General features: G+C 41.7%; 1 protein-coding gene across 10 annotated transcripts; it reads right to left on the reverse strand.

The window, feature by feature from the left end:
• Window positions 1–13,377: 13,377 nt before the first annotated feature.
• Window positions 13,378–52,413, reverse strand: LOC138090187 (membrane cofactor protein-like). Of its 10 annotated transcripts, none has more exons than XM_068985674.1 (14): window positions 52,196–52,413; window positions 48,843–49,031; window positions 48,391–48,493; window positions 38,562–38,647; window positions 37,474–37,671; window positions 28,288–28,470; window positions 27,826–27,891; window positions 27,667–27,708; window positions 25,207–25,254; window positions 24,283–24,333; window positions 22,768–22,803; window positions 21,863–21,923; window positions 21,250–21,293; window positions 13,378–15,932 (listed from the first exon to the last, which is right to left on the reverse strand). In XM_068985674.1, the coding sequence occupies exons 1-13, from the start codon at window positions 52,311–52,313 to the stop codon at window positions 21,284–21,286; spliced, it is 1,191 nt and encodes a 396-aa protein (XP_068841775.1). In that variant the 5' UTR covers window positions 52,314–52,413; the 3' UTR covers window positions 13,378–15,932; window positions 21,250–21,283. The 10 variants fall into 10 exon arrangements, with proteins under 10 accessions (XP_068841775.1, XP_068841776.1, XP_068841773.1 ...); XM_068985675.1 differs by having other exon boundaries at window positions 21,858–21,923; XM_068985672.1 differs by lacking the exon at window positions 21,250–21,293.
• Window positions 52,414–72,089: the final 19,676 nt, after the last annotated feature.

Consider the following 72,089-nt stretch of genomic DNA (forward strand, 5'->3'; position numbering starts at 1 on the left):
CAAAGAAAACAGAAATATCTCAGAGCCACCAGTTCCATTTTGGCTTTTTAGTCTTGAGCCCCTCCTTAAAAGACAGCAAAAATGAAATACATGTACGGCAAAGCGCAGGGTCCCAAGCCCTTCTGGACTTGTGTGCAGAGCCGGGCTGTGGCCTGGCGTGGCGGGGCCCCGGCCTCCCTGCTCCACAGTGGCCTCAGTCCCTGACGTCCACTGTGTCTCCCGGGGTGCGTGGGCAGGAGCCCCGAGGCGGAGGCACACACTGTGCAACCCGCTAGACAGGATGCAGAGCTTTAAAAATAGTTGCGTTTCTCCCAAGATGCTGTCTGCTCGCCAGTCTCCAGGACACTTTACCTGGGGTTCGTCACTATGAACCCGGCCTCCTGGACTCCCCGAATGGTGGTGGGAATGGGGATTGGGGCTCGGATGCAGGCAGGACAGGAATTGCCTGGTAACCGTGGTCTCACCCGCACCCCATGATGTTTCACGGTGCTGTTCACATTTGCGAGCTCTTCTGACCTCTCAGGCCCTGTGAGGGCAGGTGGGTGGTATGAGCCCCGTGGCTGATGACCCTGAACTGGAGAGAATCCTGCTTGTACCTGCGTAGTTTGGGAGACCATGCATCCAGGTCCCCTGACTCTGGGTGTTCTAGCCAGGGGACCCAGGGGTGGGGTGGGGATGGGGGTGGGTCTTAGGCAGTTGACTTGGCCATTCCAGGCCTCAGGTCTTTTCTCTATATATTGAAGGGGCAGGAAACCTCAGAATATCTGGGTTCTCTGCCTTTTCAGCTCTCTCAGAGCTCTCGTGAAGACTGGCATGTGCTCTGTCTCTGGGAAGCCAGCCATGCACCATGCGTTTCTGGTGAGGTTTCTTGCATTTGGAAGCTTCTGGAATATGCTGTGCTTCCGACCATTCTGACACGTCTGTACAGCACTTCATGCTTGTGCATATGGTCTGCTTCTGCCGAGTATCTCTCTCAGAAATGAGGCCTCACGGTGGGGTCTCTGAGACTTTTTTCCCATCGGACTTGTAGGCGTTGCGTATGGAGCTCTGTATGGAGCTCTGCCTAGCTGCTCATTACCTGTCTGCTAGCTGCTTAACGTGCTGCACCTGCTGGAGGAGCCGGCCGATGTGCGATGGAAGCGCTCGCTTCAGCTCTGGTTGTTTGCATGTTGACTGATTGGAAGAAGTAGGCCTTTCCCGTGGAGAAGGTGCTCAGAGAATCCTTGGGCAGCCGTGTATTCTAAGTACTGAGCCCAGCCCCCACCCTCCACAAGGGGTTCTGAAGCAGAGCGTGGGCTGCACGGCTCCTTGGCCATGTGGCCCTCTGTGTGATCTGCATTTGGTTAGGAGGGGGAAGGAGTGTTCGTTTGTAGCGTATTTAACCAGGGTGACTTAGCGTTTATAGCGTATTTAACGGGGTGTTTGAGGAAGGATTGGGGTGGGGTGGGGTCGGCACACTTACCACACCTGCACCATCTGGCCATTGGTATCCCCTGGATGCAGCCCTGGCTTGTAGAGAAACCCTGTGATGGGCAAGCCACCTGGGAGCTGTTTCGGTGGCTGCAGACTTGAGGGGCTTGATGTGTGAACCTTTGTCGTTCTGGACCCCGGCTCTCTGGAGGAAGGAGCGGAGGAGGTCTGCACCGGCACAGGGAGGGGGCTTAGGCTACACTCCGGGGAGGACCACCGTGGCATCCCGATGGCTCCTGAGGAGAGATGAGGCTTCTCTGAGAGGGGGAGGCTGGCGGTCCTCAGGAGGGTCCTTCAGGCCTGCGTCTGTGGACGCCGGGAGCAGCAGGAGCTGTGGGTGCTAGGATCCCATGCGGGCTCCGCCAGTCCTTTCTGCCCCTGAGGCACGCCAGAGCTCAGGATGGGGGACACACGAAAGTTGTTTCCCTTTGCAGAGAGAACTTCTGGCACGGACCCTGTAGGACTGATCGTATTTGTGAATAAAAAAGGAGAAAGGCATGTTCGCCCCTCATCCCTGCCGGGAGAGCTCTGAGCTGCTCTGATCCTGATTTGTATCAGCACTGCTGCCATCCTGCCGGCCGGCTTCTCTACACTCTAGGGACCGCCGACAGGCATCAGAGATGCTTTGTGTGAGAGTGTGTGTGTGTGAATGAGTGTGAACTCTGTGTGTGGGAGAGAGAGTGTGTATATGTGAATTTTGTGTGTGGGGGGGGAGAGAGACTGTGTGTGTGTGTGTGTGTGTGTGTGTGTGTGTGTGTGTGTGAATGCGGCACGTGAGGCAGGGCCATACATCTGTTGGCTGGAGAAAGGCAGGGGAGGGAAGAGCAGTTCTCGGTGCAGGTCCACAGCTCTGGGGCCACTGGCATTGCTGGCTCTTTTAAAGGCATGGGGGTGTGTTGAAGCACACTTAACATACTATTTAGAAGTGACCAAAGTCCAGAAATCAACCAATTCATGTCTAAATGAAGGTTGTGTTAAATGCAGAGAATGGTATATCCTTTAGTATCACTAGTGCCTGCATGTTTGACATAGAAAGACCCGACAAGTCAGGAGCCTTCCACTGCCGGGTCGCCCGCCGCCACTGCCGTCTGTAAGCTCATGCTGCTTTTGTGTCAGTTTCTGGCCTCCCTTCTTGTCTGTTTCCCACCCTCGTTCACTCCTTTGGCACACAGGAATGTCTGTCCGCACGCCTGTGGTACCGTTTCCTTGGGGACCTGTTCGTCCAGTGTCTCTGACATGGTAAACGGTGTTCCCTTCGTTTCACATGTGAGCACAGTGCAGGCTTGCTGCAGAGGTGAGCCATTTCTGAGACGGTGCGGCTCCCCGCCTAGCCCTGGCGGCCTGGAGAGTCTGAGCCCCCGCCCCCCTGCTGGGTTGAGAGTGCAGGCAGAGAGGGTCAGAGAGGAAGTGAACATGGGCTCCCGGCCACGGGCCTCCCTCCGAGACAGGTGAGCTCTGTTCAGAAAGCAGCTCATCTAGTCTTTTGGCCCTGATGGCCCTATTTGTGTTTCGTCTCCCTCTCTCTCTTCCCTCCTTTCCCTCCCTCATCTCCCTCCCCCGCCTCCAGAAGAATTTAATCTGCCGGACAACAAACAATACTGTTATAAAACTTGGAAAACAAGAGGGCGAGGCCTCCCTGACAAGGGGAAGGGCATGCCGGGTAACTGCAGGGAGCCTGCCAGCCCGAGATGGAGCCGGGCGAGGGCCCAGTTGGCTGGGCACCTGGGCACCCGCCCGGGCCAGGCCCACCAGCCGTGCCATCCCCGGTCCAGAGGGGGAGGAACTGAAACGCAAGTGGGGCCCCAGAAGCGCTTGAAAAGGGGAAGTAGCCCGCGTTCCCCTCTCTGATCAGATGGGAATGCACTAGACTGTGAAACTCCTCCTCCCTCCCTCCTCCCCTCCCTCCTCCCCTCCCTCCTCCCCTTCCTCCTCCCCTCCCTCCTCCCTCCCTCCTCCCCTCCCCCTCCCCTCCCTCCTCCCTCCTCCCACCACTCTCTGTTGCAGGTCCCGGACTGGCAGACCCGGGTCCCGAGGCTGGCATAAGCAGTTTAGGCGCAGCTACCTGCTGGGCCAGCTGCAGGGGAAGCAGGAGAGGACGGTGCTCTGGGCCACCCGGCACTGCAGACCTACCCCCTGCCTGTCCTCCCCCACCTAGGGAAGTGGAACCAGGTCAGGGGCATGCCCTGGCCCACGTGCTCTGCCAGGTGTGGGCCCAGGTACCGGTTAGAATTGCCACTGGGAGGTCTGTGGGTGCTCCCCGGGCCTCCTGCTGCCCACAGGGTCCGTGCTCCCAGGAGGATGTCCACCTCCGGGAGAGGCCCTGCTCTCCTTCCAGGAGGAGTCCGGCAGTGCCGCAGAGGCTGGGCACACCTCTGGACCCGTTCCCGCTGACAGACACAGTGTTTCTCCCCACAGGCAGGCACGGGGCCCTGTGAATGGGGCTCCCAGGGGGGTGTGAGGGGGCTGTGCCTCCTGTTCACTCCCAGTGGCAGGGACACTGGATTCTGGGTGTCTCTTCCCCCAACTTCCAGGGTTAGATTTAACCTGAGTCTGAAGTTTCACCTCTGAATGCATCCTCACCGGATCAATAAATGATGTTGGGGGGACAAGTGGGGAGTGTTGGTGGCTGCTTCTCCTGGGGACCTGCTCTGGCGCGGAGCCACAAACTGTGGTGGGCATCGTGCGTGTGACAGACCGTCCGCACACTCCCTTTCCTGCTTGTGGAAAGCGCCAGCTTCCGTGAAGGCAGTCCAGCACTGTGCCCACGCCGCACCCAGGCGGAGCCACTCTCTGGGCAACAGGGAGTCATCCTTGACCCCATCTTCATGGCCCCCCCACCGTCTCTTTCTGCCCCCCCAGGCTCCATGGCATCCCCGGGCAGGGTAGCTTTGTGTCTCCTCCTGGCCCAGGGCCCCCATGCCCTGTCCTGAGTCCAGGACATGGGGAGATTTCTAGACCCAAGTCTTTGCTGGTAGTGTCAAGGAAGAGATGGAAGCCTCAGAACGTAGGTCCCCTATACCCCCGCCCCAGGAGAAACTGGAAGTGCATGTGCTGGGCCCACCCCAGCTGAGAAGGCAGTGATTTCTGGTGTTGTTATCTCAAGGGCGATGTGCATGCGCGATGGGGAGGGGTGATGATTAGTGGGTCCGTGCGCCACCCCCGCTTTGGGATCCAGGGCTGGTGAAGTGTGGTGGTTCCCGGACACTGAGCCCTCCATGCCCTCCTGCTCCCCAGCCCCCGTCCCTATACCTGTCGTTTTATCTCCCTTTCCTCTGATTCATTAACCACAAGCTAGTTGGCCACAGGCCCCGCCCTGACCACTTGGAGACAAAATGTTCAGGACACTGGGCCGGGGCTGGAGCTGAGGGGGGCAGGAAGCTGGGCCGGGCCTCCGTGTTCAGAGGAACAGTGGTCCAGGAGCGCCTCGAGGGCAGACCGCTCCCCGTTCTCCAGGAGGGCCTTCTTGGGGCCTCTGTCTCCCCAAGATGACTCTTCTCCCTACCGGGAGCCCCGAAACCAGCATTCCCAGTGGCAGGAAGATGGATGAGCTGGCCTCCACTTCCGGCTCTCCTCCCCCGCTCCGGCTGGAACTTGCGTCAGTCCTGTAAGTAGCTGTGACTCAGCACCCAGCGAGTCGGATGGAGGGGGAGGCTGCCGCCTCCCAGGAGCCTTCCCGGCTCTGGATCTGAACACGCCGTGGTGGCGCAGGACACGGCCAGTAGCCCTGGTTCCTGTGTGTTCTGTGTCTGTGCTTACGGATCTCATAAATAAGGGTTCCTCTCCTTCCTGTTTTCCTCATTAATTATTTTTTTGTAGGGGGTCACCATACTGGGCATAGGATTCTTAGGAGTTTAAATGAGGCAGACAGCGTCATTTACAGAATGCAGTGGACACTCTCTTTGCCGTCTCCAGACTGTTCTGGAAGCAAAGGCCCATGGATTGTATTTAACTCTCAGATGTTTGGTTTTGGCCTGTGCAGTTTTTGTGTCTTATTTCTTGTTTAGCTGCATCTGACCCTGAGTGCCTGTAGACTGAGCAGGGCCACCGGACTTCTGCACACTGTCCCTGCTCCGTTTGTCTCATTTCCTGCCTGACCCTCCTTACATTTGATGGTGCAGTGACCAGTCTGCCCCTGCCCCTGTCTTTTCAGATGAGCACCCTGAGGCCCATTCCAGAAAAGTCCAGGCCCCCCGTTCTCAGAACCTGGGCTGAGCAGAAATTAAAGCCGCTGTGTTCTGATGCACTGTGCGGTGACCTTTCCTCCACCCTTGGGTCCCTGCCCAGGCAGAGGAGTTTTCGTAGGCATGAGGGGGGTGGGGAAAAAAACCTCCAAATAGAATGTGGACACGGAAGTGGGCTGGAGCAGCCCTGTGGCCCCAAAGCCTCTTGCGAGGTGGCACCTCCAGGGCCGATGTCCCCACTCCTCCAGGACTGGTTCTCCCTTCTGGGCAGCCCGCTAAGCCCCTGTTCACTGATTGGCTTGCCCGGGGCTGCTCGGTTGCTGTGGGAATACCTGGAGGCTTCAGCATGCTGAGGCTTTCCCAGGCTGCCTTCCTCCAGATCCAGGAGGCCTCCGGGCTGGGTGCCAGGGAGGGCATGCCGCTTCCAGCCGCCTCGGATCACCTGGCTGTGTGCAACTTGGGGACAGAACCAGCGGCTGGGTTCAGGTAAGTGAGTCGCTCCCTGCTCGACTGACTTGGAGAAAGAAGCTTGGTTCTGTCGGGAGATCTGAGACCTCAACAGACCCTTTTATATGGTGGGCTTGGGAGGGCAAAAGCTTTGGATCCTAAGGTAACTCCCCCCGTGTCCTTTTAGAGTGTGCTACAGCAGTGCGTTGCTGATGATCTCTTGCCTCTCTTTCCAGGGCACTGAGTGTTTCAGAGCTCCAGAGTTGGGAGCACACACACGGGCTCGTGCCCCCGAGCTCCCTCGGCGACAGTTGCCTGTCTGCCACACGTGGCCCGTGTTCTGCACTCAGAGCTGACACTTCCCAGGGAGCCAGGGATTAGTCACCCTCGTGACCCAATGACCTGAATGTGTTATGAAGGACCAGAGCAGGGTGGAGTGTGAGGGGAGCTTAACCAAAAGCCGGGCTAGACTGGGGTGCTTTTCTGAGGACAGGGTAGCCCTGCTGAGACCCGAAGGAGGACTTGAGACCACCAGGCTTACTGTGTGGGTGGAGTGGGGTGGTTCAGGGCTGGGAGTTTCAGGACAGTAGATGCAGAATATTCCAGAAAGAGGGAGCAGCATGTGCAGAGAGGCCTTCTGGAGGGGGAGAGATATTCTGGGTCACCAAAGGACTCCTGTAATGCCTTCGGAAAGGGGGTGGATAGTGGCAGCTGGAAGTTACTAAGGAAGAAGAGTTTGGCTGCAGTAGAAAGCAGCAAAGCTGAGAATTGCCAAATACAGATCTCCTTCAACCCCTCCTTTTATATTTTATTCGTATCCTGTAGTCATGACTCACGCTCAGTCTTGATCTTAAAGCCTTAAAGTGTTGACCTGATTGACACCCCAACCCAACTGACCTCACCTCTGCTGTTGACCGCAGGTGCCCATGCTTAGAGCCCTTCCCTGCAGGCAGTGCCGACCCCCGCCTGGCCCAGACTCCCCCGTCTGTGACTGAGGCCTTGCAGAGCCCCACAGGTTGCAGAGGCATCCACGACAGATGCTGCAGGGCCTTCATCCCCAGCGTCTTCCCCACTGCCGCAGCCGCGCGGTGGAGACCACCCAGGCACGGCTTGCCGGGAGTATCAAAGCACCGGGCGTGCTCCCATCTCCACCCGAGTTTAACCCGTACAGTCAGCAGCACCCCGCCGTCTATGCAGAAGCCCTGCCTAGGATTCCCACCTGCCCTCAGTCTTGCTCATGATCAGGGGCAAGGGCAGAGGGAGACAGTCGGCCAACCACAGAGCAGGCAGCGGTGGGCAGAGAGGCAGGAGCACAGACGCCAGGCTCAGACCCGGCTCAGACCCGGCTCACTGATCACGGGACTGGGGACAGGTTTTCGAACCACATTGAGGATCAGTTTCTTCTGCAAAAACAGAAATAATCCCTGGTTCGTGATGAGAATTGAAGAGCACAACTTGGTGTTCGCATTTTATTTCCTTCTCTTCCCTAGAGCAGCACGTAACATTATTTCCAGGAGGCAGAAAAAACGACGCTTTTCTCTGGAGTCCTGCAGAATCGGTAGGGAACCTGAGAGGTAAAGATTTTGTCTCTTCTTTCTCTCGGTTATGGTATCAGAGGAAATACAGACATACTTTCTTAGCTTCACCCATAGGAGATGGAAGTCTGATTTGAACACTGTTCGCACATCTTATTTTCAGGCTGATTTTGAAAACAACACAAAACAAAACTCCATTCTTGTATTAGAAAGTTGCCTACTTAATACAGTTTTAGGACACCAGTAGAGACTAAGATTGGTGGCTCATGGGGTCATACTTGAATGTCCTGACCGCTCATCTGTGATGGGGAAGGGCGAGCCTGTACTCTTCCTCACTAGGGTTCGTGGGTGAGTCGCCCTGGCCCAGGTGAAACCCACCTGTGTGTAGTGGTTAGCGCCTCCCAGGCCGAAAGGGTGCTTGTTTCCGGATGCAGGGAGATAACATCAGAAAATGCTTTGCAGATTGTGAAATGGTTTACAAACAGGGCAAAACTAATGTAAATGTTCACACAGTTCAATGATAACTTTCACTATTTCATTTCGTCATATATATAATAACATGAAGGAACTGGTTGTGGAATTGAATAAATTAGCCTAGAATTTATTACTTTTGTATTGCGATCGTCTGTGTGACTTACCAGCTTTGACTTTCATGTCCTTTGAGCATCACTTTGTAACTCTTCTCTGTGCCTTTTGAGGGGACCCTCATGTTACGTCCTGTCACAGGTATAACTGCAATAAGACATCTTTTTGCTCGGGCAAAGGCTGGGTCTTCTGATCACATCTCCCGCCTTTCTTCAGTGAGATCCTCTTCTTCTGGAAGCTGGTTTCACATGGTGGCTTAGATTTTTCCATCTTTGTATCTAGCACCATTTGAAATCAGTGTTTTAGGAGTAAGAATTGCAGCAGAGCCAAAGCCCACCTGCAGAGGAGCTGCTGCCCTGGGACCAGCTCCCCTCCTCCTGCCACCTGAGCTGGTTCAAGAAAAGAAGAGCTTGAGAAGCAGAGTTCACTCTTGAGTGTGTTGGGTTGTGGAAGGGGGACAGTGCAGGGGTGGGGTGGTGGGCAGTAGAAACTCCGAGGCAGCCACCAGCAGGAACCTGTCGGTGGGGCCTTTCAGCATGTGATTGGGTAGCGCTGGGTTGGGTACTTGATTGCAGTCAGCAGCGGGAGGGCCGTGGGCCGGAAGGCCTCTCTCATCACAGCAGCACTGTCCACCTGCTCCTGCACGCCATGGAACAATCAGCTGCAGTTGCTGAGTAGGTGAAATCAGACTTGCCACCTGCACCGTCAAGGTGTGGACCCCACTGAGCACCGCCGGACCCATCTCTTACACAGGCTGACCGATTTCTCCTGGTGTTCAGAGTCTGTTTTTGTCTAGCACCATTTGAAATCGGTTATGATGTAGGGGGAAAAGCAGCAACCTCGAGGCCTCGTGCCCAGTCTGGTCGGCAGCAGCCCGTGGCTTCCTGGAAGACGGATGGGCAGAGGGGGAGGGAGGCCAAACCTTTCCCTACTGACTTCCTGAACTGCATCTGCAATGCTTTATGCACAGGTAATAGATCATTTAGTGGATTTTTAGAAACAAATCACCCTGGTGTACCTAATGTCCTCAGTTTGCTAAAATGTGATAGTGCTATAAACTCCGAATTGGTTGCTGTTATATTATCTTTCTGTTCATGCATCCTGACCTTAATAAATATTTACTGTATTCAACTTACCATGTGTTTGTTTTTCATAGATTATTTTCCATTCATAATTCTATAAGTGGGGCCCTGAAAAATTAATTTGCTATATGCAAATGTTACCTACTTCATAAAGAGTTCAAAGTCAGTTACAGCAAACAGATATTAAACATGTAGTCCATTAAGACAAGAATGAAATTCCATGAGCCAAGAAATAAAATGAAAACAACGATGATAGAGAAGTGTTGCAGACCTGAGTTGAAGGGGAAACTGACCGCAGTCGCAAACAGGCAGCAGCCCGGGAGCCTCTGCAGTCGGCGTTCCCACAGAAACGTTCCCTTAACGGGGCCCGTACTCACGCGGCCCCTAGAGGGAGGTGCGCTGATGAATTCAGCGACCTTAGGAGAGATGCAGGTGTTCTCTACTTTTGTTATTAGTTTATATCAACTCTTGAAGGCCGAGTGAACCAGTTCTGTAAAGGTGCTCAGAGATGAGCCAGATTTGACTTCACAGGGGGTTTTACTTGGGGAATCTTCAGGTTGGAGAGCTGTGTCCTCTTGATTGACCTTTGTGAGCAGAAAGTGCAAGGCCAGCCCTGACCTACCTGCAGGACTTTGATTTCACACCTGTTCTCCATACTTGGTGGCATCTCAACCACCTGGGAAGCCTTTTGAGGTCCAGTTCCTGCCAGACTCCCCCCAGCTGGCTGCCCTGCCTGGTGGGGTGGGGTGAGGTGGGTGAAGCCTCTGTTGGGAAAACTTCCTTGGGAATGGGGGGCGCCTCCCACTGTAGCTGCAGGGCTGTTTGGGGCTGTTGACGGGGGAATTCAGGTTCTGGTTGGCAGGATGTGGTGGGAACAGGTAAGACCCTGGGTTGCTTTATTCACCTCTCTGCTGAGGTAGCTACAACAGACCTGTGGGCATAAAAGCTTTGGGTCAGTTGTAACAAACTGAACAGCTTCTGATTCACCTACTGTGTCCCTGGCTCCAGGCTGCTGCTGCTAAGTCGCTTCAGTCGTGTCTGACTGTGCAACCCTATAGATGACAGCTCACCAGGCTCCCCCATCCCTGGGATTCTCCAGGCAAGAACACTGGAGTGGGCTAGGTATTGCCAATAAAGCAAGTAACCTGTGGATTCTGCCAGCAGATGGCTATGATTCCAGTCCCCAAATGAGAAAGTGTCAGAAGATCTGGGTTTAACATGAAAGCATAAAAACAATGACTTGGGACATCTTTTCCATGAAAGTAGTTTCTGGAGTTCTCATGAATGCTTAATTTTAAACAAGTGCTCATGGCTGTGTCATGAGAAGCAAAATGAAAGCCCCTTGGTTCTAACTGAAGGGCTGCTCATGGAGGATTATTTTTCTTTATTCATCTGAAGGTTGACAGCTTTTTAGCTAAAATTAGCATCCCAGGGTGGTTTGTGCTAATAGATTGCTGAGCAGTGTTTATTTTGAAGACATCTTGAATCTGCTTTCGTGATCATGCTTTCAACTTAGAAAATGCTTTGCCGGGCTTGGGTCTACCTAAGTTTTACCACATGTTTATGGCTTTCTAAGTGGCTCTCACTAAAGAATTTTCCGGCAATGCAGGACACCTGGGTTTGATCCCTGGGTTGAGAAGTTCCTCTGGAGAAGGAAAGGGCAATCCCTTGGACAGAGGAGCCTGGTGGGATACAGTCCATAGGGTTGCAAGAGTCAGACATGACTTGACTACACCACAACCATCACCACTTGTTTATCACCCCGTACAGGTCTCCTCGGAGTAGGGAACTTTCTCAGTGTCATCCAGACGTGGATCAATGCGGTCACCTTCTGGTATGTACACCAGAGGGAAGGAAAATAGTTTATTGACCACAGACCCCTATATTATGCTTCCCCCATATGTAAGCCATTTTTAAAGGTAATTCTTTAGAAGCTAAGTAGGAAAGAACTAGTTAAAGTTGAAAATGACTTCTAGGTATCCCAGCAGTGACTAAAACCTCTGAATGAGTGAACTACGCAGAGAACATGTCAGATGCTCTCGCAGTCCACAGGAGGGCAGCAGTGTGGTGGTTTTAAAGTCTGCCCGCGACGTGCCAGGGTAAGGTTTTCTAGATGAGCCTGGAAATGAAAGCAATGCAAACTGGGAACAGCAAACATCCCCACCCCACCCCACCCGCAAATGTGTGTGAAGATCAAATGGTCATTCACTCCGGTGTTCTTGCCTGGAAAATTCCATGGAGAGACATCTGGTAGGGTATACAGTCCATAGACTCACAGAGTCGGACAGGAATAAACGACTAACACTTCAGTTTTGTATCATTTCTGGAAGACGGAGACTTCTCATTATCACTGTAAAAGCTCTCCCGGTATATCTTATGACAAATGTATATATATATATATATATATATATAGCAATTCCCTGGAGGACCACTGGCTTAAAATCTGCCCGCCAGTGCAGGGTTCGGTCCCTGGTCTGGTTGAGTCCACGTCGCAGGGTAACTAAGCTGATTTGCTGCAACTACTAAGAGGATGTAACAGAAGTGATGATGCCCGTGCCCCCTAGAGCACACGCCCCGCAACAAGAGAAGCCTGCACACCACAACCAGAGAGCAGCCCCTGCTTTCTGCAACTAGAGAGCGCCCTGTGCCGCAAGAAGAGCCAGCCCAGCGGAAAATAGTACAGTAGTCTCAGGTTCCGTTCAGTTCAGTCGCTCAGTCCTGTCCAACTCTTTGCAACCCCATGGATCGCAGCACGCCAGGCCTCCCTGTCCATCACGGACTCCTGGAGTTTACCCAAACCCACGTCCATTGAGTCGGTGATGCCATCCAACCATCTCATCCTCTGTCGTCCCCTTCTCCTCCCGCCTTCAATCTTTCCCAGCATCAGGGTCTTTTCAAATGAGTCAGCTCTTCGCATCAGGTGGCCAAAGTTATCGGAGTTTCAGCTTCAACATCAGTCCTTCCAATGAACATTCAGGGCTGATTTCCTTTAGGATCGACTGGTTGGATCTCAGGTTACAGGTAAGTAAAGTTTGGCAAAATGTTTTCTTTCTTTATAGCCAACCTCATTATCAGCGTTGGCATTATAAAGATTGCTTCCTTTCTTTTTAACCAGATAGCTTCCTTTGATTAGCTGGGTGACAAGATCTTGTCAAGTCTGTCATTTTGTGACTTAACAGGCTAAATTACAAAAACACAATTTTCTCTTGCAAATATAAGCACTTACCTTCTGTCGCTACAAGTTTGTATGTGCAAGTTCACAGGCAGACGTGGACTCTCAGGCTGAAGAACCACTAACGCAGAGGTTCTCCTTTAACTGTATATTATAATCACTTGGGAAGCTTTACAGATGTCTAATACCCAGGCACATCCCAGGTCAACAGTGTGACAAGCATCTGGGGGAGCGGGTGGGGGCACCCAGGCGTTAGTGAAAATCCCAGGGGATTCCAGAGTGCAGCCGTGCTTCAGAAATGTGCTATGGTGTCATGGTTGGGACCTGGGTTTTTACTCAGCTACACCCATGCGTGAAAGTGATGCGGAAGATACGTCTTCTACCACACGTAGACGTGCGTGTTCCCTCAAGGCCAGGAAATCATGAAGGCTGAGAGCCAGGCAGGAATCTGGAAGGGCTGCACATGATGGGCTCTCTGAACTGGGCCTGAGTGATGCCCAGGATCAGACAGGACCAGAGAGAGGCCTTTGGGCAACAGTGAGCCAGGAGTACAGCAGAGCACAGGATGGGTGGCCCGGCTGGCTGAGAGCAGGCTATCTGAAGTGCTGCAGGCAGAGAAAAGCTGGGCATTAACTGCAGGAAGTTTTCAAGTTTCATGAAATGGACGTTATGCTGCGGGTAACAAGGTGGGACTGAACGCCATGAGCAGGGGAGGCCCGAGGCAGGCTTGGGAGGGGAGGAGCCTGGACAGACCACAGGCTCTGAGACTGGAGGGCTAGAAGGGGTGACTGTAGGAGGGGAACGCTTCCAGAAGGTTGGCCCGATTAGAGGCACACTCTTCTTTGAGAGAAAACACACTGGAAATAAGTGCATCATCACAAATGAAACTTCTCCATAATGACATTTTATTTTTTAAACAGATTCAAAGGTTCAATTCTCAGAAAACAAACAATACAGACATGAGACGTCTCATTCCACTGGGGATTCACTCTTGCAGTTTTAAGTTTAAATTCAAATACACTTTTCCCTCTCATCCAGACAGGCATTTCTAGAGAAAAATGGTTTCTTCATATATTTAAGTCATTGACAAGTGATTTGCAGACAGAACATAATTTATATGTACACACGTATTTCAATCTTACATATAACTATGTTAACACTGGAAAAACTAAATTTGAAGTGGAAACTATTGTGAAAGTCTGTTTTGGTAAGCACAATAAACTTTTGTTGAAAACATTTCCTTGAGGTTTTAAGAAATATGTACCACAGGCACCTCTGTGCTTCTGAGAAAGTGTTAGATTCTTGAAGAGTATGTGATTAAAGGGTACAGCAAAACTTCAACTCTGGATTTGTCTCAGAATTCCTGAATTTATTCTGTTCAAACTTCTCTTCCAAGTGCCTTACCCAAGATTACAAAGGGAAGGACCGCTTACAGAGGGCCTTACAAACACGTCCTTAGGGAGAAAAACAGTATTTACTCCTGTTCACCCTTGAGTCCTCATTCACACCTTTCCAAGGCAACTTTTCTTTGGCCCAGTTTGTGCTAATAACTATGACCTGTGAGGACCTTCCACTTCCTGGTGGTCCAGCGGTTGGGTTTCTGTGTTTCCACTGTAGGGGGCACAGGTCTGATCTCAGCTTGGATAGCTCTGCATGTCAAGGTATGGCCAAAAAATTTAAAAAAGAAAAAAAAAATTTTTTTTTAAGGTGTAAAACAAAGCCTGTAAAAATCTGAGTTACAGCAGAGTCCCTCCTCTGTGGCCACTGGTGTGAGGACAGAGAAGCAGGCTGGGGTCTGTCCCACCTGAGTGTCCAGACTCACCTGAGAATGTTTCCTTTTTCCTTCCCTTTGCATGACCTACATCCCCAGAGTTGAGTTTGCTTTTCTGAAATACAGGGCTTCATTTTTACTCTGCCCTTTACAGATGAGGTGAGGAACCCACAAAGACTTAAGATTCTGATACGACCTGAGGTTATCTGATGAATTCATTCCCTACAAAACTGCTTACATTCTGATGACATGTGTAAAGTAAGACATATCTTTATCCAGGTGGGCAGAGAAAACCCCCTAGAGCCAGACTTTAGAGTGGATTCTAACTCTCTTAGAGAGTAGAATTCTTCAGCAGAAACAGATACAACATTGTAAAAAAAACAACTATAGTACAATAATAATAATAATAAAGTGGAATTTTCTTAAGAAAACTATAAGGCCACAGCGTTCACTTTGTCCTGAGCTGGCATTATTGCCATGGGTGCTAAGAATACTCTAACTTTGTACAGAAGCCTGAAACTGATGCTGAATTCTTCGTTTCTCAGACTGGCTTATTATAAATAAAAGGGGTGAAGAACAAATGCCAGACAAAAACTTAATAGCATCTCTAAATTACCACGAGGTTACAAATTTTAAAAAATAGCATTTTAATCTATTTAATATAAGAATATTTTCCAGCAATATTCTTAGTTAAGAAACTCAAAAGAATGAACCTTAAGAACTGGTAATCATCTCTGAACAAAAAAAGATTTCAAAATCACTTTCTTTGCAAATGGAATGTAATATCATTTTTCAATATATTTCTCTGAGTTTGGAGATCTTATAAAAAAAAAAAACAAAAACACACCACATTTCCCTACCTTAACACTACCGGGAATACCATGTTGACCTGCCCCATAAATCAAGTGCTATTTAAGGAAAAACAGGCAAGGTGTTCAAACCTAAATTCATACATGTTTCAAAGAAGCATTAAAGAATAGTGACTATACTTCTGCCAGATTAAAATGTTTTATTGTTCCTACGGCTATCGCTTAGCAGTTTTATTTCTGACAGTGTAAGAAAGCAGCAAATAATCTTTTTATTTCTTTCCTTCAGTATTGAGACAAAATTGAGAGATAGCATTGCGTTAAGTTCAAGGTGTACAGCATGACTCGATAATGTCAAGACCTACAAAAAACTTTTTTCTTCCGTGTGATTAGAACTTTTAAAGATCCACTCTTAGCAACTTGCCAATATAAACACAGTATGAGTAACTCACGGTAGCCACTATGCTGTAATTACACCCCAGTACTTTCTCACCCTATAACTGAAGGTTTGTATTTTCTACCACCTTTACTCAAACCCATCCCCACCAGCATCCCACCGCTGATATAATAATATATGGAATATGTTATTTGTACAGAAGCAAATCTCATTTTCAACAAATCTCATTTTCCTTTCCTGAAAGCTTGTTTTTTTTCCGATTCGACATATAAGTGAGATCGGACAGTACACATGTCTTTCTTTATATGACTTATTACCCAGCAAAATCCCCTCAAGGTCCATCTGTATTGCGGCAAATGGCAAGATTTCCTTCATTTTCATGGCTGAGTGATACATGTGTTCCTGGAAACGGTTCAGGTCATCTATTCTGTTGGAGTGGCTGCTCTATCCTGGTAAGTGCTGTACGAAGCGCTACATTCTGCTTTCCTATAAGGGAACAGAACAGTATGTACCATGACATTCTGGTTTCCTAAGAAGCAAGGTAAGAAGACAGCATCAGAGATGAACAAAATTAAGTACATACATTAATTCCAGAAGCCCATTTAGAATAGGGATGATTAAAAAAAAAAGCTATATACTAGTAAGAGTCACTGAACTAGGGAATAAATGATTTTTTAAAGTTATTCCAATGTTCAACCAGCCTCACTCTGCAAACTCTTTTTTTCTAATTCTGTATTGTAGCTTGGATTTCCTCCAAGACAAGAAGGGCAGTTGCATATACTTAGTAAATATCCTCCTATCTTAATTTAGGACCAATGGGAGAGACTAGAGAGAAGCACATTTCTATAAGATTGAATTTAAAATCCAGCTCTGAGATGAAACTGTTACAAAGGTAATGATTCTGAGCGTTCACGTTCCGTAATGTTTCATTTACCCCTCACTGTCAAGGAAATCACATGTTCTGGTTAGAGAGTCTCCTAAGTAACTAAAACTCACACCACACGGTTTTGGGTTTTTTTTTTTTTTTGGTAACAAGGAACATCTTTCTAAACCCTGTTATTCAAGTCCAGCGGTTTCCAAAGAAATACAATGCAAGTCACACAGGGAATTTTGAATTTTCTAGAAGCCACGTTAAAAAAGGGAAAAGAAAATTAACTTTCATATAGTTTACGTAACCTGACATGCATGGGTTGTACATTTTTTTCCCCATGAAGCCTTTGACTCTGATGTGTAACTGTGCACTCGAGCTCACTTTACATGGGATGAGCCAGTGTTGACATTCGAGGCAGCCACTCAGGACCACTGGCTCTGGAGCTGGAAAACGCACTTCCACTCCTGCTTCGGAAACTGACTACACCAGAGAGACTACAACCCAACGTGGACCCGTCAGTTGTTTACAGTGTGCCTGCCCCAGCAAACCCTCGGGATGCCTCCCTCGTGGAAGAACTAACCGCGTGAGCGCTGGAGACTTGATTATTTCCCCTGGAGGGAGCGGCTTCACTATGAACCAGCGCTGTCACAGCACGGTGCTTGTTACCTGGCCGCGTCCTCAGGACTCTTGTGGAGAGCGATTCTACAGTTAGGCCTCACTAAATCCTCCAGCACCACTGCATTCTTCTGTTTGTTGAAGTGAATACACTTATTTTTTTTTTCTCTAATAGTAGGGGAACACTTATTTTCTTAAATAGAATTTTAAACAGAAATCCAATATATGAGAAGGATAAATAAGCATTTATATAAAGTTAAAGAAACAACTCATTGGATATAACATCAAGCTATTTAAAGATGGTTAGAATGTTAAAGTGAGTTACTACTTACAGTTATAAGTCATATTGCCTTTAGCATTCACTAAGGTAACTTCAAGTGTTTACAAACAATTTGAAGCTCACGGACTGTCTGAAAACCGCTTTTCTGGTTGGTTGGAGCCTCAAAGGACTCCTTAGAGAACTGAGCAGATACATGGGGCGGGGTAGCTGGTATATTTTTGTCTTCCCCTCTGCCCCTGTGATCAAAGACACCGCTCTGCTTTTACTAAGGAACTGCTCGCCCCATTGGTCGTTGTGGAATCTGCTCTCAACTTCATGCCTGTCACTTAGGGTAGCACCTTGCACATGAGTGTGGAAATCTATCTCCTCTCTTCCTACCTATGCAGAGACATTCAGGCAGAAAAAGAACTTCCAATTCATTTCATTCAGAGACAGAGATGGAGGGGATTAAATGGCTAAAGGGAATGCACTTCACATAAAATTTGAGGATTTTTGTTGGTGCTGGTTTATTTACTTTTTTATATGCTAAAAATATACTGGCTGAGGGAAACAGTTACATGCCTTTACAGAACTAATATTTACAAGCTGAAACTGAAATTCTTTACCAAAATTACATAAAATGTAGTTTGGTTTCTGTCAAAAAAAACCTAAAAGTGAACTTCAAGTGGACTGACTGTCTGATTATTTCCCATTAGACTAAAAATTTCCCCCAGATTTGGATTCACAGCTGCTAGAAGGTAGAGCTGATTTGTTTCTTTAGGTTTATATAAATGCTTATTTATCCTTCTCATATATTGCATTTCTATTTAAAATTCTATTTAAGAAAATAAATATTCCACTACTACTAGGGGAAAAAAAAAGTGTATTTATTCACTTCAAATAGAAGAATATAGTGATCTTCGAGGATTCATTGATAGGCCTAACTATTGAATTGCTCTCCACAATAGTCCTGAAGAAATGGCTATATAAAATACTTGTCACAGTCCGACCAAAGGTCAAGGGGTCATTACTCTGTGGGTGCCTATGTCAAAGCAAAAGCCTATCAGTGCACATTATTTTACACTAAAACAGGGAAGGAGAAAATATAAAGACCAATAATCTTGCAAAGGGGAACCAGAATTCAAATGTCCTCCTTGATGCCTACTGTCCACTCAGCTCAGGATACTATCTAAATGTTCATCAAATATTTTACAGAAGAAAGGACATCTCTGAAAAGAAACGCAACAAAATGCAGATACCTTTTAATGATAAAAGCAAACGTTTCTCTCATCTCTTCTCAGAGAGAAATAAAATGTCTTGTCTGTGGCTCTCACCAGTTAGGTATGTGCTGAACAGAGGAAGGGAAAAGTGTTGAATAAAATAGTGAGGTCACACCAAAAAGAAGCAAGCGTGGCATAAAAATGGGATAAAATCAATAAGGGAGGAGAAGGGAAGGAAAGCTGACAATTAGGCCCATCAACTATGTCTCTCCTGATTCTCCTTAGGAAGTTGAAGCAAGAATTTGGTGCAGGAAGCAACTTTACCCTTGAAATCTTACAGATCATACAGCAGATAAACAGATTCCAAATGTGCATATAATCTGTTTACTTCTGAAACCGCCTGGTCTCGAGTGAATAACGTAGACTCGTTTTCTCAGAATGAGAGTGTATGAGGAGACACGGTCCTGGTCTCCAACAGCACAGCTTCTGGGGCAATACATGGGGCATGTATTAATCCCATGTAATACTGTCTCAGAAACTGATTTTATGATTTTAATTACAAAATCTTTTTTATTTACTAGTTCTTGCTTAAAAATTTTAAAGCCTTTGTTGAATGGTTCAGAATTTGAGAACCACGCAGAAAAATGTTCAAGTAAATTTGACCATTCAAGTTTTGGACCATGTCATTACACTCACCACCACCTGAACTGGATTTACCATTTACAGTATATCCAAAAAAAGCTTCAGCAAGATGCATTTAAGCAGACAACTTAAAAATTACAACATTTCTCGATCAATCTTTATTAAGATAACATTAAAATAGTTTACAATTGCACAAGTAATAAATATACTTAAATGAAAAAAAGAAAAAAGGTATTTAGTTACTAAAATACATAAATTATTTCAATAATTCTACTGAACTTAGCAAACTCTTAACCCGAGCAGAGAAAAATGATCCATTTATGACAAAAAATATTTACCACAAATAATTGAAAACATTCATGTTAACAAAAGACATCTGGTGTTTGGAACCACATAGTCAGGACATGCAAACAGGACTCAGGCAGGAGCAAAGGAGAGAGCGAAGGGCTGTGGCTCCAAGTCTGGAAAGCATAGCAGAAGAGCTGGTTAGGAAAGGAAGCTGTGCGGGAAAAGGAAGAAGTATGCAGATGGAGCCTGTCAGCTCACCTGGGACCCTATCCTTTTCTTCGTTGAGAGCTAAGAAACAGAAAACTACTATAGCAGAATGCTTTAACCTTGTGGTTATTTTTCATAATTTAACGATCTTAAAAAAAAAACAACCAAAACCACTACTTTTAGGGGATTTCCCCGGTGGTTAAGGCTCTGTTCTTTCAATGCAGGGAGCTTGAGTCTGATCTTTGGTCGAGGACCTAAGACTCCCCCCACACGCAAAAATATACTTATTTTCATGCTTTGGTATAAATCCTGTAGGAGGGTAACTGTGTTCCCAAATTATCGAAAATACAAGTTCATATCAAATCCATTTTGTATCAAGCAAATTTGTGTTTTTGATTTGTTTTGAGGCTTGAAGGATCTTAGCTCCCCAACCAGGGACTGCACTCCTGCCCAAGGCAGTGAAAGCGTGAGCTCTAAGCACTGGACTACCAGGGAATTCCCATTATCAGCAATTTTTGCGCCTGGTATCCTGCTTCCAGATTTATCCCTACAAATGGAGAAGGAACTGCATATAGTTTACAGTCTTGTAAGGGAGTTTCCAAAGCAAAGAAAGCAATTTGGGGTGGGGGAGAATGGACATGAAATAGTGCAAAAAATATATCAATAATAAAAATAATTACCTTTTTAAAAGAAAAGCAAACTAAAGCTAGGTATTATTTTACATTCTTTTAAAAAGGCATGCACAAAAATGTGGAGTCTTTGAACAATCCACTTGATTGTCTTGAACAAGTGAACCATTTCCCAATAAGCTTGATGGTGCTTCTTCAAAGCTAAAGAGCACGGGCACATCAGTAACAGTCTATACCCTGCTTTCTCTAACTGTCCTCCTGGCCCAGCAGCAGCCTCACTGGGGAACTCTTTAGAAATGGGATCTCAGAACTCTAATGCTACTGGTACCTTAACCTGGGGGTGTGATGCTCAGATACTTGTTTAGCTTTAAAAGACTCATTCACTGGTAGACAGAGTTTGGTTAATGTTTGTTAGGAAACTGTATTTTCGTGTAATGATGTTTTACACAAAGGCCAGTAAGGAGCAGAGAGCTATTTTGTTCTGCTTTCTTTAGAGGTGATTTCTAGTTGACAAATTTTAGACTTGTCAAATATTTCACTGATGGTGTTTCCGTGTTATACCACCTGTGTATATGCAGTTTAAAAAATACACTATTGATAGAGAAATCAAATGTGCATATTATATGTTCTATAAATATAAGATTCAAGGTTCAAATGAAGGCACTGTGGACATTTTTAAAAGATGACCAAGAAATTTTAAAAATATGTATTTAGCTCTTTATGAGTGAAGAATGTACTTTTATTACACAGTCCAAATGTAGTGATTAAAATAAAAGGAATATAAATATCATAAAGTCATTAATACCATTCATTTTTAATTTTTAGTTTGATTTACAAAGCAATAGGGAAAAAAATCACTAAAAATCAGAAATATCAAAGCACCTAATCTTGTTCTATGCTCCAGTTTTATTCTAAGTCTTTCATTAGATTTTAAATTACTTCATTAAAATTTAAGATGATGTTTAAAAGGTACAAATTATATATTTGAACCTTTTTGCAATTTTAACTCTCTCTCTTATTTTATTTTTATAGATAAAAAGACAAAGTTCATGAGGTTCCTTGTAAATCTTACCCTTTCAGCAACTTTTAGTTTAACCCCATCAGTTTTACTTCAACCTAGTAAATTAAGAGAACATAAGAGGGAAATCAAATGATGTTGCTTTAAATTCTCCAGTTTAACTGTATAACAAATCTAAAAGAAAAAAAAAACAAATTTGGTATCTGAAGGAGACATCTATGTAGCTTCTTACAACTACCTACCTAAATTATACAGACAACTGAAAACTTTCACCGTCAAAACTGCAGTGACTACAGCTATCAAAGTCTCCACAGGGAATCATTTTATATGTAATCTTGGCCATTAGTCCAATCTAGGAAGTTGGGTATGCCTAGGGTAGAGAAGACCCCCAAAGCGGTCCATGATCTATTTCAGCACTTATACCTCAAATCCCACAGATATTTTTCTTACATCATAATTAGTTGATGCGACCTGCACAGATTACTCTTATAGCAGTGATATTAAAAACAGGTGAAAATATTTTTAGCAAAGATGTGTAATTCACACAGCACACTCAAGCAGGAGCAATTTTTTAAAAACACGTAATACAGAGTACAAACAAAAACTGCACAAAAGAATGTCAACAGTGAGGAGGAGCAATAAATTAAAAAAACATGCTGTACCTTACCCTTTCTTCTTTCGTCTGCAAAGACAGAAGTACAGGCAAAGCAATAATCCAATGCCAACAACTACAAGAAATCAGGAGACAAATGTCACATGATCAAGAAAAATCACTGCCAAGATTTAAAATCTAGTAGAAAAAAATGAATGCTGATCAGAGGTTCCCTGGAGGCTCAGATGGTAAAGAATCTGCCTGCAATGCAGGAGACCTGGGTTCAATCCCTGGGTTGGGAACATCCCCTGGAGAAGGGAATGGCAATCCACTCCAGTATTCTTGCCTGGACTAGAACAGACAGACAGTGGAGCCTGGTGGGATTGCAAAGAATCAGACACGACTGAGTGACTAACACTTTCATTTTCACGCTTTCAGGTACCCATGGCCAGAAAATGGTATCTAATTTAAGCACATATACATTGCTAGTCCATTTGGACTCTTCAGTATATTGTATTCTTTGGATTAAACAGTATACAGTAAGTCAGAGAAATTCTTGAAAATTTACAAAACTACCCAAAGCATATTTGGGATGAAAACTCATATGATGAAAATTCACCTTTGAAACAACATGTATTATTTTGAGTTTGTTAGTATGTGGACATGCAGAATAGACAGGAATAGTGAAGTGAAATCGCTCAGTCGTGTCCGACTCTTTGTGACCCGTGGACTGTAGCCCACCAAGCTCCTCCGTCCATGGGATTCTCCAGGCAAGAATACTGGAGTGGGTTGCCGAACAGAGTATTGCTAATACAAGGTAGTGTATTATGTAAAAAAGTCAGGTTTTCCTGTTTTACTTAATTTCAAGCTATAAAGCTATAAATATTGAAAAACCTTAGGAAAAAAAAAAAACAAAACAAAACCACACTTCTTCAGAGCAATGTTTTGATTTCATTGGCATCAAACTTCTTGACACTTACGTAGAGCAACAACGATGAGCACGATGAATCCTGCACCTGCGAAAGATGAAGACAGTTTGGGAGATAAGGAAGTATCTGGGAGCTCCTAGGAGCAGCTGCATTTTAATTTCACCAGATCATCTGTGACTACAGAGGAAAAACCTGTCAATCTAGCTTTAGCACAACTGCTTGTGCTTCCAGGTTATTTGCATCACAGAACCCTTCTAATCACTTCCAGAGTTAGGAAACGCCTCTGTGACACTCTTAATAAGGAAGCTCACTCTTCACTGCTGTTTGCTCTGGCTACGATGTCAGGTTATTTAGTGAAGGTTAACAATTAGAATTCACTAGTTTAGAGGAAAACCAGTTTTAAAATGTGAGTATCCAGCTACGGTTGGTTCAGTTCGACATTCAGTTCTTTTATTACTTATGACTTTGTTAGACATTTAATGTCTGCTTTTCCCTGAAGTCTGTGGAAGAAATCATAAAGAGTGCTCTGAACCCATGCAGAGTCTTCACCCGATCACCACAGCTCCCACCCCACTTTCTCCGCAGATGAAGACGCAGCCCTAACTCCCTAGGGAGACTCGCTGAAAGCAATGCAAATTAAGAATGTAAAGGGAACACCAGGGCACATGCATAGACCTGTGCACGGAGGCATAAACATGCATTTCTGACTCTCCAGACCACACCTTAATGCTTAGAAACACTAGTCAGTAGCACCTCTGCTTCTAAACTGCCATTACTTTATTATCTATAACATAGAGCATGTAACATAGCATACAGTGTCATGCACAGCTCTGCTCTTTTTTTATTTCATAAATATTATCGAATGTAAACATCCTGAGATGGCACTGGATTCTCTTGGCAGAGTGCCAGTGTGACCACAGGTTTCACAGGGAAAATATAACAAGCCTAAAGTGCATTTTATAAAGACTAACTAAACTAGTCTAATGTAAAGAAAAGTAAACTATTTTTCTTTCTTTCCTTATCAGTAAATCGTTATATTTCATTTAACTGTCACAACTATACTTCCATCAAGTTCTTTCACACATACTGTGTGAATTGCGTGTGCCAAGATTAAATGTGTTACCCCAACCTTGTATAGAAAAACTAACCCAACTAATAGTACTTTAAGGCTTATGTTTACAAGGTACCAACAGAAAGAAAATTCACCTACAAATTGCCATTACAAAGTAAAACTATTACATAGAAAATAACTTAGATGTCAGACTTATATGTTAGACTACATATAGCCATATTATTTTAAAAAGTAAACTTATTATTAGGTATCCTAAGTTGAGCAACCTCCTAAAATCTATATTATCTACATGTGTTTAAAAGTACCGCTTAAATATGTCATGGGATCTGCACCTTTAAAATTCCTTAAAATGTGCAATTTTACAACTACAAAGTGAACAATTATCACCCATTTTTAACATGTTGTTTCTTCTCTAATTATAGATAATGGTAATACTTCCACATAGAAAACTAGGGCCTTATGACACAGGGTTATAATCAGTAACAAAATAATACCTAAACCCTCAGCATCGTTCGGGGGTGTTGCATCAGTAGGGCTGGGATGTCCTAGAAAAAAGGAAAAAATGCAAGTTAAAAAAAAAAAAGAGAAAAAACAATAGAGCTTAATATCCTCTAAGTTCACAGATTTTGATTTTTTTCACTTTGTACAAAAACTCTTATAATTTCATTCTCCTTATACAAACTACATCAATGTCTGTCATTAAAAGTAGTATCAAAATATTATAAATTTATAGTCAATACCAAAGCATTCTACTTCTTGTCCAGTAACATTTCCTAGGACAATATTCTGTGGTACAGCAAGCAAATTTATCATCAGTGTGGTGTCAGAATAACCCTATGGGTTCAATGTGATTATACTTAAAACTAAAACAGAAAAGCACGTTTGTGGAGGCTAAACAGTATGCTACTAAACAAGCAGCGGGTCACTGATTGAATCAAAGAAGAAATTTTTTTAAATATCTGGAGAAAACGAAAACAAATCCAAAATCTATGGGGTGCAGCAAAAAGCAGTTCTAAGAGAGGAGTTTACAGCCACATCAGCCGACGCCAGGAGAGAAGAAAAATCTCAGGTGACCTAACCTTCTACTAAACCCATCAGAAACAGAAGCACACAAGAAAGGGCAAAGGTAGAAGGAAAGAAATCATGAAGACCAGAGAAGAAAGAAATGAAATGGAAACTTTTTAAAAATAAAAAAAGACCGATGAAAGTTAAGAGCTGGTTTTTTGAACAGATAAACAAAATTGATATATCTTTAGCCACACTCATCAAGAAAACAGTTGGCCCAAATTAACAAAATCAGAATGAAAAAAGAAGGTACAACCCACAAACACTTAAGAAATTTCAGAAGCTATGTAGAACAGTTTAAAGAAGGACATGGATAAATAAGTGTAGATGAAAAAAACGCTCAGACACTGAACCTGGATGAGTTAGTCCTGGAGTCATGGTTGGAGAAGTGGGCTTGGAATCTGGAATGGAAAATTAGATTCAATTCTCCAGCCTTTTCCATACAAAATTATGGACTTAAATTTGATATTTGGTTTTTTAAAAAGATTCTCAAAATGAATTATTTCTCAAAATGAAAAATACACGTACTCCCTAATTTTTCAATTCTACTTCTGTAAAGTTAACCTAAACACATGTTTACCCAAGTGCACAAGAATGTTGCATAGGCATGTTCACTGTGCCTTTGTATATAGTGGAAATCCTAGAAGTTAACTACTAATAAACCATAAAAATAACGTGCTCAGAATAAACATATAGTTCTTTAAAAAAATACCATCCATATAGTTTCCTATTGCATAACTTGTGTCCTTCCCCAGTTAGTATTTTGCCTACAGTTTTTCATATTTGCATAATCAGATCTACATGACCACCATTATATGTTGCTAATGATCTTTACTTTGCCGACTAAGGTCCGTCTAGTCAAGGCTATGGTTTTTCCTGTGGTCATGTATGGATGTGAGAGTCGGACTGTGAAGAAGGCTGAGTGCCGAAGAATTGATGCGTTGGAACTGTGGTGTTGGAGAAGACTCTTGAGAGTCCCTTGGACTGCAAGGAGATCCAACCAGTCCATTCTGAAGGAGATCAACCCGGGGATTTCTTTGGAAGGAATGATGCTAAAGCTGAAACTCCAGTACTTTGGCCACCTCATGCGAAGAGTTGACTCACTGGAAAAGACTTTGATGCTGGGAGTAATTGGGGGCAGGAGAAGGGGATGACAGAGGATGAGGTGGCTGGATGGCATCACTGACTCAATGGACGTGAGTCTGAGTGAACTCTGGGAGTTGGTGATGGACAGGGAGGCCTGGCATGCTGCGATTCATGGGGTCACAAAGAGTTGGACTCGACTGAGCTGAACTGAACTAAATGATCTTTTTCATACTAACTGATGACAGAAAATGATTGACAGTCTCATGAGGAATTTTGATTTTTGATATTTTAAAATAATCTCCATAGTTTTATCTTCACTGTACATCTGTCTTCAGAATTCTTCTTTCAAACACTAAACTATCAATGCTTTATAAATCCTTCATGAAATGCTTATGTCAACTCTTTAAAAGTCTGCCCAGACTGATACTCTTTCCACCCCTCCTCTGGTCTCTAGCTTCTGCTGCAACTAAATACAAGCCAGAGACAGCAGCCCTGATCTCAGGGAAACAATTCCTTCCAACATCGCAAAATATGCATTCAAGTCTCAGGCAGAGGAGCTGATCAGCAGTCCCTGCTAGAATTCCTCCATTTCATTCCAATAAACAAGGGCTTTTTCTGCCTTTTAGTTGTTATACCACTTACTTTCTGTTGCCAACTCCCTCTTCCCCCTCAAAAAACAAAAACAAAAACATCCAAAACAAACAAAAAACGCTCAGTAAAGAGGAAAACAATAATTGTTAGGAGTTGGGGGAGTGACGGAAGTGGTAGAAATACTAGTCTCACTCTAGAGACAATAGTAATCTCCCAGTTTATAAAAAAGAACCAAGCTGGTCAGCCTGGGAAAGGAAACGGTCCTGGACCCAGAAGACATCCTGTGCAGGTGTCGAGAGATCACTTTTAAAATGAATAAATCATCCGTGTTGACGACACAGAATACGAGCTAAAAGACAGAACCTGTGGGCCTTTCTCTGCACTAATATTAATCTGAGTGTAACTGGTACAAGCTGCCTTTTAAGAGCTTTCTAGAAACCAGGGGCTATGCTAAGTGCTTTAAATGAATCCCACTTTAAATTTACTATCACTAAGTAAGGAAGCTAAAGAATTGATGCTTTTGAACTGTGGTGTTGGAGAAGGGCTCTTGAAAGTCCTTGGACTGCAAGGAGATCCAACCAGTCCATCCTAAAGGAGATTAGTCCTGGGTGTTCACTGGAAGGATTGATGCTAAAGCTGAAATTCCAACACTTTGGCCATCTCATGCAAAGAGCTGACTCACTGGAAAAGACCCTGATGCTGGGAGGGATTGGGGGCAGGAGGAGTAGGGGAAGACAGAGGATGAGATGGCTGGATGGCATCACCGCCTCGATGGACATGAGTTTGAGTAAACTCCAGGAGTTGGTGATGGACAGGGAGGCCTGGCGTGCTGCAGTCTATGGGGTCGCAAAGAGTCGGACACGACTGAGCAACTGAACTGAACTGAAGGAAGGAAGGTGTGAAATCATTTTACAGATAAGTAAACATATTTAAAGTTTACTTAACTTGCTATCTGCTTATATCTGCAGACTGCACATAATTTTAGAATCACTCAATCTAAGAACTAAAAAGGCTGTGAATATTTCATTACTAAAACTGATAAATGAGTATAAATCATCGGAATTTAAAAGATTTTGGAAAAAAAATCACAAGAAACGTAAAGGATTTTGAAATATATAAGCAGGAAGTTACTAAACCTGAGGCACTGGGCATTGGTTGTTGGGTGCTGCGAGTCGACACTGGAAAACAGAATAAAAAAAAATGCAGATAGCGTCAAACATCTGGGAGTTACAGCTGGCATTTTCACCAGGAATTTAAAAGAGTTTTGAAAAAATATATGTAGGAAGTTACTGAACCTGAGACACTGGGAACTGGAGGGTGGGTGCTGGGAATTGGAGGGTGGGTGCTGGGAGGAATCGACACTAGAAAACAAAATAATGGAGACTGAGTCAAAAATTCGGGCATTAATACTGTCTTTCCATTCACATGGATTATGCCTTTCATTCTCGACTTATTTAGGTAAAACTCCCTACACTTCAATTTACCCTGCAAAATGACTGCTCTCCATTTTTACATTTAAGAATGCCTAGCAAAAGAAATTTATATACCTGTGTTATGTACATGAAATGCTAAGACCCTACAAAGGCAGAAAATTCCTGCAGCAGATTTCTTGTGAATTTGAAGTCATACAACTATCATAGAAATGAATACAACAACAGGTAAATACGAACATTGTTTCTCTTCAGTTTTTCTTGCATTCTTGATATTTAATGTGAAAGAAATAAAGAACAAAAACAAAAGGAAGACAGTATTTTTACCTTGAACACACTTTGGCAGCTCAGGCTCCCAAGTACTGTTCTCACCACAGACAACTATACTGTCGCCATGAAGGTTAAAACCGTCATTGCATTTAAATACAACCGTCGCTTTGTAGTAATGTTTCTGTCCAAATCCTGAGACTATCATTCCATTTTCAACAGCTGGATGTTCACATTTGACCACTGGAAAGTCGAGAAATTCCAGAGTTAATGGAAAGCCGCTTCCACACGGGACCAGAAAAACTAGTGTGAAGTAATTCCAGGGGGAAGAAACAGGAAAGAAATGAAAAGATACTAATTGGGGGAAAAAAAGAAAAAAGAACCCAAACCTCTGTGCATCTGGATTCCAGGTAAAGACATCTAGAGAAATCTAGCAGTGTTTTGTTTTTTTTTAAACACCTAGAACAGACTATCATACTTCTTTTGCTTCTCTACATTTTCCTTCCACTCCTGACAAGTTTTGAGAGCAGTCTGACTACCAGATACAAACTCAGGGTAAGGTCAAAAGTAATTTTCTTCAGTGTGAGGATTTTTTTAAGATCATTCTGACACTAATTACATACCTTGCTCTTTTAGAAAAGTAGCAAAAGCTTTTCTGACAAGGTAACCTTTGAGCTCAAGTTTAATTTGCAAAGAAGCTAGCCATGCCTAGATACAAAAAAGAAAGCTTTCAGGAGGCAACAGCATACAGAAGCTAGGACGCTCAAGAAATAAAGGTCTGTGGAGTTAGGGCAGTGTTTTCCAAACATTCTGGGCTGCAACCAGAGATCAAGAAGCAAGTTTTATGCTGTCAACCAGTATATAAACCAACAGGCCTGAGACAGTCTTACGAGTAATACTCAGCCTTCACACCAATGTGCTATGGTATGTCCCATTCTACTCCACTCATAAAAAGTACTCATCCTGACTCTCTTAGTTGACTTTAGTATCCATTAATGGGTTTGGCAGAACTGGGAGGGAAAAAAAAAATCAAGAAAACACTTGCCTGAGTAGTGAGTTCAAGAGAACATCTTATGAGATTAAATCTGAATGACAGATAAGAGGCAGATAATATACAGCCTTTTAAACCAAAAGAGTGCTCTTTCTCCCTTTCTTTGGGTCTGAATTTCCATCAGGTATCATTTCTCTTCAGCCAGAAGAACTTCCTTATCAATTCTTATAATCCAGGTTGCTAAAGTCGCTCAGCTGAGTCCGACTCTTGATGACCCCATGGGCTATACAGTCCACGGAATTCTCCAGGCCAGAATCCTGGAGTGAGCAGCCTTTCCCTCCTCCAGGTAATCCAGGTTGACTGATGACAAATTCTTCACACAGCTTTCTACGTAAGTGTTGTTTTTCTGGATTCTGTTTTTCTTTCAGCGTATTAGCAGAAACTGTCCTTTAGTTTCAATAGTTTCATAAAGTCAGTCTCCTCACCTTGGGGTGAGGAGAAAAAGGAGACAAGGCTTCCCGTCTGTTTCTCCCTCTCACTGGCTGCTGCTGCTTTTGTTTCCAGGAGCTCTAACATGCTGTGCTTAGCTTAATTGGGGGTTTCTCGGTAAATTTTTAAAATTTATTCTGCTAAGGGCAGTGAATTTCCCAGATATGTGGGGTTGTTGTTTGGGATCAAATTTACATAATTTTCAGCCAGTATTTCTGAAATGATTTCCTGCGTTGTTCTCTCTTCTGAAACCCCAATTAGACGTATGTTCAACTGTTTGCTTTTTCTCCCAAAGGTTTCTGTCTCTGTCTCTTGTTTTAATCTTTCTTTTCAAACCATGCTAGGTATCTATTGCCCTGTCTTCAGGTTCCCTGAGTTTTTTTCACTGTTGGGCCAATATGCTCCTAATTGCACCTAATGATTTTCTTGTCAGTTAGGTTTAGTAGATACAAAGTGTATACAGTAAATCTCATCCTTTTCTAAGGTGTACAAGTGTGTTAGTTTTCATAAATCAAAACAATCATGTAATTACCAACATAATAACAAAAATTCCATTATCTCTAAATACTTCATGTCACTTTGTATCAACCCTCCAGTTCTCAACCACCTTCCCCACCCAGCCAAGCATTCATCTGTTTCCTGCCTGATCCTGCTGCTCTCCCAGAATGTCTTAGTGGAATCACAGCCTGAGTGTGGGTATTTTACTTAGCGTAATGCATTGGAGATTCTTTTGTTGCATGATTCAGGAATTCATTTCTTTTTATGGTAGAGTATTATTCCATTGCATGGATACAGATTAGACTGTTCATCCATTACAAGCTGAAGGACATGTGAGTTAATTCCAGTGTGGAATGATTATGACTAACGCTGCTTTGAATATTCTCATGCAGGTTTCCATATAAACATACATCTTTTTACTTACATTGCTGAGTTGTATGGTAAGTGTCTATTTAACCTTATAAGGGACTGCCAAACTGTCTTGCATAATATCCGTATCACTCTGTATTCTCACCAGCGATGCCTTAAGAGTTCCACCTGCTGTATATTCTTGCCTATTAATTGTATTGTTAGTCTTTAGTTTTGGGTTTTTTTGTTCAGCTATTCTAATAGCTGTTTACTGACATCTCATTGTAGTTTTAAATTCCATTCTGTAGTTTACTATGACACTGAGCAACTTTCCAAGTATTTGGGGATCCATATATTTTCTTTGGTGCAATAGGTTTATTCATGTTGCCCTTTTTAAAAAAACTGGGTTGTTTTCTGATTGTGTCAGACTTTTTTTGGGGGGCGGGGGGCTCCAAAATCACTGCAGATGGTGACTGCAGCCATGAAGTTAAAAGACGCTTACTCCTTGGAAGAAAAATTATGAGCAACCTAGATAGCATATTCATAAGCAGAGACATTACTTTGCCGACTAAGGTCCATCTAGTCAAGGCTATGGTTTTTCCAGTAGTCATGTATGGATGTGAGAGTTGGACTGTGAAGAAGGCTGAGTGCCGAAGAATTGATGCTTTTGAACTGTGGTGTTGGAGAAGACTCTTGAGAGTCCCTTGGACTGCAAGGAGATCCAACCAGTCCATTCTAAAGGAGATCAACCCGGGGATTTCTTTGGAAGGAATGATGCTAAAGCTGAAACTCCAGTACTCTGGCCACCTCATGTGAAGAGTTGACTCATTGGAAAAGACTCTGATGCTGGGAGGGACTGGGGGCAGGAGGAGAAGGGGACGACAGAGGAAGAAGTGGTTGAATGGCATCACTGACTCGATGGACGCGAGTCTGAGTGAACTCCGGGAGTTGGTGATAGACAGGGAGGCCTGGTGTGCTGGGGCATGGGGCCGCAAAGAGTCGGACGCGACTGAGCGACTGAACTGAACTGAACTGATATGTTGTAGATACAAGTCCACTAGCAGATATGTACTTTGCAAATGTTTCCTCCCAATGTATGGCTCATTTCATTCCTTCTTTTAATAGTGTATTTGAAGTAGAAGTCCAGTTTTGATAAGTCCAGTATATTAACATTTCTTCTTTAAAGAATCATGGTTGTAGAATTGTATTTAAGAGTTGTATTTGTGCCTTTGACTAAGGCACAAAGATTTCCTATGTGCTAAAGCAAAAATCTTTTGGTTTTAGATTTCACATTTAAGTTTTTGGTTCACTCTGAGTAAATATTTGCAAACGGTGCTAACACAGTGTTGAGGGTTTGTTTTGTTTTTTGAACAGTTATATTTCTGGACACTGCTGTTCTATGCTCTACACGGCCGTCCTTTCACCAGTACTGCACTGTCTTGATTCTGGTCCTCACGGTAGTGTTTATCAGAAGACTTGACAGCAGGTAGAATGAGATGACTTTTTCTTCCAAATTTCTATTGACAATTCTAGTTGTTTTACTTTTCTAAATAAATTTTACAATCTTTTTGTCAAGTTCTACTGGGATTTTATGGGATTGTCCTGAATTTATAGATCAATCATAGAGAATCGACATCCTTATTATATTGCATTTTCTAACCCATAATCACTGCATTTTCTCGTATTTGTTAAAGTCTTCTTTAATTTCTTAGGTTTAGTTATTTTTACCATTTAAATATTTCACATTGTTACTAGATTTACACACAAGCATTTTGGGTTTTCAAGTTGGTGTAAACAGTACTTGAAAATTTTCCATCTCTATTGGTGTTTTACTAGCATATGGATGTACGGTTATCTGTGTGCTGATCCTGCTAAAACTTCAGTCTTTCAAGTTCTCCAGAAAAACAATCTTGTTGTAACTGAATAAAGTCTATATTATTCCTTACTCTTCAATATGTATGGACTGTTCTACTATCTAAGAACTCCAAATACAAGGTTGAGTAATGTTTTAACAGAAGACATTTTTGTCTTATTCCTACCTTAGATAAACATAACCACTCTTTTACTATTAATTATAATATTAGCTGGGGAATTTTTATAGCTGCCTTTTGTCAGCTTCAGGCAGTTCCCTTATATTCCTCATTTGCTGCTTTATAATGAAAAGATGATGAATTTTGTCATATGTTTTTTCTCTGCATCTATTAAGGTGATTGGTTTTTTTTTTTCCTTCAAAGTTTCTTATATGGTAAATTATACTGATTTTAAAATTTGAATCATTCATGCGTTCACAGAATAAACTTCACTTGATTATGATGTACTCTTTGTTTTTTGTAAGAAAGGATTTGATATACTAATATTTTGTTTAAAAGTTTCAGTTCTATGCCCACTTTGGATACTGTATAACACTTTCCTTGCAGTGTTTCTGTCTGGTTTTGGTATCAGAGCAACACTGTTCTCATGAAATAAATTAAGAAGAACTCCCATCTCTTTAATTTTCTTGAAGACTTTGTATAGGGCTGCTACCATTTATTCCTTAAATGTTTGGTATAATAACACCCTAGTGAGGACTCGGGGCCTGCACTACACTTCATGAGGTTTTGGAAAAATATTTATTGAATATAGTTGACCTGCTATCTTGTTAGTTTCAGGTGTACAGCATAGTGATTTTTTTGTTCACTTGCTTTTTTTCCAGATTATATTCCATTACAGATTATTACAAGACATTGGATATAATTCCCTGTGCGTGCATGCTCAGTTGCTCAGCCACGTCTGACTCTTTGTACCCCATGGACTGTAGCCCACCAGTGTCCTTTTCCCATGGGATTATTACAGGCAAGCATACTGGAGTAGACTGCCATTTCCTCCCTTCAGGGGATCTTCCCAACCCATGTCTCCTGTGTCTCCAGCACTGGCAGACAGATTCTTTACCACTGAGCCACCAGGGAAACTCCAGATAATTCCCTGTACTATATGGTAAAACACTTGACGCTTATTTCAGGTGTAGTGGTTTGTATCTATTAATCCTGTACTCCTAATGTGTTGTCCCTACCTAATCCCTTTGGTAACGATACACTTATCTACTTCATCTGAGTCTGTTTTTGTTTTGTATGTAGCATCACTCATATTTTTTTTATTCCACATTCAAGTGATATCATATATTATTTGTCTTTCTATATCTGACCTAATTCACTAAGGACAATATTCTCTAAGTCCATCCATGTTGCTAAATACTTGTTGCTTATTTATTTCAGGTATAGCAGTTTGTATCTGTTAATTATCCCGTGTTTCTAACTCACTGCCCCCTCCCCTCTTCTCACTGGTAACTATAAGTCTGTCTTCTACATCTGAGTCTATACACACACAAAAACACAAAACATTTTAATCCAATCACCTGCTGATGGACACTTGAGTTATTTGTCTTGGCTATCTTAAAACAGCGATGTTATGAACACTGGGGTAATTGCACCTTTTTGAATTAGAGACTGTTTTACTCAGGAGTGAGTCTGCAGATCATAGTTCTATTCTTAGTTTTTTAAGGAACCTCCAGACTGCTTTCTTTACTAGCTGTACCACTTTACAATCCCACCAACAGTTTAGGAGGGTTCCCTTTTCTCCATACCCCCTATAACATTTATTATTTATAGCTACTCTGAAGACTGGTGACACTCATTGTGTTTTTCATTTGCATTTCTCTAATAATTTATGATGCTGAGCATCTTCTCAAGTACTTGTAGGCCATCTGTACATCTCTTTTGGAGAAATGTTGATTCAGGTCTGCCTGTTTTTTAATTGCGTTGTTTTTTCAATACTGACTTACATGAGGTGTTTGTCCATTCTGGATATTAACCTCTTGTCATTTGCATCATTTGCAAATATTTTCTCTCATTCCATAGGTTGTCTTTTGGTTTTGTTGATTGTTTCCCATGCTGTGTTAAAGCTTTTAAATTTGATTGTGTGCCATTTATTCCCCCCTCTTCCTTTTTTTTTTTTTGCCTTGGCAAACTGACTTAAAGAAAATATTGCTACAATTCTGAGAGTTTTATGGTGTCCTGTTTTACCCTTAGGTGGTTACACCATTTGAGTTTGTTTTGTATCTGCAATTTATTTTTGTATACGGTTCTATCTAATTTCATTGTATTATATGTAGCTGTCCAGCTTCTGAAGCATCACTTGTTGAAGAGACTGTCTTTTCTCCATTGTATATTCTTGCCTTCTTTGTCATAGGTTAACTGATCACAGGTGTATGGATTTATTTCTGGGCTCTCTATTCTGTTCATTGATCTATAGTTTTTGTGCCAAGTATCACACTGCTTTGATTATTGTAGCTTTGCAGTACAACCTGAAGTTAAGGAAAGGATATACCTAGAGCTTTGTTCCTTTCTCTCAGGATTGCTTTGGCAATTCTGGATCTTTTCCATATAAATTTTAGGATTATTTGTTCTAGTTCTATGAAAAACGTTATAGGTATTTTGAAAGCAATTGCATTAAATCTGTAGATTGCTTTGGGTAATATGGTCATTTTAGCAGTATTAATTCTTCCAACCCAAGATCCAACAACATAGTATATTTCTCCATTTCTTTAAAAATTGTTCAGATTCCTTTACTGATATTTTACAGTTTTCAGTATATAGGTCTTCCACTTTCTTGGTTAAGTCAATTTTAGGTGCTTTTTATTTATTTTGGATACAATTTTAAATGGAATTCTTTTCTTTTTTTTTAACCTGGTGTGGCATTTCATTATTTGGGTAAAGAAACACAACAGATTTCTTCATGTTCATCTTGTATCCTCCTACCTTGCTGAATTCATATATTAAGTTCTTCCAGTAGCTTTTATGACCAACCTAGACAGCGTATGAAAAAGCAGAGACGTTATTGCCGACAAAGGTGCATCTAGTCAAAGTTACAGTTTTTCCAGTAGTCATGTATGGATATAAGAGTTGGACTATAAAGAAAGCTGAGTGCTGAAGAATTGATGCTTTTGAACTGTGGTATTGGAGAAGACTCTTGAGAGTACCGTGGACTGCAAGGAGATCAAACCAGTCAATCCTAAAGGAAATCAGTCCTGAATATTCATTGGAAGGACTGATGCTGAAGCTGAAACTCTATACTTTGGCCATCTAATGCAAAGAACTGACTCACTGGAAAAGACCTTGATGCTGGGAAAGACTGCAGGCAGGAGGAGAAGGGGACGACAGAGGATGAGACGGTTGGAAGGCATCACCAACTTGATGGACATGAGCTTGAGCAAGCTCCAAGAGACGGTGATGGACAGGGAAGCCTGGCGTGCTGCAGTCCGTGGGGTTGCGAAGAGTTGGACACAACTGAGCGACTGAACTGGAGCTTTTATGAAGACTTTAGCATTCTCTATATAGAGTATGATGTCATTTGTACATAGTGACAGTTTTACTTATTCCTTCCTATTTTGGATAAATTTATTTCTTTTTCTTTTCTGACTGCTGTGGCTAGGACCTCCAATACTATGCTGAATAGAAATGGTGAGTGGGCATCCTTGTCTTGTTACTGAATTTTAGGAAGGCGTTCAGCTTTTCACCTTTGAGTATTATATTGTCTGTGGGCTTGTTGTAAATGACCTTTATTATGTTGAGATATGTTCTTGCTGTACTCAACTTGGTGAGTTTTTATCATGAATGGACGTTGACTCATTTGACAAAATTTCTTTCTGCACAAAGATGGGTCAACATAAGCAAATCAGTCCACGTGATATACCACAATAACAAAAGATAAAGTCTGCATGAGAGAAAGGTTTAACCTGTTATACTTACAGGCATAAAGTTGTTTTATTCCTTTATTGTCATTTAAATGTCTACAGTATATTTTGTGACACCTTTTTCACTTGTGATACTGATAATCTGTATCTTCTGTTTTCTGTCAAACTGCATATAGGTTTATCAATTCTACTGATCTTCTACAAGAAGCAGGTGTTGATTTCTTGACTGTCTCTATATTATTTCTCTTTTCAATTTCATTGCTTTTTCTCTGTCTTCATTATTTCCTATTTTTGCTTTATTTGCTCTTTTTCAGTTTCTTAATGTGGAAGTTTAGGTTATTGATTTGAGACCTTTCTCATTTTCTCATATAAGTACTTCATGCTTTAAATATCCTTTGAAGCCATGTTTCTGTTGTACCCAACAAGTTCGGATATTTTGTGACTTATTTTTACTATGCTTAAAGAAATTCTAATTTCCTTTGTTATTTTGTCTCTGATTTATTAATTTTAAGTGTCTTGCATAATTTTCAAATATTTGGGGATATTCTAGATTATGTTTTGATTTATTTATTCACCCCATTTTTGATCAGATAATGTACTCCAAATGATTTCAGTTCTTTAAGATTGGTAAAAATTTTCTTATTGCCTAGAATATGGTAATAAGAATGGTCTCTCTTCACTTGAGAGAATATTTTGCTGTTATTCAGTGGATCCTTTCTTTCAAGAGGAAAAATCCCTCCAGTGTCTCCCTGCTTTTGATCAAGCTCTAACACCTCAAATCTTTTTAAAAAGATGTTCCCAAGCATTTATCAATCATATTTATGAGACAATTCACATCTCTTACAATTTATACTACCATTCCCTGCAGCCACACTGTTACACTTCTTGTAATACAAGACAACACTTGGGAAAAAGTGTGTTGAATTTTTGATGCTTTCATGGAAAACAGTCTTAACATGCAAATACACAATAGTTTGCAATGTATCAACTGGAGTGCCAAGAACCTGCCGGGTGAGAGGTTGGAAACTCTACAACTAGTTTTTATTTGGTTTGACTGATATTAAATCAAATTAGAAACCAACTTAACAGGAGACTCAAGCACATATGACTGTTTTTACATATAGGTAAAACTATTTACAAAGTTTCTACTGTATTTACAAATTAAGAAGGAAACAAATAGAAATATTATTACCTTTACACTGAGGAGGTTGACTACTCCATTCATCATTTCCAACACAAGTAAGCCTGCTCTCTCCAATAAGTGAATATTCATCTGGTCCATTTGAAGGGTCACAACTATAAGTTACTACTTCATTGTATTCAAACACGTCCTTGTGGCTATTGGTGTATTTTCCATTTGGAATTTCTTCAGGTGGTTTACACAAAATCTCTTAAAAAGAAAAAAAAGAGAGAACATGAAAGGCTAAAGGGAAGGGTAAAGGATTAAACAGCATTAGTAAAGTCCTATGAACTGCCCTCAATAAACTCATTACCATATGACTGCTATACGCTGGATTACCATATGACTGCTATCCATTTAGAAGAAGCTTTTTATGAGAAAATATATTCTCTTAAACTCAAGCTATTAATCTACAAATGAATTTCTAGAATAAAACTCATTTTCTTAAAGTCATGAAATATCTACATGAGATACAAACATTTACCTGTAAGGCCAAACTAAGCTTTGTTCTCATCATAAGACATGCTGACAATTTAAAGATATAATATGATCATGATTAAAACCAGAACTCAGTGCTAGTTGAGAAATGCTTCATAATTTGTAAATGTATCTCTTTGCTAAGTCAGTTCTTCACATTAATACCAATTATCACTGTCATTTTCACTTTCATCCTTACAAGTGTATTGTGAAATTTTCCAGAGGCTATAGTGTGATTTTTCAAGTGACTATATCCTGATGTTTTCCTTAAAGCCAAACATTGAAGAAATTTGCAAAAATGTAAAACAAAACCATTATTTGTTTTAGAATGTTTTTTTCATTAAATATGTGTTATATACTAATAGGTACACATTTATTCTTCTTAAAAATGAATTAATAAATAATTATTTTGAAAACTTTTCAGGATTAATTCAATAATAATAGAGTTGACACAGCATAACCCACAGCATTATATGGGTTATGTCTATACATTGTTGTTATGACAATAGACATAACCCATATAAACAAAAGCTCACTGGTGTCTATGTTAATTTGAAAGTATAAAGGAGTCCTGAGGCCAAAAGTTTGAGAATTGCTGCTCTACATTCCAACAATATACTTACTTTCACATGTTGGAGGATAATCACTCCAGCCCACACCATTTCCAGAAATGTCACAATGAGAAATACTTGTCCCGATCAAGTAATAACTAAATGAGAAAAGAAAAGTTACTATGTCCTTTAGTAGTTACAAGGTGAACATAATAATGAAAACAATTTTACATGGCTGTTTTTCTGCACTAGAGTAATTGGAGAGAGAAGTTCCTTAAACAAAATATAACAGAAATGCTTACTAAACCTGCAACTTAATCAAATAAAAGTTTCTGCATCTGAATGAATACACACTGGCCCACAGCAAAATGTCTAAATCACTCTGCATTGCTGTCTGGCATCTTGGCCATATCTGGAAATGCATCACACATTCACATCTATGCTTTTGCTCACACCTTTCTACTTCATAAGAACTGAGCAGGCAGATAAGGCCCTAGAGCTTGGATTTCGCCCAGCCTAGCTCCCACAGGCTACTTATAAACTGCTCTAGAGGCATGCGCACAGATGCCTGGGTTCAAGTTCCAGCCCCAAGATTGACTTGTTACCTGGGCTTGGGAAAGTCCATTAAAGTTCACTTCTTCAGTTTCCTCATATATGAAAAGGGAGACAATAGTACATATCTCATGAGGCTGTTTTAAGGATTGTGTGAGTTAGCATCTGGCACAGTGAGTACTAGGTAAGTGCTAGTTCTTATTAAGAGTCTTTAGAGTATTACTATTCAACATACAGGCATACCTCATTTCCCTGCTGTTCAAACTGAAGGTGTGTGGCAATCTTGCACCGGAAAACCTACTTGTGTTCATTTTTCCAACAGTGTTTGCTCACTTCATGTCTCTGTGTCACATTTTGGTAAATCTCACAGATTCCAAACTTTATTACTATTATTATATTTGTTATGGGGATCTATGATTAGTGTCTTTCTTATTACTACTATGACTCTCTGGGGCTCAGATTATGGTTAGCACCTTTTGGTCACATAGTATGCTGAAATTAAGGTCTGTACACTTTTTCAAACATAATGCTATTGCGCAATTAACAGACTATAATGTAAACACATGAAAAAAACCCATTTGATCTGCTTTACTGCAGTGGCCTGGAAGTGAACCTGCAGTTATCTCCAAGGTATGCCTATATCTTTCTAGCAGTAAAGAGGTTTAGCAACACTACTCAATGCAATCTTCTCTGATCATTTAAATTCATACTACATTCTTCTGGACTCTCATGGCAAAGATCACAAAAATGATCTAGTTGGTGCTTTGCATTTACCATTTTACTTTGACACCTCTCTATATATTGTGTTCCTCGAGAAGTCTACGGCTTCCTTGAGTCTCCTGGCACCTAGCAGCCTCTTTCTATCTATACACTGGATCTCCCACTATTTTTACTTGATCAAGGTAAAAAATACCCAGTGTATCTGCCTGTGCCCCCTTCCAGATGACTTTTCCCCAAGGGTTAACGCACTGATTCTACATTATAACACGTTAAGTAAAGGACTCTGGGATGACGGCAAAACAGGTGGCAACAGGAATCTGTCTCCCCATCTTGACGACAGATTCACTGATAGAATCTGCCTGATTTCCCCTTTCGGAAATCTAGAATCTCTTCATGGCTTGCAATTTGGAGGAGAAGACTGGACAGGTAAGTTAACTTAATTTCGGTCAATCTGAGCTCTCAGCACAGTGGCAGCGTCCCACCCCTCACCTCAGCAGCCCTCTGTGCACATGCTGCTGAAGCGGCTTATAAGTAGCCTGTGGGAGCCAGGGCGGGCAAAAAGGGGCCTGCCCTCCAAGGAGCAGGGAATTATGCTCTTATCACTGCTGCTTCTGATCCCAGAGGAGCAAAAAAGAGACGGGCAGCCACTGTCGTCACACCTTCGCCAGCTTTTTCAAGCTCCTTCAACACTGGCCAAATGATTTCCAAGAGATTTGAAATCCAACACCCTTTGCTGCCTCCTTCACTGTTTTCTTCCCCACTAGCAGAAGTGTAAGCAAAAGTGGCTCAGTCATGTCCTACTCTTTGCAACCCCATGGACTATACAGTCCATGGAATTCTCCAGGCCTGAATACTGGAGTAGGTAGCCTTTCCCTTCTCCAGGGGATCTTCCCAACCCATGTCTCCCACACTGCAGGCAGATTTTTTACCAGCTGAGCCACAAGGGAAGCCCAACAATACTGGAGTGGGTAGCCTATCCCTTCTCCAGCGGATCTTCTGGACCCAGGAATTGAACCAAGGTTTCCTGCATTGCAGTTGGATTCTTTACCGGCTGAGCTATCAGGGAAGCCACTAGCAGAAGTTGGACATTAAATATTAGGATATTCCAAAATAATTACCATGTGGAAAAAAAAATTAGAAAGCAACTGTGCACGCCCAGAGAAAGGCTCAGAAAAGACCTGACTCGGCGCTGAGACACCACACAATAATCAAAACAAAATCAAAGTAAAAGAGGGGCCAATCTGATTTTTCAGAGTCACCACATTGTTAGATTTCATATGTGGATTCCACAAAAAAGTCACAAGGCATACAAAGAAACAGAAAAAGAATCTATGGCTCATACGCAAAAGATATAATGGAAAGATGGAAAGATAAATGAAAAGAGCTTTTTTTCTGAAGACCTTACAACAGATCCATGGAGCAAAGGCCTTAAAGCGGTGTCTTCTGAGGCCGCTCTCTGGACATAGGTGGGTGCCGGTTCTGCCACCCCACTTTCTGTCAACAAAGCAGCCAGACAGCAGACCCACAGATGCAGATCTCTGTGAAGACCCTGATGGACAAGACCATCACTCCTGAGGTCCAGCCAAGTGTCACCATGCAGGAGGTTAAAGTCGAAATCCAAGACACGGGGCATCCTGCCTCTCCAACAGAGTCTGACTTCTGCAGACAGACAGCTGAGGGGGCCGAGCTCTCTCAGACTATAATATCCAGAAAGAATCCACCCTGCCCTTGGTGCATCACACGTGGGGTGGCATCATCCAACCTTTCCTCCCCCAGCTTTCCCCGGAAGCACGACTGTGACAAAACAATCTGCTGCAAGCGCTGTGCATGCACGCTGTCACCTGCCACAGGAAGCAAGGCCAGGCGACAACCTGTGCCCCACGAAGGCCAGTCAAATACAGCCTTTCACTGGCTCGTCTCTGCCCCACAGGGCGGCCCCCCACCTTGGCCCCACGGACCTGCAGCCTCAGTGAAACTGGGAAGAAATAACAGTTGTTAAGATGGACAAAGAACTAAAGGAAAAAATGTAGAAAGTCTAGAGAACAATATGTGAACCCAGAGGAAATAGCAGTTAGAGACAGAAAACTACAAAGAACCCAAAAAAATTCTTGAGTTGAAACTGACACTAATGGAAAAGAAAAAGTCACTAGAGAAACTGAAGGCATATTTGAGAAGCAAGAATTAGTAGAACTGATATAGGGGAACAGAAATTACTGACTCTGAGAAAGAAAAAAGATTGAAGAAAAATGGATAAAGCCTAAGGACTCCATGGGACACCAACAAGGAGACCAACATATACACTATGGGACTCTCAGAAAAGGGACAGAGAGAATTCTTATAAAAATAACAGCTGAGAACTTCCCAAATTCCATAAAAGACATGAATAGAAATATGTCAAAAGCTCAAAATTCTAAGTATACAAAGAGACCTGCACAAAGCCGTCATAATCAAACTTTCAAAAAACAAAGACAAATAATCCTGAAAACTGCAAGAGAGAAGAGAAACATCATACGTCAAGCATCATAAATAAGATTATTAGCAGATGTGTCATTAGAAATTCAGAGTCCAGAAGAAAGTTATTGATATAACTAAAAAAAAACAAAACTCAACCAAAACCCCTCTATCCAGCAAAACTGAGTGTCAAAAATGAGGGAGAATTTAAGACATTCCCAGAATTAAAAACTTAAGAAGTTTGTGACCACTATACACTCAAGAAGAAATGTGAAGGGAGTACTGAAAAGGGAATGAAAGGTCTCAAAGTCTTATGTATAAAAAAAGACACAGAAACTCAGCAAAGGTAAATATAAAAGCAATTATAAAAGCTAGCATTACTGAAACAGTGGTTTGCAACTACAAATTTTGTTTTCTACGTGATTTAAAAGACTAAATTATAAAATAAATAAATAGATTATTAAAGTAGAAGCTAGTATTACAATTAATTGTGTAGGCAGCAGTATGATATCAACAACCAAAAAGGGCGAGTATGGGGCGGTAAAGGACTGATTTTGTAATTTATCGAATTTAAGTTGGTATGAATTCAACCTGGAGTGTTGTAACTATACAATGTTTTTTTGTTTTGCTTTGTTTGGGTCACGCTATGAATCTTACTGGATTCACAGCTTGGATCTTAGCTCCCCAATCAGGGATTGAGCCTGTGCCCCCTGCAGTGGGGGTGAAGAGTCTGAACCCCTGGACTACCAGGGAATTTCCACGTACAGTGCTAAATGTAATTTCCAAGGGTAACATCAAACACTACAGCCATAGGATATATACATAAAAGGAAATGAGACAGGAATTTAAATATTTCACTACAAAAATTAACTATACAAAAAAGACAGTAATGCAGGAAATGAGGGACTAGGGAAAAAGCTATAAAGTATTTAGAAGACAAATAGCACAAAAATAGAAATAGGTCCCTCCTTGCTCCAACCAAGGCCTGTCTACAAGAGACTCACTTGACAACAGAAGACATCAATGGAGTGAAAATGAAAGCCTGGGAAAAGGTATCAGTAACCATAACACAGTTGAGGAGCTATACTAAAACCTGACAAAACAGACTGTAAATTTAAAAAAAAAAATGGTTACAAGAGACAAAGAAGGAAATTTTATGCTAACAAGGGTTCAATGCTGCAAGAAGATGTAACAGTACAAACATTTATGCACCTAATGACAGGCCATCAAAATACACGAAGCAAGACATGACAGAACGTTAGAAAGATGGCAATGATGACCCTGTATGCAAGACAGCAAAAAAGACACAGATGTATATAGCAGACTTTTGGACTCAGAGGGAGAGGGAGAGGGTGGGATGATTTGGGAGAATGGCATTCTACCATGTATACTATCATGTAAGAATCGAATCACCAGTCTATGTCCGATGCAGGATACAGCATGCTTGGGGCTGGTGCAAGGGGATGATCCGGAGGGATGTTGTGGGGAGGGAGGTGGGAGGGGGGTTCATGTTTGGGATCGCATGTACACCCGTGGTGGATTCATGTCAATGTATGGCAAAACCAATACAGTATTATAAAGTAAAATAAAGTAAAAATAAAAGTTAAAAATAAATAAATAAAGTATAAAAAAAAAAAGAAATGACAGAACGGAAGGGGCAAGTACACATTCCTACATAATAAGCGTTTCTCCAGCATTAGTTGGAGACTGTAATACCTCACTCACAGTAATGGACAGAACGACTACACAGAAGATAAACAGAGGACCTTAATAAGAAAACACCAGATCTCACAGATCCATACAAAGCACTCTAGCCAACAAAACAGACTATACAGGCTTCCCAACAGCACACGGGATACTCTCCAGGATAGACCATATGCTAGGCTATAATAAGGAAACAACGTTATTCACATGTAATTAATTATTTAACAAATAATACTATGTTTATTTTATGCTACAAATTAATTTTAAGTAGATTTTAATAGGTAGATATTACACAAAGTATATCCTCTGACCACACTAGGAAGAAGTTAAAAATCATTAACAAAGGGAAAACTGAAAATTCACAAAACTATGAAAGTTAAACAGTATGTTTTAAATCAACCAATGGTTCAAAGCAGAAATCAGAGTGATTAAAACATGCCTTGACAAATGGGAATGAAAATATAACATATCAAAACTTATGGGATCTAGTGCCAAAGGGGAAATTTACACCTATATATGTTCACATTAAGAAATGAAACCTCTGAAAGTTCAAACTAAGTTTACAAGTTAAGGAACCAGAAAAAGAAATAAATCCAAGCTTAGCAGAAGGAAGTAAATATAAGATTTATTACAGTTTAGTGGCCATATTAGAACAGAGATAAACAAAAAAAGAGCAAAACAATAGAGAAAAATTGAAGAAACCAAAAATAGGTTCTTCAAAAAGTGCAATAGTTTAAAAACCTTTAAATAGACTAAAAGTGATTAGACTCAAATTACTAAGTCAGAAATAAAAGCAGTAACACCACCACTGATTTGACAGAAATAAAAAATACTGTAAGAGGGCAGGAACAATTTTATGCCGCAAATGGAAGCACTGGATAAAACAGACAAACTCCTAGAAATACAAAGCCTACCACGACTTAATCACCCGAACAGATAATCTGAATAAACCTTAACTAGGAAGGAGATGGGAGAAGGAAACAGCACCCCACGCCAGTGTTCTTGCCTGGAGAATTCTGTGGACAGAGGACCTGGTGGGCTGCTGTCCACAGGGTCGCACAGAGTCAGATATGACTGAAGCGACTTAGCATGCACGCACGCATTGGAGAAGGCAATGGCAACCCACTCCGGTGTTCTTGCCTGGAGAATCCCAGGGACAGAGGAGCCTGGTGGGCTGCCATCTATGGGGTCGCACAGAGTCGAACACGACTAAAGCGACTTAGCAGCAGCAGCAGCAGTAAGGAGACAGAACCAGTAACCAAAAATCTCTCAATAAAAAAAAATTCTGGATCTGATGGTTTCACTGGTGAATCTACCAAACATTTAAAGAAGTAACACCAATCTTTCCCAAACTTTTCCAAAAAACTAAAGCGAAGGGAAGTCTTCTGAGCTCATTCTGTGAGATGAACATTACCACGATAGCAAAATCTGACAAAGACACATGGAAAGTTAGATCAACAGCCTTTAAAAACACCGATGCAAACAACCTCAACACAATACTAGTAAACAACTCAACAGCATCTTAAAAGGATTAAACATCATGAGCAAGTGAGAGTTATCCTGAGAATGCAAGGGATGGCTCAACACATAAAAAAAACCAATCATTGCAATAAGCCATATCAAAAGAATGAAACAGAAAAAAAGCACATGATCACCTTAACTGAGGCAGAAAAGAAACTTGACAAAATTTGATTAGAACAGGCATGGACAACTACTTTTACCACTTTTATTCAACATGGTACTAGAAGCTCTAGCTAGAGCAATTAAGCAAGAAACTATATATATATATATATATATATATATATATTTCTACTACGCAGAAAACCCTAAAGATTATGCACACACACACATAAACACTAATACGAATGTGGGAACTAATAAACTCAGTTCACTATTGAGTTTATTGGGCTCGATAAAATACAGAAATGGTATGGACCTAACAGAAGCAGAAGATATTAAGAAGAGGTGGCAACAATACACAGAACTGTACAAAAAAGAGCTTCACGATCCAGATAATCACGATGGTGTGATCACTCGCCTAGAGCCAGACATCCTGGAATCTGAAGTCAGGTGGACCTAAGAAAGCATCACTATGAACAAAGCTAGTGGAGGTGATGGAATTCCAGTTGAGCTATTTCAAATCCTGAAAGATGATGCTGTGAAAGTGCTGCACTTAATATGCCAGAAAATTGGGAAAACTCAGCAGTGGCCACAGGACTGGAAAAGGTCAGTTTTCATTCCAATCCCAAAGAAAGACAATGCCAAAGAATGCTCAAACTACCGCACAACTGCACGCATCTCACACACTACTAAAGTAATGCTCAAAATTCTCCAAGCCAGACTTCAGTAATACGTGAACCGTGAACTTCTAGATGTTCAAGCTGGTTTTAGAAAAGGCAGAGGAACCAGAGATCAAATTGCCAACATTCACTGGCTCATCAAAAAAGCAAGAGTTCCAGAAAAACATCTATTTCTGTTTTACTGACTATGCCAAAGCCTTTGACTGTGTGGATCACAATAAACTGTGGAAAATTCTGAGAGAGATGGGAATACCAGACCACCTGACCTGCCTCTTGAGAAACCTGTATACAGGTCAGGAAGGAGCAGTTAGAACTGGACATGGGACAACAGACTGGTTCCAAATAGGAAAAGGAGACCGTCAAGGCTATACACTGTCACCCTGCTTATTTAACTTATATGCAGAGTACATCATGAGAAACGCTGGGCTGGAAGAAGCACAAGCTGGAATCAAGATTGCTGGGAGAAATATCAATAACCTCAGATATGCAGATGACACCACCCTTATGGCAGAAAGTGAAGAGGAACTAAAAAGCCTCTCGATGAAAGTAAAAGAGGAGAGAGAAAAAGCTGGCTTAAAGCTCAACATTCAGAAAACGAAGATCATGGCATCTGGTCCCATCACTTCGTGGGAAATAGATGGGGAAACAGTGTCAGACTTTATTTTTTTGGGCTCCAAAATCACTGCAGATGCTGACCGCAGCCATGAAATTAAAAGACACGTACTCCTTGGAAGGAAAGTTATGACCAAACTAGATAGCATATTCAAAAGCAGAGACATTACTTTGCCGACTAAGGTCCATCTAGTCAAGGCTATGGTTTTTCCACTGATCATGTATGGATGTGAGAGTTGGACTGTGAAGAAAGATGAGTGCCAAAGAATTGATGCTTTTGAACTGTGGTATCGGAGAAGACTCTTACGAGTCCCTTGGACTGCAAGGAGATCCACCAGTCCATCCTTAAGGAGATCAGCCCTGGGTGTTCTTTGGAAGGACTGATGCTAAAGCTGAAACTCCAATACTTTGGCCACCTCATGTGAAGAGTTGACTCATTGGAAAAGACCCTGATGCTGGGAAGGATTGGGGGCAGGAGGAGAAGGGGACGACAGAGGATGAGATGGCTGGATGGCATCACCAACTCGATGGACATGAGTTTGTGTGAACTCTGGGAGTTGGTGATAGACAGGGAGGCCTGGCATACTGTGGTTCATGGGGTCGCAAAAAGTCAGACACGACTGAGCGAGTGAACTGACTGAATAAACTCAGTAAAGTACCAGGATACATAGACAATAATAAAAAACCAGTTCCATTTCCAGAGATATCACATTTATCCCTTAAATTCATATTTTTAAAAAAGGCTCAGTAGCCTTAATATATACTATTAAGAGAGCCCTGTAGAACAAAGGCTGTTATTAAATACTCAGTACTTTTTTGAGATGCTTCACTCCTTTGCAGTAGTTTTAACAATAAGGTTTTCCAACTAAAAGATCCTGATGAAGATTACTGTCTAAGCTAGCCAGGTCAAGTTTGGTCTAGTAACATCTTATAGATTTCTTCGATATAAGAACAACTATAGTTGGCTATTCCACTTCCCAGTTCCATAAACCCTATTTCAAATCTCAGAATTGGACATTTTATTGACAAAGAGAGTGCACTGTGTTGTCAAGGATACAGTCACCATGATTTTTCATTGTTTAATACATACACTAAATTTTGTCAACTTCCCTCGTGGCTCAGACGGTAAAGCATCTGTCTACAATGCGGGAGACCCGGGTTCGATCCCTGGGTCAGGAAGATCCCCTGGAGAAGGAAATGGCAATCCACTCCAGTACTATTGCCTGGAAAATCCCATCGACAGAGGAGCCTGGTAGGCTACAGTCCATGGGGTCGCAGAGTCGGACACAACTGAGCAACTTCACCTGTATACTAAATTTTATACTATTTCACTTTCCTTCAATTTCAATTTCTATTAGTTTCTATTAGTTCTATTTCTAATTTCTATTAGTTCTATTATTCATCTTTTCAATCTTCATAAAAAGCCCAAGGTTATTTGGCTACAGTATGACTTACATATAAAGCAAAATGAAACCAACTTTATGGCAATGCTTAAGAGAGGCAAAATGAAAATGGACTTAGTCACACATAACCTTATTTCCTCTAAGGAGCAGCCTACTTACCCCTGATTACAAACATAGTGAGCCTGTGAACCATACTCAGTACTTCCATTTACAAAGATAACTTGGCCATTTATGGGATCAGCTAGGTTGGAACACTGTTTTCCTAAAAGCAAAAGATCAAACTTGTTTTATACCCATTTCAAAATAGACCTGAATCAAATTCAAAATGCTATATGGCTTGTTAGAACTCATGGGAATATTACTACTTTTATTATTATTTTCTTGCTTTAACTATTATAATGCCACATAAGATTCTTAATTACCCAGGCAACCAATTGTGATGGAAACAATTCCCTGGAGATTTTTCAAAGCCTGAATGCATGGCTATCTAAAAACCTACATTCACACGAGAAAATGATCATTTCAGTAGTAAAATACATACTCTAAAATGTGTGAAAATCTCTAGAGCAATAAAAAGTTTTTTGAATTAAAAAAAAAATTTGTTTACTTACTTTTACAGCCCTCCTGGAGAGATGACCATGTTTTATTTTCCTGACAGACAAGAGCGAGGACTTGACCAGGAGTCACTGGCTGGAAACCCAGACGACATTCATACAGAATCCGATCCCCAGAACTATAATTGGATGGAGGGTCACCCTTGGGCTTCATAGTGACAAATCTTGGTGGATCATCACAGGCATCTAGGAATAGAGAGAATAAGAGCATAAAAATAAGTCGTTTTATCTTATTCACCAGACAGGACTGTGGCCTGGCAACAGATAGGCAGTACAGGACAAACGGAAAAGTTCTTAGCAAGATTTTCTATGTGCCTTGCCTACTTTAAACAACAACCTATGAGCTTCTGGCCAGAGACAGCATCAATGTGCCTGGTTCTGAAATGTAAATATGTTTATAGGTCCGTAGCCTTCCCCACTTCTTTCTAAATTCATCATCTCAAAACCCACCTCTCTTCTAAGAAGTCTCCTATAGCACTATGCTCAGATTATTCTTCCAGAGTTTGAAACACAAACATATTGGGCTGTTTTCTCTCAGAAGACACGGGCCCAGAGGGCAGGAATCAGATGCCTTCTTTTTCTACTAAACTGTATACTCAGTTGTAACTCAAGATATGCTAAGAGGTGAATATAAAATATACATTGAGGGATTAATAAATCAAAATAAATAGGGACCAAAGGATTTCAAAATACTTCATTTGTTTTCTATTAGTGAACTGAACCTTTTTAAAGTGATATATAGCGACACTGTAAATATCAAAATATAATATTTGGATAGCATTACATGAAAAAAAACTTGCTCTCTGGGTATTAAATATAATATCATTTTCCTTCACAGATCAATCCTTCAGAAGCTCCCTAAGGTAGCTGGGTTGTTTATCCAATATATCCTGACATAAAGCTACTATCCTGAGACGCTTTTAGAGTTTTTTACTTCTGGGGTTTTTGCGGGGAATGTTGGGGGAAAATTTTTTCTCCCTAGAATAATGTCATTTCTATTTCAGCAAGTCCTCTTCCTTTTAAGTACAACCTAACAGATCTGTTAGAAAAATTATATAAAATCATGTGATGGAGACACATCACGTCCTAAAGGGCTAAGGGAAAGCAGAGGCCTCACATACAAGGGAAACAAGAAACAGACCTATTTTGATCCCTGGGGAACATTTACTTACTTCCTGATCTAGGTCTTACTTCAGATTGAGAGAATTCTAAACAAGTGAAATATCACTCTTCTTTTCCTCATATTCTATATTCACTTTCCCTCTATATTCTTTTCCATCATATTCTAAATTCTAAACTTCTCTCTCATACTCGTCCAACATTTCACTTATAACATGTTTTATATCATGTCAAGTTAACTGTTCTAACATTTATCAAATATTTTCAACATTTCTACTTTGCTGATCATGATACATGAGTTTTCCTCAATTAACTGCCCATAACAAACCAAAATCAAAAAGTCACAGGTATTAATATTAAATTTACTGAATACTCTGAGGCACACATTCTATTTTTTATAACAGAAAAGAATATGGGCTAGAAATGTTATATAATTCCATTTTAGATAAAAGCACACATCATCATTCAAGTATATCCTGGAAGCACGAAGAAAGAACTCAAGTGACCATGCATACGATTAAACTATATATGTGTTCTTTGCTTTATGCATTCAATTTCAGTTAACTATCTTGAAAGCATAAAAAGAAGGGAGAATTTCTGATATGACTCTCACATACAGTGTATGGAAAAACAAATGTCAATTGGTATTTTTAATCCATTCAGCTAACTTTTAAGTATCTCTTCCCAATAACATGCATCATGAAAAACATGCTTTCAACAATATGCAGTTTAGAACGTTTGCTTTGGAAATCAGTGGATTATAAGCTTCATACACTGTAATGACTGGGTCCGATATCATATTTTTATCATCAAATTTCCCCTTTCTCAGAATACTGAATCCTTTTTCCTATAAGGATTTTCAAACACTGCCAGCATCAAAAAATCATATCTTGACTCCCTTTTTCCTAGAGAATTTACAGTGTAAATATTACCGGGCTGCAATGTTATACTTTGATGAGTTATAGTCCATGGGGTCGCAAAAGAGCTGGACAACACTGAGCACACACACACGGTGCTATATTTAACAGGTGCCATTATATAATTCGATAGGCTGCATTCAGAAAATTCTCCAGTTTTCCAGATGAGTTTCAGAAAGGTGAAATAGTCTCTACTATGAGTCAAGAGAACTGCCCACCTCCGTACACTTACAAAAGTTGTCTAAGCACTCCCTACTTGCTTGCCAAAGTTATAAAAATAACTCTCTGAGTCAAGCATAGGCCCACATCCCTGCCCAGGTGGTACCTTTGAATAATCACGGTCTCTGACCAAAACTAGAACTCTAGTGAAACCTGAAGACTCTTTCCGATTTTTGTCTACACAACCTATTTTTAACCTTCCTTTGGTTCCTCAAAACGGAGGCTTTAACATTTACACCTATCCATTTTATTTCTCACATTCTACTCATTTCTAGACCTTAAAAAAAAATCTACCAGGTTCAAGCAAATAGCCAGCCTCCTTCTAGGTAAATTCAGCCTCATTCTCTGTCCCTCAGTAATTCGAGTTAACCTGCCTGTACCATCTGGAGCTATTGATCATTCTCTTAGCTCCCTCATGGCTGAAAAACTCTTTCCTTGCTATCTATATTAACTGGGTACCAAGTTGCCTGTTAACCTGAATTACAAAAAGCGCCCTTTTCCCCTTGCAAACCTTCTAACCCTAGCCAGGGCCTGCTCTCAGCAGAGACAACGGGCACCACACGGGCTCCGCAGGCCCCCACTTTAAAGGCAGGAAGCTTTCCTGTTCCGCATTCGGCCCAGATGGACTGGCCACTTCCTCAAAGCACATACCTGGGTACACCTGGCCCGGACTCCCCTGATCCTAGACAGGCCCCGCGGGGCACCAGGTATCACCCCGCCCCGGAAAAAAAACACAGGGCCAACTCTCCCAGGAGACACAGCAGCAGCCTAGCAACAACCCCGGGCACCGTCACCACCCTGCAGGTGGGTTCTCGCCTTACCGACTGGATCAGTCCCGGAACCACTCTGGAAGCTTCGGAGAGGGTCCCAACCCGGCCCCAGGTAAACCCCCCAGCCACACCACTAAGGAACGCCGTCTCCGAGGTGCCCACCCCCCCCAACCCCCCAGTACACCTTCAATCCCAACCCCTGACGATCGCGGAGGGACCCGGCCCCGCGCCTGCGGCCCAAACCACCAAGGCTCCCAGCAACGTCCAGCCGGCCGGCCCCCGCGCCCGCTCCAGTCCCCGTCCCCGGCCAGGGCGCACAGTCTACCGGAGGACGTGGGCAGCAGGAGCAGCGGCGCCAGCAGAAGCACCCCGACGAAACGCCCAGAAGCCAGTCTTTCGGAGCAGCGGGGCGGCGCCTTCCGCGGCGCGCAAGACGCCTTCATTCTCGGAGAAGCCAGCGGGACACCCGAGACTGCTCCGCAGAGACCTTGCTGAGTCCAGCTCCCCCCGATACAAGAGCTGGACGCAGCCACAGCGCGGGCGGCCTGAGCCCCGCGGCTCACCCAGGGCGGAAGTGACACAGAGGGGGTGGGGCTGATGGGCCGGCGGCCCCTCCCACAGGCCTGCAGGCCCCGCCCAGGAGTGGGGAGTGCTGCGCGTCCCGGGGACCCTGACAGCCTTCCGCCCCAAGCCTGCCTCTAGCTCCGCCCTCTTGCGGACCTACCAGGAAGGCGCTGCGGCTTGCGGGAAATAGCTGGGTCCTCTGGGCTGGGCCTTGTTAAAAGGGACTGTTAACGCCCTGTGCCGGAAGGGTGGAACGTAAACTCCCGGTGACGATGTTATCGGTGTCCGTTTTCCGGAAGGCTGGATTAAAGAATAAAGGGCAGAGACCTAAAAATAGAACCCTAGAGCTCGGGCAAGGGGAGCAGACACGCCCTCAAGACCCCAGTTTGGCCCTGGGATCCAGAGTGTCAGGACGCCTCTGCCCTTGCTCAGACTTTGGCATGAGTTAGTGGCAACTGTAAAGTGGCACTTACCAAGAGCCCTGCTGACGACTGAACAGCAAAGTCATTTGCCCCTAGGGAGACTGAACCCCATGCTGCTAGAACTGTTGACCTTCAGCAACCCCTGAGGGAGTTCAGGATGGAGTGAGGCTCTCTGTTCTCCAGGGAATCTGGTGGGACGGGTCTTTGGATAGTTGGATATTTTTAGGAACAGGTTTTATGATCTCAATCCTTGCATCTCCTCCTAGCTAGAGAAGCACTGAATCCCTTCATGGTGACATCAGAGCCTCATGACTAACAAATACCTTTTGTAAAATGACTGCTTCATGGCATTGAGCTCCCCCTTCACCAAAACTTCATATATTGACTTTCCCCCATTGCCGCTTTGGAGCAGTCTCTCAGAGCTGAGGTGCTGCCTTCCAGGCTGCAGTCCTCATGTTGCCCCAAATAAAACTTAACTCACGACTCTTAAGTTGTACATCTTCTTTTAGTCGACATCAGTCATAATTTGGGGCAATAATTGAGATTTCCATGGCTGAACGTCTGCTACTGAAAGTTTCTCCTGGCCTGATAGATATCAAAATCACAAAAGGTTTGGCCATTGCTCTCACAACTGCTAAAGTCAGTTCAGGTCAGTTGCTCAGTCATGTCTGACCCTTTGCTACCCCATGGACTGCAGCTTGCAAAAAGTTGATTAGTCTCCCCTGTAATTCCCAGGAGAGGACCCGGGAAGATAAATTATTAAATAACACCAGGCCATTAGCATATGGGGCCTCAACTCTATGGCCTTGCCTTTGAACAACTAAATGTTTTATTGAAGATGAAATACACATGCATGAAAAAACCAGGATAAAGGGTGCCTTAAGTACCACATTTCTGGAAGCAATGAATGTCATTAGAGTTGGAATGGGTAGGAATTAATGAGTGACAACTTTTCTGATGAACCAATCTCTCAATGCTGGAAAATGAAGAATGAGTAAAATTTATTTGTAGAGTTGTGAGTAAAGCTGTATGACTAGTAATAGGAAAGAAAAGTAATGTGACCATTATTAAACAGCAGACAAAGGAGTTGACATTTTCTTGGTAATAATTGGTAAAGAATAAAAATGTCAACCAATGTGTAAACATTTCGGGCTGGGGGAAGCAGTACCCTCAAACTTTTAGTTTTTAACATCACTTTTGCTTGGTTTAAAAGTTTAAATGGACATGACTTTGAAACCACTAGGTCCATTTAGAGTTTACCCCAAGGAAATCATCAGAGTTGTGAACAAAGATGTATAATTTTGGAGAAAATATAAACTCTTAAATATTTGGCAGAAGCATAAGATTTTTTTGATAGGTATCTTTTTGAAATGAAATTTTGTACAGCAAGAAGTGTAAAAAAAGTGAGAAACTAAGACATATTCATAAGTTGAACAAGCAAACTCCAAATCAGTGTGTGATTTTTGGCATTCCTTTTATTAAAATATTAAATATTTAAAAAGCGGTTACTTGAAAATAAATCAAAAATAACAGTTGATAGGCTTATGTATATTTCATTTTTGTGTGCCTTTTAGTTTTCTGCATTGACCCTTTATTACATTTGGAATCAGGTAAAAAAAAAATCTTTTTTAAAAATCCAACCTGCATATCAACTACTCCTTTGTTCACAGAATGGTGGAAATAAAACCTGTGTCACATACGGTTAATTTATGAGAGGATGGTAAGGAAAGAAAGCTGTTCATGTGAAACTCAAATGTATCTTATGTAATTATAGAACTTTGTATATATTTTAAACAATTTGTATTAAAGATTTTCTGGGCTCAGCAAACTTTGGAATTTCTGCTTCCTCCCAGAGCAACACAACATTTGGATTCTTGACAGAACATACAAGATACTAATTGTGAAGGTAATGTATGAATACCTTAGTATCTTGGGTTATAAAATTCAGACACTCCATGATGACAATTAAAGGAGGTATAATTAAGGAGAAAAGGACTAGGAAACTCAATGAAGGGGAATTGTCATTTTTGTTATTTCTTATAGTTGTAAAACAGTGATACAACAGAAATGTTTTCTGGCTCAGTGTTGGCACTTAAGAAAACAGATCTATTCACTGTTCTCTGCAGCTATCAGTATATAATGTTATATGTCAGTTATAGCTGAATAAAATTGAAAAACACTTCCAATCTATTTCTAGTCTTAGAAGTAAGTTCTTTTCTCATGAGAAAATTTAAAAGGAGAAAAATATGACTACTGTTTGGTTTCCTAGTTACAAGTGCTATATTAGATCCAAGAATTGGGTTTTGCTGGAATTTTGTTTCAGTCAGTGATATTTCTGGGGTTCATCAAGTCATTCTTAATATACAAGAGTTTTACGTAAATTTCTTAACTTATTTTGATTTGACTCAAGGGATACTATGTTTGAAAGGTTTTTGAGCCTTGTTCCATATTTTTCTGAACAAGCTCCATGGGGCAGAGATCATTTTTTGCTGTATCTCCAGTGTTGAGACAGTTCTAGACTGATACTAAGTGCTTAACAAATACTCATTAAATACTGAATGAAATAAATGGATGTGGCTGTCATGTTAACATATTACTGCTGCTTCTCCCCTAGTGAGGATGTACCAAATGCTGGAAAAATTCTGAGAAATTTTGATTTTAGTAGTGTTAGGTACTGGGAGCAAAGCTGGATTTTTCTCTGAAAGGCAGGAGCTACGTGTCTACACAGAAAACTTTCCTGAATCAGGAAAGGCGAGCTGACCTCTGAAGTGGATCCACTGTTCAACACTTAGCCTTGAAGAGATCATTTTAGTGACAGAGTTCAAAGGGAGAGTATCGACCGTGAACTTCCTAAGGTTCTGAGAGGCAAAGAACTTGAGAGTCAGGCTTTGAGTGAAGTAGGGGCTTAAACACTAGTGGTTCCTCCAAAGTCCCCAAAGTCTTTGCCAAACTGCCAACAAGAAAATGAGGAGAGAATGGAGAGTATGATTGTTTGTAGACCAGATTTTGAGCTCTATAGTAGCTCTCCTGTAAGCTTTAGGAATGGCGGTAACGTGGAGGGAGGTGTCTGCGGATGTCAGTACATAAAACAGTGTTAGATATCTCTTTCCTCCTAAATTGGTTTATTTACATTTTGTCTTTCAGAGGTGGGGCCTATAAATGCTCTCGGAAGAGGCTTTCCCCTCTTTTTTTGCTGTTGGTGGTGGTGTCAGTCCTATCCTCTTCCCTTTGCAGACCCTTGGACTGCAGCATGCCAGGCTCCCCTGTCCTTCACTATCTGCCAGAGTTGGCTCAGATGCATGTCCGTCGACTGAAAAATACACAACAGGAGAGCTGAGTTAAATCTTATTTGGGGCAAAATGAAAACTTCAGCCCGGGAGACAGTACCTCAGATAGCTCTGAGAGACTGCTCTGAACAGGCAGTGGGAGAAGGTCAGTGGAAGATTCTGGTGAAGGGGGAGTTCAACGAAATGAACTCTTACTTTACAAAAGATTTTCTGCTAGTCACGAGGAGCTGATGTCACCATGAAGGGATTTAATGATTTTCTAGCCATGAAGAGATGCAAGGATTGGGATCATGAGATCAGTTCCTGAAAATATCTAGCTACCAGAAGAAATGTTCCCCTAGTTTCCTGGAGTACAGGGTGCTTCACTCTCCACCCTGAATTCCCCTCAGGGAGAGTTGAAGGTCTGCAGCTGCAGCAACAGAGGGTTCAGTCTCTGCAGAGACAGATGGAAAATGCCCTTGTTGTTGTTCAGTTCAGTTCAGTCCCTCAGTTGTGTCCGACTCTTTGCAACCCCATGAATCTCAGCACACCAGGCCTCCCTGTCCATCACCAACTCCCGGAGTTCACTCAGACTCACGTCCATCGAGTCCGTGATGCCATCCAGCCATCTCAACCTCTGTCGTCCCTTCTCCTGCCCCCAATCCCTCCCAGCATCAGTCTTTTCCAATGAGTCAACTCTTCAATGAGGTGGCCAAAGTATTGGAGTTTCAGCTTTAGCATCAGTCCTTCCAAAGAACCCCCAGGACTGATCTCCTTTAGGATGGACTGGTTGGATCTCCTTGCAATCGAAGAGACTCTCAAGAGTCTTCTCCAAGACCACAGTCAAAAGCATCAATTCTTCGGTGCTCAGCTTTCTTCACAGTCCAACTCTCACATCCACCATTACGAGATAATAATTAAACCACCTTTTCTGATGTTGGTCCTGGGAGCTCTGCCATCTCTGCTTGCACCTGGTAGGCACCTGTCAGTCAGTTGACCTTCTTACTTGTCTGTGACCTCACGAGCTTTACTGTGGAGCCACACCCAGCACAGGGATCCGGAACCCTGCCAGGCACAGGGAGGAGGGCCTTTCTCAGAAGGACCACATACTCACTTTGTTTCCTCCTGGCTTTGGGAAGCTTCACACCATAAATATTACAAACCATATTCCACAAGTAGGTTTGCAAAGATAAAATCTTTTATTCTTTTCTCATTATAATAGTGGAGACAGTACATTTAAACATCATAGACTTAAACTAACTTACAACTCACACTTAACTGTGCAAAAAGTCAAGCAAAATAAAACAAAATTAGAATGCTAACATTAGGAATAGCTTTCAAGGCCAGTTGTTCCAGCCCCTGCTTTTCAGATGAAAAATGTAAGACCAGGGTTGAGAAGAATTGCTCAATAATGCAAGTTAGGCTATATAATATTTTCGACATCTTTTATATATACAGTATTTCCCAGAGATAGCTGATGTAACAGAAAAAAATCACACAGATTCCTACAGTTACAAAGTCTCAGGTATCAGATATTTGTTAATGTAATTGCTCACCAACCTGCTCCAATTTTGGGGGTGGGAAACAGAACATTTTTTTTCTTGTGATAGAGTATTTTCATTCTAAGAAAGTTGTATTTCTGTGCATTTAATTTCAAAGTCCTTTAAATGTTACTTCTTCAGAAACCCAAGAATAAACAGAGATTACTAAAATTCAACTAAGTAGAACGTTTGAGCATCTTTTCATATATTTATGGGCTACTTGCCTTTCTTTTTTGAGTTACCTGCTTGCATGTCATTTACCCATACTTTAGGAGGTTGGGGGAGGGTTGGTCTTTGAATAATTGATTCTTTACAGAAGCCAGTTACCCTTCATTTGTAATATAATTTCAATTTTTTTTGGTCACGGTTTGTCCGTTGACTTTGCTTATGCTAGTTTTTTTCCTATGTTGCATAATTTCAAATTGAAATTCAAGTTGGTGTGCAGTTGATTCTTTGTATTTATCAAGGTGAATATGGTAGAAGTATATTCTAAAAGTAACTGTTAAAGTCCAGAATTACACAGAAGTTAGCAGTAGTCATACATGGACCTATTGTTAAATATTCAGAAATATACTGACATTTTCTAGAGGTCATTAGCAAGTCTCACAATATCATTCCATATAAATTTTAGATCTAGAAAAATGTGGACCAGTTAAGACTCCAGGGCCACTTATTTAGAAAGTATCAATACACATTTATTAATTTGATAAATTCTTAAAAGTCATGCTTTCTTAGTTAATTTAGTTTATTCTGAATCCTTTAAAAGTAAGCTAGATAATTTTATGACAAAAATTATTCTTTTATTTAAATATTAGTGTTTTTTATATAGAACATAATACAAAGTACTTTTGAGCTAGAGTTTAGGAAATATTAATTTCCTCATTTTCTTTCAGATATTTCCCTTCATCCCCTCTCTGTAATCATTTAATGCCTTTTTACTAAACAGAAATTAATTTTTTCCTAGAGAAAGTGAAAACTGGCATAGCATAAACCTTACTCCAATCTATCTATATGGATTGGGTTCTCCTCTATAAAAGAAAAAGAAGGTATTTAAAAGGAAAAATACCTGTTTATAAAGAAATATATCTGAAGAAAGATTAGCAGAAAATGAATTAAAATATTAACAGTGGTTATCACTAGGTAATATATTTATAGGTAACTAAGACTCTGATCCTGGGAAGGATTGAGGGCAGGAGGAGAAGGGGATGACAGAGGGTGAGATGGCTGGATGGCATCAATGAGTCGATGGGCATGAGTCTGAGTGAGCTCCGGGAGATGGTGATGTACAGGGAGGCCTGGAGTGCTGCGATTCATGGGGTCGCAAAGAGTCAGACACGACTGAGCTACTGAACTGAAGTGAACTGAACTGAATCAGATTTTCATATCTTCCTCCTGTGTTTTCCCAGTTCTCTTCCATGAGCCCATTCCATGTTATAAATATTTAAATATAAGAAAGAAAAATGACAAACGTGTAAACAGAAATTCTCAGTGACATCTTCTTTCTTTAACCAGTTGAGACTGCTTATACATCCAGAGCATAGTTTTCCCCTGACTAGATAATGTGTGCTTTCAACACGAGATAAGAGAGGGGAGGAGTGACTGGAGACCAAGCTGAGAGGAGGGAGCCTCAGGACGTGCTGGGAGAGCTTCTGTATCCTCAGGTTCCCGTGTTTGTTTCCCGTGTCTGTGTGGTCACTTCTAAGGTTTTAGGAATCTCAGATCTTATTCTGTCGAGAATAACTGGCTCCTTGTCAGTGTTTTATTTCGAGATGTTCCCAACTTTATAGTGCTTTGTCAAGGAAGGACACTGAAATCCCAAGTCCCGTTATTTAGATGACAGCATGGCCAACAACTGACCTACCCCAGAATTTATATGCTGATAATCATGCTGCAAGCATCATGAATAACAAGTTCACAGGAAGTGTTTATTGCCGTCTACGGTTGCTATGTTGGGAACAAGAAAGTATTGCATAATACTGAGGAGATAAGTGAGAGTAAAGAGTAACTTGACCTTTCCTCTTGCTTCTTTTGTCAAAGCAAAGTGTCCTCCAAGTTGAGTAACTAAAAAGAGCCTCATTCTAGAACACATACAGGCCCCTATTAACACAGCATATATTTTCTTGTTTCTTTCTCTGAATGACGGTTTTGTTAGAGGAAACGAACAGGAACTGGTAGTTTGCAGGAGGGTCAACTTCCGAGAGCGTGTCCTCTTTTCCCGCTCACAGGCAAGACTGAAAGAAGTTATTGTATAATCCAAGGTATCAGAATGCTCTCCTGGCCGTGCTGGTGCCTGGCTCTGGTTTTGTAAGACCAGGAACACTGTCCGTCCACCAACAGACACCCATGATGAAGCCTGTCAGTTTATCTGACACCCCCAGTTACTACTGACTGGTCATCATTGTTCTACTTCTGCTTCATAAGACTTCCCAGCATCCTGTGCTACCTGCATCATCACTGACTATTCTCATGGCCTTCAGAACACAGCTGTGTCTTTGGAGTCTGCTTCTTCAATGTATTGCTGTCTCTGCCCCTCTGCCTGGCCCGGGTGCACAGGTGTTAAGCTTGGTACAGACTCTGACTTCGTCTCTACGATGTGTTACCACAAAGAGTTAACCTTGCTCCTTTGGAAGACTGTGACCAAGACTGAAAGCTTAAAAGAAAACATTTTGAGAAATTTTTTGTTAAAAGTAGTCAACATGCACAATTTGAGATGCACCTTGGTATAAAAGAATGTTTTCAAAATGTTGAGGATAAGTGAAATTTTGGTAAGTTCATTTTCGAATACTTACCGTATACTTCTTGTTTAAGTCTATACTCAGAAATGTGGGGACAATTTAAAAAGTGACCCTTACTCATAAGTTAATTTAGTATGGGAAAGGAAATACATAAGCACAAAGTTTGGTACATTTTAGTTAACTACTGAGTAAAGAATGAATCATGAGCAAGCAAATGAATGTAATACCATTACTAGGTAAAAAAGACATGAAATATCAAATACTATGAGATGTGTTTAGATAAATGTTAGGGGAAATGATGGGGGAATGTTTTTCATTTGGTGAAAAAAATATACAATCAATATAATCTCAAGTTGTAACCTTGCAAATGTAAAATATAAAAGAAGCTTAAAAATACTAACTACTGGGTGGAGGCTCTTATAGGCAATTTTAATATTATTCATATTTTTCTGTATTTCTATGCTTTTGATAATGAGTGCATATTACTTTTAAAGAAAATAAGTTATTTTAAAATGGTATAGAAAGTAAGTGCTTTGAGTTCCAAAGAAAGATATCACTTTCCTCTGGAGCTGTTTGGCAGGGTAAGTGAATTCTGAGCTGGTTATGCAATGTAGATAGAAGAAAGGTGAAATGTGTTTTAGACAGGCAACCTGGCAGGAATGAGACCAAATTGAATGATGTTTTTAGATCACCTATGGAATATTTTTTTCATTGAACTCTTGGAAAGACAAGATTGCTTCTGGGTCTGCTCTGTTTATATTTGGTGACAACATGGCCGCCTATGGAACAGTTTTGCACAACTTTTCCATCCTAGCATCCCAATATCAAGAATCTCTTAGAAGAAATGGAGTATCCCTCATAGTCAACAAGAGTCCGAAATGCAGTACTTGGGTGTAATCTCAAAAATGACAGAATGATCTCTGTTTATTTCCAAGGCAAACCATTCAATATCACAGTAATCCAAGTCTATGCCCCAACCACTAATGCTGAAGAAGCTGAAGTTGAAGACTTCAATGAAGTCTGTGGAGACCTACAACACCTTCTAAAACCAACACCCAAAAAAGATGTCATTTTCATTATAGGGGACTGGAATGCAAAAGTAGAAAGTCAAGAGATACCTGGAATAACAGGCAAGTTTGGCCTTGGAGTACAGAATGAAGCAGGGCAAAAGCTAATAGAGTTTTGTCAAGAGAATGCGCTGCAACATGCGCTGTCTCTTCCAGCAACACAAGAGAAGACTCTACACACGGGCATCACCAGCTGGTCAATACTGAAATCAGATTGATTATATTTTTTGCAGCTAAAGATGGAGAAGCTCTATACAGTTAGCAAAAACAAGACCAGGAACTGACTGTGGCTCAGATCATGAACTCCTTATTATAAAATTCAGACTTATATTGAAGAAAGTAGGGAAGACCACTAGACCATTCAGATATGACCTAAATGAAATTGCTTATGATTATGCAGAGGAAGTGACAAATAGATTCAAGGGATCAGATCTGATAGACAGAGTGCCTGAAGAACTATGGATGGAGGTTCATGACATCGTACAGGAGGCAGGGATCAAGACCATCCCCAAGAAAAAGAAATGCAAAAAGGAAAAATGGCTGTCTGAGGAGGCCTTACAAATAGCTGAGAAAAGAAGAGAAGTGAAAGGCAAAGGAGAAAAGGAAAGATATACCCATCCGAAAGCAGAGTTCCAAAGAATAGCAAGGAGAGATAAGAAAGCCTTCCTCGATGATCAATGCAAAGAAATAGAGGAAAACAATGAAATGGGAAAGACCAGAGATCTCTTCAAGAAAATTAGAGATACCAAGGGAACATATCATGCAAAGATGGGCACAATAAAGGCAGAAGATATTAAGAAGAGGGAGTGAGAATACACAGAAGAACTATTCAGAAAAGATCTTCATGACCCAGATAATCACGACAGTATGATCACTCACCTAGAGCCAGACATCCTGGAATGAAAAGTCAAGTGGGCCTTAGGAAGCATCACTACAAACAAAGCTAGTGGAGGTGATGGAATTCCAGTTGAGCTATTTCAAATCCTGAAAGATGATGCTGTGAAAGTGCTGCACTCAGTATGCCAGCACATTTGGAAAAGTCAGCAGTGGCCACAGGACTGGAAAAGTCAGTTTTCAGTCCAATCCCAAAGAAAAGCAATGCCAAAGAATGTTCTAACTACCACACAATTGCACTCATCTCACATGCTAGTAAAGTAATGCTCAAACTTCTCCAAGCCAGCCTTCAACAGTATGAGAACCATGAACTTCCAGATTTTCAAGCTGGTTTTAGAAAAGGCAAAGGAACCAGAGATCAAATTGTGAACATCTGTTGTGTCATTGAAAAAGCAAGAGAGTTCCAGAAAAACATCTACTTCTGCTTTATTGACTATGCCAAAGCCTTTGACTGTGGGGATCACAACAGACTGGGATCTAAAGAGATGGGAATACCAGACCACCAGAGCACAACTGAGTGACTGAACTGAACTGATCCCCATAGCAAAGGGAAGGAATGCACCACCCCTGAGCCTTAGAGGACTTAAAGCATCTCCTGAAGTACAGTATTCTCTCTCTTATTCATCTTAGAATATCCTGGCTTACTTGTCTTCTGTTCCCTTATTATATATTTGTTTTAATATAGAAATAATGTTATTTTCCACTTAAACTACTGAAATAACATTAAAAAAATATTCTCCCAGGAAGCCTTGCCAAGTTTATTGCATTATTTTTATATCCTATTTGTATAGTAGCCAAGCACTCCCAGGACATATGCAAACACCCTTAGAAAAGCATTGTTAAAGCTTCAAAAAATAAATTACCAATTTGGAATTTTTAAAAGACAATGCATATTTCATTTTTTCCATTAACTGTCATGAAAAACAAGTTGCTTGACAGAAACAAACTGACTAGTAACCAAAACATGTTGTTCAGTCACTCAGTTGTGTCCAACTCTTTGTGACCCCGCGGACTGCAGCACGCAAGGATTCCCTGTCCATCAACATCTCCCATAGCTTGATCAAACTCATGTCCATTAAGTCAGTGATGCCATGCAACCATCTCATCCTCTCTTGTCCCCTTCTCCTCCTGCCTTCAATCTTTCCCAGCATCAGTCTTCTAGTGAGTCGGCTTTTCACATCAGGTGGCCAAAGCTTCAGCATCAGTATTTCCAATGAATATTCAGGGTTGATGTCCTTTAGAATTGACTGGTTTGATCTCCTTGCAGTCCAAGGGACTCTCAAGAGTCTTCTCCAACACCATAGTTCAAAAGCATCAATTCTTTGGTTCTCTGCTTTCCTATGGTCCAACTCTCACATCCATATCTGACTACTGGAAAAACCATAGCTTTGACTAGATGGACCTTAGGTGGCAAAGTAATGTCTGCTTTTTAATATGCTGTCTAGGTTGGTCATAACTTTCCTTCCAAGGAACAAGTGTCTTTTACCTTCATGGCTGCAGTCACCATTTGCAGTGAATTTGGAGTCCAAGAAAATAAAATCTGTTACTGTTTCCATTGTTTCCTCATCTATTTGCCATGAAGTGATGGAACCAGATGCCATGATCTTCGTTTTCTGAATGTTGAGTTTTAAGCCAAATTTTTCACTCTCCTCTTTCACTTTCACCAAGAGGCTCTTTAGTTCCTCTTTGCTTTTTGCCATAAGGGTGGTGTCACCTGCATATCTGAGCTTATTGATATTTCTCCTGGCAATCTTGATTCCAGCTTGTGCTTCAGCCTGGCATTTCACGTGATGTACTCTACATATAAGTTAAATAAGCAGGGTGCCAATACACAGCCTTGACATTCTCCTTTCCCAATTTGGAACCAGTCTGTTGCTCAATGTCCAGTTCTAACTATTGCTTCTTGACCTGCATACAGGTTTCTCAGGAGGCAGGTAAGGTGGTCTGGTATTCCCATCTCTTGAAGAATTTTCCACAGTTTGTTGTGATCCACACATCCAAAGGCTTTAGCATAGTTGGTGAAGCAGAAGTAGCTGTTACTTAGGCCTTTCCAAATTCATTTCTATTTAGGAGGAAATTGACCTCATTCTGTACATCATTGTTTAGAAACATTTGAATTGCATGTAACTTAACGGTAAAATGCCTCTCCCACTTCCTTATCTTTTCCTGTGGCCCCTTCTACTGTTCTCTGTTAAATTTATAGCTTCAGACATGTATGTAGATATAAAATGCCAGATTTAGATTATTGCACACTGACAGGGGAAAAGGGTAGGTCATAAAGAAAGGAAATTTACTTTAAAACGTGATGATTTTTTTTCTGCTTCTACAGCAATGGTATAATACCTTTCTAGTGCTTTTGGTATGGTTTCTGAAAATGCCCTAAGGATCTTATGGATAGGAAATTTTAGGACTCCTGGCCATAGCTGGAGTTAGGCAGGACCTGGTGAATTACTCTGTATAATAAAGGCAACTGAAGTTTTGCATTTACAAGAAAACCAAGAATTGAAATGAAATACCCTGTGATTAAAGAAAAGATTTGAGGGGATGAGTGTCTATTAGGAGAAAGGCCTTGAGAAGAGGGTGAAAAGCCACAGCTTAAAGGAGGACCAGCCTTGAGAAAAATCTTGATAGGCTGATATGATATAGTTCAAGGGTTGACAAACTTGTCCTCTTATGGGCCAGAAGTCAGTATTTGGCTTTGTGTGTCATGCAGTTTCTGGGTCTCTGTGGCATGCACTTAGGTCTGCTGTTGTGATGTGAATGAGCCATAGACGTTGAGTAAGGAATGTGTGTAACTGTGTTCCAGGATAGATATTTACAGACAGTGATGTTTAGTTCAGCGATTTCTGCTATTCAGTCTCAGGTGTGTGCCACTTTTGGTTGTAGCCTATTTTCCCTTTCCACCCCAATCCCTAAGCAAACAGGAGCATGTTTATTACAACAGCTTCTGGTAAGGCTACTTTCAATAGGTGGGATGATGGATAAGGTCTGGTACAACCCCAAGTGGAGGAGGACAGAAAGGAGACAGCAGTCACTGGATGCCAGGAGAGGCCAAGAATTCAGTGGACGTCAGAGCAGGGGAGGGGGTAAGGCCAGAGTCTCCAACAGGACCCTTAAGAGGTCCTGCACGTTTAAGGGAGTTAGAGGGCTTGGAGACTCACCCAAGGAGTTAATGCTTAGATTCCACACGAGAAAGAAAATCTTACTATTTCTCCAAGTTTATTGCATAAATGCAAAGTATAGGAATGTTTTGGAAAAATACAAAAACAAAAAACAGAAAACCAGTGCCTGTGCACAGCCCTGACAGAGTTATCACCCCTAATCACTGGAAAAAAAAAAAGAATCCAAGAAAACAACAATGCTTTGTTACCAGTTGTCCAACTAATGACATATCATATTCAATCCTGTTTCCATTTCCAACATTTGAACTGTTGAAAAACATTTTATTTCAGTGTGTGTATTAGATAATTGATATTGTCTTGATTTGCAGAGTTTGAGGATGAACACTATTGCCTTCTTTGAAATGTAAGTGGATAATCACTTTTTTAGATTTTTCATCTGTTATTATTGATTGGCGATGGATAAAAAAATAAGAAAAGTTTCTCAATTATCTGTTTCTTATAATTTCTTAAAAGAAATTATTGGAGAAGGAAATGGCATCCCACTTCAGTGTTCTTGCCTGGAGAATCCCGTGGACAGAGGAGCTTGGCAGGCTACAGTCCACGGGGTCACAAAGAATCAGATGCGACTGAGTGAACTAACTTAAAAGAAACTAGATAGTAGCTTTCATTTTTGAATTTAGAGCATAATTTGCCTCGAGTTTTTGAAATAGTTGCAGTGTCTAAAAGGAAAAATATAACTAAATCCCAGCTTTCAGGGCTAAATACTTATTAGGAAATAATAATAAAACCATATCCACTGTGTCTGGGCTTCCCTGCTGGCTCAGTGGTAAAGAATCCACCTGACAATGCAGGAGACATGGGCTGGATCCCTGGGTTGGGAAGATCCCCTGGAGAAGGAAATGGCAACCCATTCCTTTGAAATTGCCTGCAAAATTGCATGGACAGTGGAGCCTGGTGGGCTAGAGTCCACAGGGTTTTAAAAAGTCGGACATGACTTCGTACTAAAGAACAGCAATCCACTGTGTTAGAGGAATCTAAATTGGCTATCAGACCAGGGCCCATGCCTTAAAGCAATACATTTCGCTATTACCAAAGTAATGTGATTGCTAAATATTATTCACCACAACATTGTGACAGGCAGGCTTCACAATGCGGATGTCGTTGCACTGCAATCTTACAAGGCTTCCTTTTTCCCCTGTAGTGAAGACACGAGTTCTGTTTTCTGTACAGTTAATACCCAGTTAGGAGAGCAGCAGCAGTTGTCCTGAAGGTGTATGAACTGACAGCAAATAGAAGTATTATATTTAATCACACTCTTAAATGTCAGTAATTTTTCTGACATCCATCTGAGACCCTGGGCTAAATGAAGTAGAAATGTCAATTTTCCGTATTTTATAAGCAAGGAAATTAGAATTTAGGTAGGATAAGTATCTGGATGAGGGTCTCATAGCTAGTCAGTGGGTGTGAACACGGGTCTTAGCGATTGCAAAGCCCAGTGTCTTACCTAGTGTACTGCTCTGCCTCTTTGTGGCTAATTTAATAAGCACTTCATTTTACATAAATGAAATGATGAATCATGCAATACCAGTCCCTTTTGACTTCAATTCTGGGTTGGTGTTAGAGATTTAAAAACAAGCACAAGAATTTCCCTCACCCCACCGCTTCCAGATACTTCCTCACTCCTCAGTTACTCTCTCCCTCCCGTGGAGGTTAGATGATGGCATCACTTGAGATGAAAGCGGAGACTGTGAGTCATGAGCAAAGTTTCCACAGGATGAGGAAGGTCAACTTGAGATTAGGCGTGAGGGAGCACAGAGGGCTGGACAGCCACAGGGTACGGGCTTCCAAGGAGCAGTGACTAAGTGCTTAGGCGAGTAACGGCACGGAAGTGGTCTTGGGTGCTGGGAGGTACGCAGGGTGTGAGAGGACACAACTGTAGTGAGTATGTGTTCAAAGAATGGCTGAGCAGGTGGTTGATGGTGACTAATGTGAATTTTTTTTTCCAGCAGTTTTTCCAGTGGTCATGTATGGATATGGGAGTTGGACTATAAAGAAAGCTGAGCACTAAAGAATTGATGCTTTTGAACTGTGGTGTTGGAGAAGACTCTTGAGAGTCCCTTGGACTGCAAGGACATCCAAACAGTCCATCCTAGAGGAAATCAGTCCTGGATATCCACTGGAAGGACTGATCCTGAAGCTGAAATCCAATATTTTGGTCACCTGATGCAAAGAACTGACTCATTTGAAAAGACCCTGATGCTGGGAAAGATTGAAGGCAGGAGGAGAAGGGGGCGACAGAGGATGAGATGATTGGATGGCATCACCGACTCGATGGAGATGAGTTTGAGCAAGCTCCAGGAGCTGGTGATGGGCAGGGAGGCCTGGTGTGCTGCAGTCCATGGGGTTGCAAAGAGTCGGACACAACTGAACGACTGAACTGAACGTGAATATAGGGCAATGCAGAAAGCCTTTCCAAAGAGCGGCCTTAATAGTTTTGAATTCTACACATAATACTAATGAAGACCTATGGCTTCATCTGACTGTGGACAAGATAGTGTTTTGTATAGAAATGAGAATGGATTCAAAGCAGAAACAGAGGCAGAGATGAACAGGCTCTGTGGAGCAGTCTAACACTATTTCTCAGTAATCAGTGCATGACTTCTTGTTTAACACTCGTCACAAATCATTGATGTATTGTAGTAAATACAGAGTAAAATATCAAATATGCTGATAACAGTATTTTCTTCCACCATTGTCCTGAGGGGTAGGGCTCGGGGTAAGGAGTTTGGTGGTGACCAAAAAGACGACAGAGGATTTGACAAGTGTGGGAAAACCCAAAGCAGAGGGTGGGAAATACACAGGGTAAGTAGACATCCCGAATCTGGGAAAGCTGAGGATTGAGGAGGCGCGTGAAATCATCAGTAATGTGGTGTATCTAAAACAAAGTTTGCTCGCTCAGCTCAGTGTTAGTAGAGTAAAACAGGGAAACTTGGGGTGAGTTTAGGACAAGCCGGAGGTGTACTGTTTAACATGGCAGCAAGTTGTGGCAGCATTTCCCGAGGGAGAGGAGTGGCAGTTTCATCCATCAGAATCCTTCATTCTCAGGGCACAAAACCCCTAGAAAGTATTGCTAACTGATCACCACACTGCTTTCCTCTGGATACTTAACACACCTGAGCTCACTGACCAGTGTTTGTAGCTGGTATTTCCCCTGCTAATATCGCTGTCTGGCTGCTTCATTCCTAGTATCCTCTCTAAACAGGGCATGAAAAAGTATCTCCTTAAAAAAAAAAAAAAAAGCATAAGCAATTAGATGTTTTACTAAGAAATTAAAATGAGAAAAAATAAATACACACACACACACACCCCCAGAAAGATCTCAATGAGGTCTACTCTAACCATTGTGTTGAAGATTACATGTCCCCCACACCCGTGTTCCTGACCTCTCCTCCTCTGCTCTTTTATTCATAGCATTTATCCCCTGTGATATGGGTGTTCCAGGTGGCTCAGTGGTAAAGAATCCACCTGCCATTGCAGGAGCCACAAGAGACCCAGGGTCGATCCTGGGGTTGGGAAAATCCCCTGGAGAAGGAAATGGCAACCTTCTCCAGTATTCTTGCCAGAATAATCTCATGGACAGAGGAGCCTGGCAGGATAGAGTCCATGGGTTCACAAAGAGTCAGACATGACTGAGCAACTCAGCATGCGCACATACGCATCCCCTGTAATATAATTCATTAATTAAGTGTCTTGTTTCTAGTGTCTTCCTCCACTACAACAGAAACTCCTTCTAGGCAGAGAAGAAACTTCTGCGTTCTGATTATTTAGGCTTAGAATGTCCTTCTCTACTTTAAGTCACGCATTATTTCTAAGATGAAAATAAATGACATTTTATAACCCCAAGAAGTGAATCAAACCAAAAATATTTTTTTTTATATTTTGAAATTTTCATAAACAAAACTTAATAGGTCTCATTCTGAATTGCTTGTTATCCCAAAAAGTGAAGCAGGCCAAAAATAAACGTTTTTAAAATGTTTTGAAATTTTCATGAATTACACATAATAGGTTTCATTATGAGATGCTTACACGTTTGGGAGGCTTGCTCTCTGACCTTTAAGATCAAAGAGGACTATGATCCTTTCCCCAGCCACACTCCTGGTTGCCATTTGTCAGAGGGAGAATGCACCTCCATGGATGTTACATGTTTATAGAACCTGAAAAAAACAGCAGGCGGGTCTTAAGATGTGGAATACTCGAAGAAATGTCATGTGATCTAAGATTGATTAATAAGATTATAAGATAATGATTTCTAAAGAAGTGCTTCTATGAGACGGTTATCGAATCTTGTTTATGATTGTGGATGACTAATACGAGCATATGATCTTAAATTAACTGGGTGAAACAAGTCAACAGTTAGACTTGGGAATTTGACCCTCCAGTTGATGAGCAAGGTATGGGGATGAGGATGAAACAGGGAAGACATCCTTCCCTTTAGGACACTGGCATGTCTAGGCACAGCCTTGAATACCAGAAGGCATTAAAAATATAATAGGCAGCTTGGACAAGGAGACAGGTTTGAGAGCAAATGAGGGAGCGGAGGCAGAGTTGAACAAGGTTTATTTCCTACATGAAACTATCCCTTCAATATTGAGTGAAGTGTTTATTTCATCTACTATAAATGACCAACACAGAGAGCCAAACAAAATGAAGAAACAAAGGGATATCTTCAAACGAATTAACAAAATAAAACTTCAGGAAATAATGAAATTGAGGTGAGTTATTTACATGATAAATAATTCAAAGGAATGGTCATAAAGATACTCACCAAACGGGGGAGAAGAATGGATGAAAGTAGAGAGAACGTCAACAAAGATTTGGAAAATAGAAGAAACTAAATAAGATAGGGAGAAATAGCAATAACCTCAGATATGCAGATGACACCACCCTTGTGGCAGAAAGTGAAGAGGAAAGAGAAAAGTCTGAACAATGTCAGACTTTATTTTTTGGGGCTCCAAAATCACTGCAGATGGTGATTGCAGCCATGAAATTAAAAGATGCTTACTCCTTGGAAGAAAAGTTATGACCAACCTAGATAGCATATTAAAAAGCAGAGACATTACTCTGCCAACAAAGGTCCATCTAGTCAAGGCTATGGTTTTTCCAGTGGTCATGTATGCATGTGAGATTTGGACTGTGAAGAAAGCTGAACACCAAAGAATTGATGCTTTTGAACTGTGGTGTTGGAGAAGACTCTTGAGAATCCCCCAGACTGCAAGGAGATCCAACCAATCCATTCTAAAGGAGATCAGTCCTAGGTGTTCTTTGGAAGGACTGATGCTGAAGCTGAAACTCCAATACTTTGGCTACCTCATGCAAAGAGTTGACTCATTGGAAAAGACCCTGATGCTGGGAGGGATTGGGGGCATGGGGAGAAGGGGACGACAGAGGATGAGATGGCTGGATGGCATCACAGACTTGATGGACATGAGTCTGAGTGAACTCCGGGAGTTGGTGATGGACAGGGAGGCCTGGTGTGCTGCGATTCATGGGGTCACAAAGAGTCGGACACGACTGAGCGACTGAACTGAACTGAACTGAAACAAGATAGAAGTCACAGAGCTAAAGAATACAATAACTGATCTGAAAAATACAATAGAGGGACTCAACAGCAGACCAGATGAAGGAGACAAAGAATCAGTGTGTTGGAAGACTGGGCAGTGGAACTCACCCAAGCAGAGCAACAAAAAGAAGAAAGAATAAAAAGTGAGTAGACCTAAGGAACCCATAGACCATATCAAGAAGACTAACATTAATATCATAGGGATCCCAGGAGGAGAAGAAAAAGAGAAAGGGGCAGAAATCTTATTTGAAAAATAATGACTGAAAACTTCCTTACCCTGGGGAAGGAAACCAACATCCAGTTCCATGGTGCTGGGAGAGTTCTAAATAAGGGGAACCCAAAGATACCCACACCAATACACATCATAATTAAAATGTCAAAAGTTAAAGATACGAAAATATTATAGTATCCAGAGGTGTAAAACACCTTGTTACATACAAGAGAACCCCATAAAACTAAAGCTGGCTTTTCAGCAGAAATTTTGCAGACCAGAAAGGAACAACACAATATAAAGTGATTCAAAGTGATAAAGGAAGAAACTCCCTTCAAGATTACTCTCTACCCAGCAATGTTATCACTCAGAAATGGAAGAGAGATAAAAGTTTCCCAGGCAAGCAAAAGCCACTAGATCAGCCTTACAAGAGATGTTAAAGGGACTTCTTTATGCTGAAAGAAAGGGAGCTAATTAGTAAAAAGAACATACATGAAAGGATACATCTCACTGGAAAGGTAAATATATAGTAAAGGTTGTGAGTTAATCACTTATAAATCTTGTATGAATTTTAAGAGACAAAATTAGTAACAGCAACAATGATTACAATAATTACTTAAAGGATACTCAGAACAAACAGATGCAATATGCAATATTAAAAACATAAATGTGAGATGATAGAGTAATGCTGATTTTTTACAATGGAAACAAACTTAAGTTATCAACTTAAAATAGACTATTATGTGTAAGTTGTTGTACGTAAGCATCAGATAGCCA

The sequence above is a fragment of the Capricornis sumatraensis genome, chromosome 14 (genome assembly GCF_032405125.1).
Source record: "Capricornis sumatraensis isolate serow.1 chromosome 14, serow.2, whole genome shotgun sequence".
Classification (NCBI taxonomy): Eukaryota; Metazoa; Chordata; class Mammalia; order Artiodactyla; family Bovidae; genus Capricornis; species Capricornis sumatraensis.

Coding starts and splice junctions, on each gene's coding strand:
- LOC138090187 (XM_068985672.1), bottom strand. CDS start 52,313: ATGAAGGCGTCTTGCGCGCCGCGGAAGGCGCCGCCCCGCTGCTCCGAA. Junction 21,924..22,767: donor GCTCATCGTTGTTGCTCTAC/GTAAGTGTCAAG, acceptor GATTTCTTGTAG/TTGTTGGCATTGGATTATTG. Junction 15,933..21,862: donor TGCAGACGAAAGAAGAAAGG/GTAAGGTACAGC, acceptor GTTCCCTTATAG/GAAAGCAGAATGTAGCGCTT.